The sequence below is a fragment of the Mesoplodon mirus genome (assembly GCF_964341445.2).
Source record: "Mesoplodon mirus genome assembly, chromosome: 3".
Taxonomy (NCBI): domain Eukaryota; kingdom Metazoa; phylum Chordata; class Mammalia; order Artiodactyla; family Ziphiidae; genus Mesoplodon; species Mesoplodon mirus.
Genome location: NC_138978.1, coordinates 6,713,850 through 6,785,938, shown reverse-complemented (window position 1 = coordinate 6,785,938; position 72,089 = coordinate 6,713,850). Strand labels below are relative to the sequence as shown.

At 44.7% G+C, this 72,089-nt stretch overlaps 1 protein-coding gene across 1 annotated transcript; it reads right to left on the bottom strand.

Annotated features, from left to right (window-relative positions):
* Positions 1-15,900: 15,900 nt before the first annotated feature.
* On the bottom strand, positions 15,901-37,378 carry CA6 (carbonic anhydrase 6; the record flags this gene model as incomplete). Its single annotated transcript, XM_082615551.1, has 8 exons — positions 15,901-16,207; positions 17,264-17,387; positions 20,134-20,291; positions 23,536-23,605; positions 27,762-27,854; positions 28,503-28,651; positions 34,950-35,129; positions 37,300-37,378. 8 exons carry the CDS (start codon positions 37,376-37,378, stop codon positions 16,089-16,091), a joined length of 972 nt encoding a protein of 323 aa, XP_082471677.1. The 3' UTR covers positions 15,901-16,088.
* Positions 37,379-72,089: the final 34,711 nt, after the last annotated feature.

Sequence of the window (72,089 nt, the reverse complement as noted above, 5' to 3'; positions counted from 1 at the left end):
TTTTAAAATGCTTTGCTAAAACCCTTTGGGGAGTTCAGGGTCTTTGGGGCACGAGCCCCCCATTCTCCTTGCATGGCCCTGCAACAAATCTTTCTCTGCTCCAAACTCTGACATTTCGGTTTCTTTGGCCTCACTGTGCATTTGGTAACATTCTGAATTTGGAGTTTTTCTTATGAATCACCTTTACTGTGTATTATTAAATACACCTTAAAATTATGTAGGTATATAATTCTCTTGTTATTGTTCAGCTTTTATAAATAATATAACACTATATTTTTCCTGCTACTTATTTTGTTGCTTGTGACTTTCTACCATGTTGGTAGGTGTAGTTCTGGTTCATTCATTCTTTACTGCTGCCCAGTGTGTTATTTTACATGATCCTGTTAACAAATATTTCCCCTATTTTTCAATTACAAGTAATGCTGCTGTGAACATTTTTGTTTCTCATGCATATACACAGGTTTCTCTAAGGTAAATCCCTAGGAGTGGGATTTCTGGGTCATAGGATATGCACATTTTGCAAGTATCATCCAAGTGCTTTCAGAGCTGTTGGACCAGCTCACACACCCACCAGCAGGAGGAAGTTTGCTCCACATCCTCAGCAGCATGTGGTATTGTCAGATCCCAATCTGGGAGTGTGAAATGGTATCGCATTAAGGTTTTCATTTTTATTACCTTAATTACTAGTGAGATTGAGTCTCTTCATGTATTTATGGATCCTTCCCATTTTCTCTCTCTGTAAATTGTCAGTTCATCTCCTTTTCTGATTTGCTCTGGGGTTGCTGGTCCTTACTGATTTTTAAGATTTGTTTATACAGTCTGGATTCATTCATTCAGCACATTTTCACTGAGCACCTTTATGCACCAGATACTCCTCTGAGGTCCTTGGAGTTCATTGTCACGGAGCTTATATCTTCTTAGTGAATACACGTTCTTCTATCCTCTGAATTTCCTGAAAACTGCTTGCTATAGTTAAAGCCTTAATTACATCCAGGTTCAAAAAAAAAATTCTCTTTGCCACTGGTCCTCATGGGCAGTGCTGGGTACTCCAAGAAGCCCAGAATGTCAGCTTGTTCCATGTCAAGTGGCGTTAACCCTGCTAAGTGTCCTTAAATCCATGGTATGAAGACGCCGTCAACCTTCCATCTGCTGGTGTTAGGGACCAGCGATGATCAGCTCTTGGGCCCATTTGTTCATTCAGTTGCAAGACTATACTTTCTGAACTTAATAGCTGGAACTGCTCCAGGAAGAGCTTCCTTTCACCACGTGCAGTGGGTTGGATGGTGGCCCCCCAAAAAGATATGTCCATCTAGAAACTGTAGACGTGAACTTATTGGAAAAAAGGATCTTCAGGGATATAATTAAGTGAAGGGTTTTGAGATGAGATTGTCCTGGATTATTGGGATGGGCCCTAAATCCAATGACAAGAGTAATAAGAGAAAGACAGAAGGACACAGACACAGAGACGAGGAGGAGGTGAGTTGAAGATGGAGGCAGAGACTGGAGGGGTGCAGCCACAAGCCAAGGAACACCTGAAGCCACCAGGAGCTAGAAGAGGCAGGAAGGATTCTCTCCTGGAGGCTTTGGGGGGAGCGTGGCCCTGTCCACACCTTGATTTCAGATTTATAGCTTCCAGAACTATGAAAAAATACATTTCTGTTCTTTTAAGCCATGCAGTTTGTGGTCATTTGCTATAGCAGCCACAGGAAACAAAAACAACCAACTATGAGACTACTGTACTCTGAAATACAATTTGGACAGGAAAAGCAGGACAAATACTTGAGTCTCCCCCTCTATTTGCCGATTTACAGAATAATAAGTGGTTTCCCTGGCAACCTCCAAAGTTGGCCAATGAGTTTTATTTATTTATTTTTTTTTTAATTTTTGGCTGTGTTAGGTCTTCATTGCTGCACGTGGGCTTTCTCTAGTTGTGGCGAGCAGCGGCTACTCTTTGCTGCGGTGCGTGAGCTTCTCATTGCAGTGGCTTCTCTTGTTGCAGAGCACAGGCTCTAGGCGCGTGGGCTTCAGTAATGCAGCACATGGGCTCTAGAGTGCAGGCTCAGTAGTTGTGGTGCACGGGCTTAGTTGCTCCGCGGCATGTGGGATCTTCCCAGACCAGAGATCGAACCCGTGTCCCCTGCATTGGCAGGCAGATTCTTAACCATTCTTAACCGCTGTGCCACCAGGGAAGTCCCGGCCAATGAGTTTTCCTTCATTTTTTTTTAGCACCATTATGAGTTCACGTCTTTCTGTATATTTGCTGTGTTTCAATCCATCGCAGTTATTCTTCTTTTTCTGATATTATTCTTTTTGATGCTTAAGTTGTCCCAGTAGCCGCTTCAAGACGATCCCTGTTCAATATACGCAAATCAATCAATGTGATACACCATATTAAACTGAAGAATAAAAACCATATGATCGGCGGTCCGGAGGAAGATGGCGGAAGAGTAAAACGCGGAGATCACCTTCCTCCCCACAGATACATCAGAAATTCATCTACACGTGGAACAACTCCTACAGAACATCTACTGAACGCTGACAGAAGACCTCAGACCCCCCAAAAGGCAAGAAACTCCCCACATACCTGGGTAGGGCAAAAGAAAAAAGAAAAAACAGAGACAAAAGGATAGGGACGGGACCTGCACAAGTGGGAGGGAGCCGTGAAGGAGGAAAGGTTTCCACACACTAGAAGCCCCTTCGCAGGCGGAGACTGCGGGTGGCGGAGGGGGAAAGCTTCGGAGTAGCCGAGGAGAGCACAGCAACAGGGGTGCGGAGGGCAAAGCGGAGAGATTCCAGCACAGAGGATCGGTGCCCTTAGGCACACACCAGCCCGAGAGTCTTCTCTGCTCGGCCGCCGGGGCGGGCGGGCCTGGGAGCTGAGGCTCGGGTATCGGGTTTCGGTCGGAGCACAGGTAGAGGACTGGGGCTGGCGGCAGGAAGAGAGACTGAAGGGGTTGGTGCGCCGCGGCTAGCCCGGAGGGAGTCCGGGGAAAAAGTCTGGAGCTGCCGAAGAGGCAAGAGACTTTTTCTTCCCTTTTGTTCCCTGGTGCGCGAGGAGAGGGCATTAAGAGCACTGCTTAAAGAAGCTCCAGAGACGGGCGTGAGCCGCGGCTGAAGGCGCGGACTCTGGAGACGGGCGTGGGACGCTGGGGCTGCTGCTGCCGCCGCCACAAGGCCTGTGTGCGAGTGCAGGTCACCGTCCACCCCCCCTTCCGGGGAGCCTGTGCAGCCCGCCACTGCCGGGGTCCCGGGACCCAGGGACGGTTTCCCCGGGAAAGCGCATGGAGCGCCTCGGGCTGGTGCAACGTCACGCCGGCCTCTGCCGCCGTGGGCCCGCCCCGCACTGCGTGCCCCTCCCTCCCCTCGGCCTGAGTGAGCCAGAGCCCCCGAATCAGCGGCTCCTTTAGACCCGTCCTGTCTGAGCGAAGAACGGACGCCCTCCAGCGACCTACGCGCAGAGGCGGGGCCAGGTCCAAGGCTGAGACCCGGGAGCTGTGAGAGCAGAGAAGAGACAGGGAAATCTCTCTGTGCAGCCTCGGAGGCAGCGGATTAAAGCTCCACGGTCCGCTTGATGTGCCCTGCGTCTGTGGAGTGCATGAATGGACAGCGAATCATCCCAAATTAAGGAGGTGGACTTTGAGAGCAAGATTCCAGACTTATTCCCCTTTTCCTCTTTTTACAACGAATTATCCCAAATTGAGGAAGTGGACTTTGAGAGCAAGATTTTTGATTTTTTCCCCCTGTTCTCTTTTTGTGAATGTGTATGTGTATGCTTCTGTGTGAGATTTTCTCTGTATAGCTTTGCTTCCACCATAGGTCCCAGGGTTCTATCTGTCCGTTTTTTTTGTTGTTGTTTTTTTGCTTTGTTTTGTTTTTAATAATAATTTTTTTATTTTTAATAACGCTACTATATTTTATACTTTATTCTATTTTACTTTATCTTCTCTCTTTTTTTCCTACCTTCCCTTCCTCCCTCCCTCCCTCCGCCCCTTTCTTTCTTTCTTTCCTTCCTCCCTCCCTCCCTCCCTCCTGTCTTTCTTTCTTTCTTTCCTTCCTCCCTCCCTCCCTCCCTTCTTCCTTTCACTCTTTCTTTTTCTTTCCTTCCTCCCTCCCTCCCTCCTGTCTTTCTTTCTTTCTTTCTTTCCTTCCTCCCTCCCTCCCTCCCTTCTTCCTTTCACTCTTTCTTTTTCTTTCCTTCCTCCCTCCCTCCCTCCTGTCTTTCTTTCTTTTTCTTTCTTTCCTTCCTCCCCCCCTCCCTTCTTCCTTTCACTCTTTCTTTTTCTTTCCTTCCTCCCTCCCTCCTTTCTTTCTTTCTTTCTTCCTTCCTTCCTTCCTTTCCTTCTTCCTTTCTTTCTCTCTCTTTCTTTCTTCTACTAATTCTTTCTTTCTACGTTTTCTCCCTTTTATTCTGAGCCGGGTAGATGAAAGGCTCTTGGTGCTGCAGCCAGGAGTCAGTGCTGTGCCTCTGAAGTGGGAGAGCCAACTTCAGGACACGGGTCCACAAGAGACCTCCCAGCTCCACATAATATCAAGCAGCGAAAATCTCCCAGAGATCTCCATCTCAACACCAGCACCCAGCTTCAGTCAACGACCAGCAAGCTACAGTGCTGGTCACCCTATGCCAAGCAACTAGCAAGACAGGAACACAACCCCACCCATTAGCAGAGAGGTGGCCTAAAAACATAATAAGGCCACAGGCACCCCGAAACACACCACCAGACGTGGACCTGTCCACCAGAAAGACAAGATTGAGCCTCAACCACCAGAACACAGGCACTAGTCCCCCCCACCAGGAAGCCTACACAACCTACTGAAACAACCTTAGCCACTGGGGACAGACACCAAAAACAACGGGAACTACGAATCTGCAGCCTGCAAAAAGGAGACCCCAAACACATTAAGATAAGCAAAATGAGAAGACAGGAAAACACACAGCAGGTGAAGGAGCAAGATAAAAACCTACCAGACCTAACAAATGAAGAGGTAATAGGCAGTCTACCTGAAAAAGAATTCAGAATGATGATAGTAAAGATGATCCAAGATTCTATTTCCAAGATCCAAAATCTTGGAAATAGAATAGACAAAATGCAAGAAACAGTTGACAAGGACCTAGAAGAACTAAAGATGAATCAAGCATCGATTAAAAACACAATAAATGAAATGAAAAATACTCTAGATGGGATCAATAGCAGAATAACTGAGGCAGAAGAATGAATAAGTGAGGTGGAAGATAAAATAGTGGAAATAACTGATGCAGAGCAAAATAAAGAAAAAAGAATGAAACGAACAGAGGACAGTCTCAGAGACCTCTGGGACAACATTAAACGCACCAACATTCGAATTATAGGGGTTCCAGAAGAAGAAGAGAAAAAAGGACTGAGAAAATATTTGAAGAGATTATAGTTGAAAACTTCCCTAATATGGGAAAGGAAATAGTTAATCAAGTCCAGGAGGCACAGAGAGTCCCATACAGAATAAATCCAAGGAGAAATACGCCAAGACACATATTAGTCAAACTGTCAAAAATTAAACACAAAGAAATCATATTAAAAGCAGCAAGGGAGGGCCTCCCTGGTGGCGCAGTGGTTGAGAGTCCGCCTGCCGATGCGGGGGATACGGGTTCGTGCCCCGGTCTGGGAGGATCCCATATGCCGCGGAGCGGCTGGGCCCGTGAGCCATGGCCGCTGAGCCTGTGCGTCCGGAGCCTGTGCTCCGCAACGGGAGAGGCCACAACAGTGAGAGGCCCGCGTACAGCAAAAAAAAAAAAAAAAAAAAAAAAAAAGCAGCAAGGGAAAAACAACAAATAACACACAAGGGAATCCTCATCAGGATAACAGCTGATCTCTCAGCAGAAACTCTACAAGCCAGAAGGGAGTGGCAGGACATAATTAAAGTGATGAAGGAGAAAAACCTGCAACCAAGATTACTCTACCCAGCAAGGATCTCATTCAGATTCGATGGAGAAATTAAAAACTTTATAGACAAGCAAAAGCTGAGAGAGTTCAGCACCACCAAACCAGCTTTACAACAAATGCTAAAGGAACTTCTCTAGGCAAGAAACACAACAGAAGGAAAATACCTACAATAACAAACCCAAAACAATTAAGGAAATGGGAATAGGAACATACATATCAATAATTACCTTAAATGTAAATGGACTAAATGCTCCCACCAAAAGACACAGAGTGGCTGAATGGATACAAAAACAAGACCCATATATATGCTGTCTACAAGAGACCCACTTCAGACCTAGAGACACATACAGATTGAAAGTAAGGGGATGGAAAAAGATATTCCATGCAAATGGAAACCAAAAGAAAGCTGGAGTAGCAATTCTTATATCAGACAAAATAGACTTTAAAATAAAGACTATTAGAAGAGACAAAGAAGAACACTACATAATGATAAAGGGATCAATCCAAGAAGAAGATATAACAATTGTAAATATTTATGCACCCAACATAGGAGCACCTCAATACATAAAGCAAATACTAACAGCCATAAAAGGGGAAATCGACAGTAACACACTCATAGTAGGGGACTTTAACACCCCACTTTCACCAATGGACAGATCATCCAAAATGAAAATAAATAAGGAAACACAAGCTTTAAATGATACATTAAACAAGATGGACTTAATTGATATTTATAGGACATTCCATCCAAAAACAACAGAATACACATTTTTCTCAAGTGCTCATGGAACATTCTCCAGGATAGATCATATCTTGGGTCACAAATCAAGCCTTGGTAAATTTAAGAAAATTGAAATTGTATCAAGTATCTTTTCCGACCACAATGCTATGAGACTAGACATCAATTACAGGAAAAGATCTGTAAAAAATACAAACACATGGAGGCTAAACAATACACTACTCAATAACGAAGTGATCACTGAAGAAATCAAAGAGGAAATTAAAAAATACCTAGAAACAAATGACAATGGAGACACGATGACCCAAAACCTATGGGACGCAGCAAAAGCAGTTCTAAGGGGGAAGTTTATAGAAATACAATCCCACCTTAAGAAACAGGAAACATCTCGAATAAACAACCTAAACTTGCACCTAAAGCAATTAGAGAAAGAAGAACAAAAACCCCCCAAAGTTAGCAGAAGGAAAGAAATCATAAAGATCAGATCAGAAATAAATGAAAAAGAAATGAAGGAAACAATAGCAAAGATCAATAAAACTAAAAGCTGGTTCTTTGAGAAGATAAACAAAATTGATAAACCATTAGCCAGACTCATCAAGAAAAAAAGGGAGAAGACTCAAATCAATAGAAATAGAAATGAAAAAGGAGAAGTAACAACTGACACTGCAGAAATACAAAAGATCATGAGAGATTACTACAAGAAACTCTATGCCAATAAAATGGACAACCTGGAAGAAATGGACAAATTCTTAAAAATGCACAACCTGCCAAGACTGAATCAGGAAGAAATAGAAAATATGAATAGACCAATCACAAGCACTGAAATTGAAACTGTGATAAAAAATCTTCCAACAAACAAAAGCCCAGGACCAGATGGCTTCACAGGCGAATTCTATCAAGCATTTAGAGAAGAGCTAACACCTATCCTTCTCAAACTCTTCCAAAATATAGCAGAGGGAGGAACACTCCCAAACTCATTCTACGAGGCCACCATCACCTTGATACCAAAACCAGGCAAGGATGTCACAAAGAAAGAAAACTACAGGCCAATATCACTGATGAACATAGATGCAAAAATCCTCAACAAAATACTAGCAAACAGAATCCAACAGCACATTAACAGGATCATACACCATGATCAAGTGGGGTTTATTCCAGGAATGCAAGGATTCTTCAATATACGCAAATCAATCAACGTGATACACCACATTAACAAATTGAAGGAGAAAAACCATATGATCATCTCAATAGATGCAGAGAAAGCTTTCGACAAAATTCAACACCCATTTATGATAAAAACCCTGCAGAAAGTAGGCATAGAGGGAACTTTCCTCAACATAATAAAGGCCATATATGACAAACCCACAGCCAGCATCGTCCTCAATGGTGAAAAACTGAAACCATTTCCACTAAGATCAGGAACAAGACAAGGTTGCCCACTCTCACCACTCTTATTCAACATAGTTTTGGAAGTTTTAGCCACAGCAATCAGAGAAGAAAAGGAAATAAAAGGAATCCAAATTGGAAAAGAAGAAGTAAAGCTGTCACTGTTTGCAGATGACATGATACTATCCATAGAGAATCCTAAAGATGCTACCAGAAAACTACTAGAGCTAATCAATGAATTTGGTAAAGTAGCAGGGTACAAAATTAATGCACAGAAATCTCTGGCATTCCTGTACACTAATGATGAAAAATCTGAAAATGAAATCAAGAAAACACTCCCATTTACCATTGCAACAAAAAGAATAAAATATCTAGGAATAAACCTACCTAAGGAGACAAAAGACCTGTATGCAGAAAATTATAAGACACTGATGAAAGAAATTAAAGATAATACAAATAGATGGAGAGATATACCATGCTCCTGGATTGGAAGAATCAATATTGTGAAAATGACTCTACTACCCAAAGCAATCTACAGATTCAATGCAATCCCTATCAAACTACCACTGGCATTTTTCACAGAACTAGAACAAAAAATTTCAAAATTTGTTTGGAAAAACAAAAGACCCCGAATAGCCAAAGCAATCTTGAGAACGAAAAACAGAGCTGGAGGAATCAGGCTCCCTGACTTCAGACTATACTACAAAGCTACAGTAATCAAGACAGTGTGGTACTGGCACAAAAACAGAAAGATAGACCAATGGAACAGGATAGAAAGCCCAGAGATAAACCCACGCACATATGGTCAACTTATCTTTGATAAAGGAGGCAGGAATGTACAGTGGAGAAAGGACAGCCTCTTCAATAATTGGTGCTGGGAAAACTGGACAGGAACATGTAAAAGTATGAGATTAGATCATTCCCTAACACCATACACAAAAATAAGCTCAAAATGGATTAAAGACCTAAATGTAAGGCCAGAAACTATCAAACTCTTAGAGGAAAACATAGGTAGAACACTCTATGACATAAATCACAGCAAGATCTTTTTGGACCCACCTCCTAGAGAAATGGAAATAAAAACAAAGATAAACAAATGGGACCTAATGAAACTCCAAAGCTTTCGCACAGCAAAGGAAACCATAAACAAGACCAAAAGACAACCCTCAGAATGGGAGAAAATATTTGCAAATGAAGCAACTGACAAAGGATTAATCTCCAAAATTTATAAGCTGCTCATGCAGCTCAATAGCAAAAAAACAAACAACCCTATCCAAAAATGGGCAGAAGACTTAAATAGGCATTTCTCCTAAGAAGATATACAGACTGCCAACAAACACATGAAAGAATGCTCAACATCATTAATCATTAGAGAAATGCAAATCAAAACTACAATGAGATATCATCTCACACCAGTCAGAATGGCCATCATCAAGAAATCTAGAAACAATAAATGCTGGAGAGGGTGTAGAGAAAAGGGAACACTCTTGCACTGCTGGTGGGAATGTGAATTGGTACAGCCGCTATGGAGAACAGTATGGAGGTTCCTTAAAAAACTAAAAATAGAACTACCATATGACCCAGCAATCCCACTACTAGGCATATACCCTGAGAAAACCATAATTCAAAAAGAGACATGTACCAAAATGTTCATTGCAGCTCTATTCACAATAGCCCAGAGATGGAAACAACCTAAGTGTCCATCATCAGATGAATGGATAAAGAAGATGTGGCACATATATACAATGGAATATTACTCAGCCATAAAAAGAAACGAAACTGAGCTATTTGTAATGAGGTGGATAGACCTAGAGTCTGTCATACAGAGTGAAGTAAGTCAGAAAGAGAAAGACAAATACCGTATGCTAACACATATATATGGAATTTAAGAAAAAAAATGTCATGAAGAACCTAGGGGTAAAACAGGAATAAAGACACAGACCTACTGAGAATGGACTTGAGGATATGGGGAGGGGGAAGGGTAAGCTGTGACAAAGCGAAAGAGAGGCATGGACATATATACACTACCAAACGTAAGGTAGATAGCTAGTGGGAAGCAGCCGCATAGCACAGGGAGATCAGCTCGGTGCTTTGTGACCACCTGGAGGGGTGGGATAGGGAGGGTGGGAGGGAGGGAGAGGCAAGAGGGAAGTGATGGGGGAACAGATGTATATGTATGACTAATTCACTTTGTTATAAAGCAGAAAAAAAAAACTTTAAAAAAAAACCATATGATCATCTCAGTAGATGCAGAAAAAGCTTTTGACAAAATTCAACACTCATTTATGATAAAAACTCTCCAGAAAGTGGGCATAGAGGGAACATACCTCAACATAATAAAGGCCATATACGACAAACCCACAGCAAACATCATTCTCAATGGTGAAAAACTGAAAGCATTTCCTCTAAGACCAGGAACAAGACAAGGATGTCCACTCTCACCACTATTATTCAACATAGTTTTGGAAGTCCTAGCCAAGGCAATCAGAGAAGAAGAAGAAATAAAAGGAATACAAATTGGAAAAGAAGAAGGAAAACTGTCCTTGTTTGCAGATGACATGATACTATACATAGAGAATCCTAAAAATGCCACCAGAAAACTACTAGAGCTAATCAATGAATTTGGTAAAGTTGCAGGATACAAAATTAATGCACAGAAATCTCTTACATTCCTGTACACTAATGATGAAAAATCTGAAAGAGAAATTAAGGAAACACTCCCATTTACCACTGCAACAAAAAGAATAAAATACCTAGGAATAAACCTACCTAGGGAGACAAAAACCTGTATGCAGAAAACTCTAAGACACTGATGAAAGAAATTAAAGATGACACCAACAGATGGAGAGATATACCATGTTCTTGGATAGGAAAAATCAATATTGTGAAAATGACTATACTACCCAAAGCAATCTATAGATTCAATGCAATCCCTATCAAATTACCAATGGCATTTTTTATGGAACTAGAACAAAAAATCTTAAAATTTGTATGAAGACACAAAAGACCCTGGATAGCCAAAGCCGTCTTGAGGGAAAAAAACAGAGCTGGAGGAATCAGACTCCCTGACTTCAGACTATACTACAAAGCTACAGTAATCAAGACAATATGGTACTGGCACAAAAACAGAAACATAGATCAATGGAACAAGATAGAAAGCCCAGAGATAAACCCATGCACCTATGGTCAACTAATCTATGACAAAGGAGGCAAGGATATACAATGGAGAAAAGACAGTCTCTTCAATAAGTGGTGTTGGGAAAACTGGACAGCTACATATAAAAGAATGAAATTAGAACACTCCCTAACACCATACACAAAAATAAAGTCAAAATGGATTCAAGACCTAAATATAAGACCAGACACTATAAGACTCTTAGAGGAAAACATAGGAAGAACACTCTTTGACATAAATCACAGCAAGATCTTTTTTGATCCACCTCCTAGAGTAATGGAAATAAAAACAAAAATAAACAAATGGGACCTAATGGAACTTAAAAGCTTTTGCACAGCAAAGGAAACCATAAACAAGACAAAAAGACAACCCTCAGAATGGGGGAAAATATTTGCAAATGAATCAATGGACAAAGGATTAATCTCTAAAATATATAAACAGCTCATGCAGCTCAATATTAAAGAAATAAACAACCCAATCCAAAAATGGGCAGAAGACCTAAATAGACATTTCTCCAAAGAAGACATACAGATGGCCAAGAGGCACATGAAAAGCTGCTCAACATCACTAATTATTAGAGAAATGCAAATCAAAACTACAATGAGGTATCACCTCACACCAGTTAGCATGAGCATCATCAGAAAATCTACAAACAACAAATCCTGGAGAGGGTGTGGAGAAAAAGGTACCCTCTTGCACTGTTGGTGGGAATGTAATTTGATACAGCCACTATGGAGAACAGTATGAAGGTTCCTTAAAAAACTAAAAATAGAATTACCATATGACCCAGCAATCCCACTACTGGGCATATACCCAGAGAAAATGATAATTCAAAAAGACACATGCACCCCAATGTTCATTTCAGCACTATTTACAATAGCCAGGTCATGGAAGCAACCTAAATGCCCATCGACAGACAAATGGATAAAGAAGATGTGATACATATATACAATAGAATATTACTCAGCCATAAAAAGGAATGAAATTGAGTCATTTGCTGAGACGTGGATGGATCTAGAGACTATCATACAGAGTGAAGTAAGTCAGAAAGAGAAAAACAAATATCATATATTAACTCATGTATGTGGAACCTAGAAAAATAGTACAAATGAACCGGTTTGCAGGGCAGAAGTTGAGACACAGATGTAGAAAACAAATGTATGGACACCAAGGGGGGGAAGCCACGGTGGGGTGGGGATGGTGGTGTGATGAATTGGGTGATTGGGATTGACATGTATACACTGATGTGTACAAAGTTGATGACTAATAAGAACATGCTGTATAAAAAAATAAATAAAATTCAAAAACAAAAAAAGACAGTCCCTGTGTCTTCTGGGCATGACCCCAGTAGACTTAGGTAGATTTCTTGTTTGCTGGCCTAAAAAGATATCCCAGGTTCATCTTGTATATCCTTGCCCCAGATCTTGAATCAGCCATTTCTCCAAGGAGCCCTGGTTCCTGATAGTGGGAAATAACATTGAGAGACCACTGTCTGGATATAAGCGTGTTCATTGCTATGGGGTTACTGTTGTTTCTACACCTGAGTGCACAAAGCTAGGAAATATGTGCTTTTTTTTTTTTTTTTGGCCGCGTGGCACAGTGTGCGGGGTCCTAGTTCCCTGATCAGGGATGGAATCCGCACCGCCTGCAATGGAAGCATGGAGTCTCAACCACTGGACCACCAGGGAAGTCCCAATATGTGCTTTTAGAAAGAGAAAAATATTTTATAAATTATACTGATATTTCCAATTCAAATCTACAAATACAGGGTTTTTACTTAGCTTTTTTTTGAATTTTTGAATTTTATTTTATTTATTTTTTTATACAGCAGGTTCTTATTTTTACTTAGCTTTTTAAATTTTATATTTGGATCTCTATGTTCCTATGCTGAAAATCATGCTACTAAAGACATAAACATAATTATTTATGTATATATAGTAACATATTATAGTAATTACACACACACACACATCCGTTCTTCTTGTCCTTAGGTTTAAACCCCGCTAGGTATGATAGTAAAAATACTGTGTTTAAGGAAAAACTCTTCTCTCTGTGTTTATGCTACCAACTCAATGTATGATTGTTCAATCATTTTACTGTGTTTTTACATTTTAAGTTAACTGAAGTTTTAGGGATTTAAAAAATCATTTAAATTTAATTTAATTTTATAACTATGTAAAACCCAAGATTCCAAATTAAAACTACCAAACAGGGTGCATCCAGAAAAGTCCATTTTCCAGCCCATCCTACACCCTTTCCCGTGCCCACCAACCCCCTCCTTAGGTAACCACTGTAATTAATTTTGGTTCCTTTTTTCAACTTTTATCCAAAAATGTAAAAAATGTTTAAAATGTGTAGTCCTGAGCTTCAGAGGCTGAACTACAACCTCATAGGCAAGTGGGGAGAGCGGGTCAGGATGGAAGTTCAGAGTTCCTCCCACCCCTGTACCACGCTCCTGGTGTGGTACAGGATTAGAACACCAGGGCCCTATGGAGAATGGGACCCCCTCTCTCCTAGCACCAGACCAAGACCCCACCCACCCCACCGCTACCTTTCCTCTTCAATGGAGAAGACACAAAATTCTTGAATCTTGTACAGGAACCTGGTGCATGGTGCACGTGGCAGGCAGCTAGCTAACCAGGGAGGGTCAGCGCTTCCCCCCAGCTTCCTGGCAGGCAGGATGGGGCACTACTCAGCTTCTTCCTCCTCACCTCTTCTTTGCTCTCTTCCTCAGAAAGGTCATTGCTTACAGGAACAATCTGGTGCCGCCCAGGGGTCCGCACAGGGCCAGAACCTGACTTCAGGCAGAAGGTTACAGGTGGTTGGAACTGGAAGTCATCCAAACTGAGCATGGGTTGGCAGGACAACTTGAGGTTGGCCACAGGGCCTGTGATCTCCTGGTGGTCGTGGTCCCAGGCCACGCCTTGTACCACCTTACACTCATGTTTGGCCCCTCGGCGAGGCAGAGAATGGTCAAAGCCAGCACGTGGCCGCATCACCCTCTTCCTCTACTGTGAAGGTGAAAGAGCGGGTGTGGCCGCAGAGATCGCAGCCGGCGATTCACGCGCCCACTTCTCAGGAACTCCTTTTTCCCTTTTCAAGCACAAACAGGCTTGTGTAACCCTGTTTTTCTCTGTATTCATTGACTTGTTTATAGTATCTCTCAACCCTCAGGAACGTAAGTAAGTCCTTGGCTATCTTGTTCACTGCTTCATCTCCGATGCACCACAGACTCATTTCTGGTTGAAAGGATGACTCTTATCATGTCATCATGTCGTCCCCTGCAGAAAACCCTGCAACAGCTGCCCGTCACCCACAGGGTAAAATCCAAAACCTTTAGTGGCACAGGAAGCATTAGTGATGGATGCCTGACCTCGCCCAGCCACATCCCCACTTTCCCTGCCAGCTCCCTTGAACCTGGTCCTCTGGCCACACTAGACTATTCTCACCATCCGTACGTGCTACCTCACTGGCTGCGGTGCCCCACTTGACTCACCAGATGAACTCCTCAGCCTTACAAACCCCCACCAAGCCCCAGCCCCTCCGTGGAGTTTTTAGACAGTTGTTCTCCCCATGAGAGGGTGATTGGTTATGTAAACGTCTGCCCTGCTCACGGACCAGAGCTCCAAGTGTAGGAACCGTCCCTCCCCCTCTCTACACTCCAGTACTTAGCCCGATGTCTGCAGGTGCTTGACAAAGCTTGTTGAATAAATGAAAGGGACAACTTCTGTAGTTAAAGGAACTTGGATACAAAAGACTTGGGCAAATCCCAACTTTATCGTCTACCACCTGGGCGATCTTGGGTTAGTCACCCGACCTTTCTGCAACTTGGTTTCTTTTTCCATAAACTGGGGATAATGGAACTTCGTTGAGGATTGCCTGGAGGGGTCAAAGAAGTCAGATATGAAAGTGCTTTGGATACGACGAATAACGACATGGAAGAACAAATGTAGTAATAAGAGCAGATAAAGGGATTCAGAAGAAGGAGGGTGAGTTCAGTCGAAGATGAGGAGGAAGCTGAAGATGGACAAGGAAGGTCCTCCATGAAGAGGATGGTAATTGGCCAGTAAAGGTTAACAGCCATTCTGCGGGCTGCTCCCCAGGCTTGCTTATTTACTCAAAACCACAGCCCTAAAAGACAGGTAATTTTATTATCCCATGTGACTAGTAATGGCAGAACTAGCACTTGAACCCAGGACTAGTGAGAGCAGACACCATTGGACCAACAAGGACACGACCTCAGGGAAGCCCTTACCCCTCCCCCCAGCCCCCACCCCGGCCTCCTCTCCCAGGAGCCCGCCTCCTCCCTCTTCTGTCTCTCTCTGACTCACTGGGCACAATCACTGCTCCAAACGTGTCCACCCACACATTCCTAATGTAAGAGGAAAGCACCAAGTCCTAACCGCTGGACCGCCAGGGAATTCCCAGGTCTCTTTCCTTTTTCTTAATCTTCGTCCTGGAAATCCCTCCCACCTTGATTTTTACCCCATCACCGGGGTCCCTCAGGATAGACCAAAGAAGGGATATTTGAAGTGGTACAAAGGCACAGAAAAAAGAAAACTTTAAGTAACAAATTTCCAAAGTTATTTTATTTCATCTACATGCTGTAGGGATGTTTGGGCTGATTTGTAATTTAGACACATCCATGTGCGTGATTCGAGAGGAGGATGGTTAGGTCTCCATCTCCTTTAAATTTCTATTCCAATCACTTCCCATTGGTGTTGTCTAACTCAAATCCCTTCTCATATATTTAAGCCATCTCACTTCCTTTCATGGATGATGGTCTCTCCTGTTTTAATCATAAATTAAACAGGTGCCTCAGTGGAAATGGTGTGATCCAGACATACAGGGCTTCTTGGAGACAAGGCAGGGCTCACTCTTCAAGGTCACTACCCTTGTCTTTTTCTCTTTGCTTTTTCTTCTGTTCAATAAACCTTCTCAAGTACTCAAGGTTACTGTCAATATTGTTTAGATAAAACTGGAGCTCAGAGCCTATAAAAAGAAGAGTTAATAGGAAAAGTTCAGAACTTTGGAAGTCCTCATGCCTACTTCCAGCACCCTGGTGTCTGCAGCTTGATCCCCAAGAAAAGGTAGTAGACAACTGTGGTCTAGTTAAACCCACCTTGAGGGAATTTATAGGAGGAGGTGTGGATGGGTTTGTAATAGAGACCAAGATAGAAGTGTGAAATATCTGAGTTGGATTTGATAAGATTAACTTGAGGGGCTTCCCTGGTGGTGCAGTGGTTAAGAATCCACCTGCCAAGGCAGGGGACACGGGTTCGAACCCTGGTCTGGGAAGATCTCACATGCCGCGGAGCAAATAAGACCCTGTGCCACAACTACTGAGCCTGTGCTCTAGAGCCCGTGAGCCACAACTACTGAGCCCATGTGCTGCAACTACTGAAACCCACATGCCTAGAGCCTGTGCTCTGCAACAAGAGAAGCCACTGCAATAAGAAGCCTGTGCACTGCAACAAAGAGCAGCTCCTGCTTGCCACAACTAGAGAAAGCCCGCGCACAGCAATGAAGACCAAATGCAGCCAAAAATAAATAAATAAAATTAATTTTTAAAAAAAAAAATTAACTTGAGCCGAAACTCTTATGGTAGTATCTGGATGTTGCTTAATATCTTGCTTCTCCTACTGTCTCTGGCCAAAACTAGGTGGATAATAAATCATGTAGCTGCTCATACTCATCGTCCCCTCTGTTCTACTCACGGGTACCACTGCCTGGACTGGGAAAATGAGTCATCCCCTTTCCCAAAGCGCTGTACAGCCCTGAGCCTTCTGCTGTTTAGATAACTCTCCTTCCTTTACTATTTTTTTTTTTAGGCCATGCCGTGTGGCATGAGAGATCTTTGTTCCCCGACCAGGGATCAAACCCATGCCTCCTGCATTGAGAGCATGGAGTCTTAACCACTGGACAACCAGGGAAGTCCCTTTTCATTCCCTTACTATTGCCAGAAGAGATGGTCCACCCAGAGAAGGAGGGAAACAGGAAATTATAATTGCAAATTGCAAAGAACAAACAAGAGTTGATCTCACTCACGCTGATTAAGTTGAGACATGAAGTTGGCTTCTACCACTCTGTTGTTCAGGGGCTGGGTCTCACGATAATCATTGTGGATGGTCTTGTTCTGGTGATTCAATAAGGAATTCTCCAGCTTCCAAACCTGCAGGCAACATGAAGGGAATTATGGAGAGGAGAGGCACTGGGTGAGTTTTTAAATTTAGCTAACAACTGAACTAGAGCTTGGATTTATATAACCCTGACAAAGCGGTTGTGAGAAGATCTCAATTCCAGAAGTGGTTCTGGGTGCTATGTGCCAGGCCATTATTCCACCCATTCATTCCTCCAACAATCTCTTTTAATCTATTTCTATGAGTATTTAGTCAATAGTAGAAAGGAGAGAAAGAAGTAAACAGAGACATACCAAGAAGCAAGATCAATTTTTGTTTTTTCTGAAAATGTCTGTATTTTGTCTACATTCTTTTTTGTTTAACATTTATTTATTTGGTTGCTCTGGGTCTTAGTTGAGGCAGGCAGGCTCCTTAGTTGTGGCTCACTCACTCCTTAGTTGTGGCTTGCCAGCTCCTTAGTTGCAGCACATGCAATCCTTAGTTGCAGCAGGCAGGCTCCTTAGTTGCAGCATGTGGACCCCTTACTTGTGGCTCGCCAGCTTCTTAGTTGCAGTTCACCAGCTACTTAGTTGCAGCATGCGTGCTCCTTAGTCACAGCAAGAGGGCTCCTTAGTTGCACTTTGCAGGCTCCTTGGTTGCAGCTCACTGGCTCCTTAGTTGCAGCATGTGCGCTCCTTAGTTGCAGCAGGTGGGCTCCTTAGTTGCAGCTCACTGGCTCCTTAGTTGCGTTTCGCCAGCTCCTTAGTTGCGGCTCATCAGCTCCTTAGTTGTGGCTCGCGGTCTCCTTAGTTGTGGCTCGCTGGCTCCTTAGTTGCAGCACGTGAACTCTCAGTTACAGCATGCATGTGGGATCTAGTTCCCTGACCAGGGATCGAACCTGGGCCCCCTGCATTGGGAGTGCAGAATCTTATCCACTGCACCAGCAGGGAAGTCCCTTGTCTATATTCTTGAGAGACATTTTTGCTGCCTGTACAACTCTAGGTTAACTATTAATTTCTCTCAGTTCTTTGAAAATATGGTTCCACTGCTTTCTGACTTTCATTGTTGCTGTGTTGAATCTACTCTTGGTCTATAGTATTTCTTTCATGAAAATCTGTCTTTTCTCTCTGGTTGATTTTTAAATCTTCTCTTTGTCTTTGATATTTTGTGGTTTCACTGTGATGGTTTAGTGTGGGCTTCTTTTTGTTTTCATTGACTCGTTGGGCTTCCTTCATATATGACATGGTGTCTTTCAATTCTCTGGAAAATTGTCAGCCAACATTTCTCAAATTATCCCTCTTCTCTATGCTACCTCTCTTCTCCCTCTAAATTTCAACCAGACATTTGTTGGACCTTTCTAGTATATTCTCTATATCTCTTTACTTCTTTTTCATATTTCCATCTCTTTTTCTCTTTGTGCTGCATTTTACATAATTTTGTCAGCTCTGTCTTCCAGTTTACTAATTCTTTCTTGAACTGTGTCTAACATGCTATTAAACCCGTTTGTTGGGTTGTTAATTCCATTACTATCTTTTCATTTCTAGAAATTAACAACCCATTTGTTTTTTTTTCTTCTTCAGGTTTACTTGGTCATTTTTATACTTTGTTCTTTCCTCATATTTAAAACTTCTATACATATTAAACACACTAAATATGTTTAATTTTACATATTATGCATTCTTTATGCATATTAAACATATTTTGTATTAATTGATAATTACTATATCTGAAATCTTTGTAGTTCTATTTCTGCTGACACTCATTCACAGTGCCTTTTTCCTGATACTTTGTGATTTTTTAAAAAATGAGCTCATTTCAGGTAACTTTATTCATGTAAATTCTTTTTATTATTATTATTTTTTTTACAGTACGTGGGCCTCTCACTGTTGTGGCCTCTCCCGTTGCGGAGCACAGGCTCCGGACGTGCAGGCTCAGCGGCCATGGCTCACGGGCCTAGCCGCTCCTCGGCATGTGGGATCTTCCCACACCGGGGCACAAACCCATGTCCCCTGCATCAGCAGGAGGACTCTCAACCACTGCGCCACCAGGGAAGCCCCATGTAAATTCTTATAGATCTGGATTTAAGGTGCATTTTTCCTGAGATAGTTGACATTGGCTTTTGTTAGGTATCTAGGGGCACTTCCAACCTGGTTGGCAATGTTTTTTGTGTGGTTATAAGAATAGGCGTCTTTCCACCTTTTCCTGGAATAGGGAAATGGAAAGTTTTAAAAAAGAAATATTTGTTTCTGAGGAAGAACATCACCCAGAAGGAAATGTCAGCTTTGTTTTGAAACCTCAGTAACATTTGTCCTTTATTTAACTCAACAAATATTTATTATGTACCCATGCTATGCTGAAGGACAAAAGACAACTGATACAGCTCTTCCCCTCAAAGGGCTACAGGCATTTTATGTGGTAAAAGGCTAAATATGAAGCTATCCTTCTTGCATGAAGTCATTTATGAAGTAATGTATTACTTCATATAGAACAGTGCCTGGCGAGAGCAGCACTCAGTAAATATCTGCCTTCACTCTGCAACTCTTGTCCTATGACTTGGACCACGTCCCAGTTTTTGTGTTGCATCACCTATAGGTTTCTTGGATTCCCTGATGCCTGTTTGCCCACTTCTGCCACAACACTAGTAAGATCACCCATAGCAATAGAGGTGAGGCACTGCAGCCCTGTACATGGAAAACACTGTAGGAGCCCAGGTATCAGCATTAGGTGAGATTTGGGGAGCACTCTTGTTAACCAGGCTGTTGAAAGGAGAGACTTTGATAAAGTGATTCTACACACTACCTGTGTCCTGGAGAGCTTGACAGTATCTGCCAGCACAAACCAGTGGACGTTCTCAGTACAGGGAGGAGTGGTGAGTGACCCCCAGTAGCTGTAGTAGTAGTGGAGGTTCCCAGGTAGCATGTCCTGAAGGTCAAGGCCCCTCAGAACTGTGCTTTGTCCTAAAAGAGGGGACAAAAAAGAATGTTAGGGACCCCTGCTGCCCCTTGCAAGGACAGCTCTGGCTCAGATCTCACCATCTTTAAATCTCCTGATTTAAGCAGGGGGACATAGAACCTGGTCATTGGGAAACATCCCCCAGTGTTCTGCTTCCAGGGGAGGGTTAAGAGCAAAGACTTTGGGCAGAAACCCACTCAAATACCTCCTCCTGGCTGAGTGGCCCTGGCTGGGTCTGTAAAAAGGGGACACCCAGAAGCATTGCTGTGAGGGTAAAGGGGAATGTGTTTATAAAGTGCTGGCATTGGACCAGCACATAGGAAAGTGCTCATGAGTGTAGCCATCACCATCATCATTGTTAGGCAGAGGATACATTTTATGATAAATGAAAGAAATTATGACTCCTAGGGCTTTGGGGTAAGTGTTCTCAAAGAAAGAACAAAATTCCTTGAGTTGTGGTCATTTATAAATGAAGGGGAGGGATAGAGATTAGAAAGGCAGAATCAGAACTAAGCAGGAGTCCAGGTGCAGGCATTAGGTCATGAGCGCTTCCTGCCATGCCCATTGGGAACCAAGCTCAGCCACAGGTGAGGTGTAGAGAGGGGGACATCCACAAGGCATCTGAAGCCTCCACAGCACCCACATTTATCACTGCATCTATAGAATTCCTCTTTTGTTCATGTCAGTGATGCTGAGTCCCTGAACTCAGCAAGAGACTATCAAAGCAACACGGAGTCGAGTTGACTTTTGCTTCACCTTCCCTGAGCACTTTTGCATTTTTTAATGGCAAAGAGGATATCACTTTGATATATACATAAACAGGTTTCTTTAATCAAGGCTGTGAAGTGTAGTAGTGCATAATCCCATGAATAAGTAAAAGATTTCTAAGTTTTGTTTTTATTGGATGGATTTCAAGATATAACCTTCTAAAGGACTCTACTGCATAGATTTTGTTTCATAACTCCAATACGTTCAAGTGAGTGAAGAATTCCATGGTGGAGCCACTGTGGAAAATAAATGGTGGTTCCTTAAAAAATTAAACATAGAATTACCATATGATCCAGAAATTCCACTTCTGGGAATATACCCCAAAGAATTGGAAGCAGGGAGGTAAAAACAACAGTGCCCACTGATGGTTTGGGTGTGGCAGGGCAGGGTGCGGAATGAAAAGAGGAAAGTCCAGAAAATTTGGGGGATTTTTGGCTTAAACAAGGGGATGGATGAGGATGCTCTTTGCTGAAATGAGAAAGTCGGTTTAGAGACAAGCCTGGAAAGGGATGGGAATAAATTAGGCTTTGGCCATGTTAAGTTCTAGATCCATATGGCAACATCAACTAAACAGTTGGGTGAAGGAATCCAGAGTTCAGAGAGAGGCCAGTGTTGTGGGCAGTATTGATCAGCAGTGGAATTTATTGAATTGGAGAAGGAAATATATCAGGATCCGTTAGTAGAAATAGAATATCTGAGGTCAGTGAATTCAAGGAAACTCCTCGGTTATACCACAGGCCTGTGGTGTCTCCTGCTGGCTTTGTTCATGGTCAGTAGATTAACTAGACAGTTCTCGCCTCTACTTTGCCTCACCTGTGCTGCCTGATGCTGTGGTTGCCTGGAGGACCAGAGATTTTTGGAGTCCACAGCCTGAAGATGACAATTCAGGCCATGGGACTAAACATGAGGTCACCAAGAGAAGTCAGAGTCCTGGCACCCTCTGACATTAAGGCAGGAGCCAGGAAGAGAGAGCAAGAGAGTAGTGCTGGGGGTGGGGTGGGGTTTGGCCAGAATGCAAGCCACGTGTAATACATCACTGTTTGGAGGTGGAGTAAGAGAAGAGGAGAAAAGTGCCCAGGAGATCTGACAACCGGGATGCCCTTGAAGGCTTAGGGTGAGTGAGAAAAGAGAACAGGACAGTAGACAACTCTTTCAAGGGGAGATGAGAATGGGGTGGTTGCTGAGGGAATGATGGGGTCAAGAGAGGGGGTTTGTGTTTTGAAATGGAAGAAATGAGTGCACTGTGCTGTGCGTTGAGTGGAGTGATCAGGTGAAGGGTGAGATGCAGGAGAGAGGGGAGATGGGCAGGAGAAAAGGCCCTGAGAATGGGGAGGTCGGTGCCCACATGGAAGGTGGGTCCTGGACCAGAGCAGGGACCTCTCATCCAGTGTAACAGAGGAGGGGACATGGAGTTCGGTCAGGTGCAGGCAGGTTAAGATGAGTGAGTTTCTGACTACCTTCTCCATGGAGTGGGAAGCCAAGCATCACCTCCAAGGGAGAAGCTGGGGCCAGAGAGGAGGGGCTTTGGGAGAGAGGAGAAAATATGATGCAGTAATTTTGGAGAGGGGAAAAGCAAATGCCCAGAGTAGTATTTCAGGATTTCTGAGCAGTGTTAGTACTTGTATATATTTGTTGCTGTGAATGAAGCTAGAAGTCTGTGTGCTTCTCTCTAGCTACATTCAGCCATTTGGCTACAGGCTGAGAGTAAGTGGGAGTTAGTCTGGGGCTTTGCCAGGTGAGCTTGTGGAAGGATAGAGGGCATTTGAGTGGGCGTCTCAGAAGTATGGTCCATGGAATCCAAGCTAGGTGAAGAGAGATGAGAGGCATGAGGCGTGACTAGTGGTGAGAACGTGGAGGTCCATGGCTTGGAGGTCAACAGATTGCTGGAGGGGGTGAGGACTGAGGTCAGGGACCTGGAGTCTGGGAGATGTGGCCAAAGTGGGATGCACACAACCAAGGCTGCAACAGACCTGGTTACTGCTCAAGGTCAAGGGTTGACCATGGGAGTGGGCAGACACTCTGACAAGAACCCTGCCTTCTGGCGGCAGAGATAAGGGAGACCAGCCCTGTGTCTGTGTGTACAGGCACCGTGACAAGAGGCTTCACTCTTGAGATCCTTCTCAGCTTGAAGCCAAGGAGGCCATCTCTCTCTAGGGACCAGGATCATCACTACCAGCTGGGGCCAGAGGTGAGAGTCACTTAAATGAAGGTATCCCTCATTAGTGGAACTCTGGCCATCCAGAAGTTCCAACCGTGGCAATTGACAGGTAGAGTTTATGAACGGGTTTCTCAGAGGTGTGCACAGCCTGAGCCAACCTTGGGAATTGCTGGAACCAGAGACCTTACACAGGGAGGGGAGCGTCCCCTGGCAGGCTTATCTGCCATCCTCTCTACCAGCAACACTCCTCCCTGCTCCCCTGCCCCCCATCACACTCACACTCATTCCTCTGCCCTCGTGCAGCCGCTGTTGGTTTCCCTTACCTGGATACCTGATGCTCTTCAAGCGAGAAATGAAGTTGCTGTAGTAAGCATTTTCAGCATTATCCTTGACCTGCAGGAGAAACACAGAGCAGGTCACCTAATGGAGAAGGGCCGTCCATCCAGTACTATCCCCGCTAATCCAGCTATTTTGTACACTGGCTGATTGAGCAGAGCCGCAAGGGCAAGGAGGCAGCCCACCCGTGCCCCACTTGTGCTGGGGGAGACCATCTGGCTGTTCTTTGCCACCAAGTGCCTGGGCTCACCAGTCTCTTCCAGAAAGACAAGATCTGAAGCATTTTGGCAGCTTCCAGGGAAAAGAGCTTCTTGGTGGTGACTGGTGATGTCCTGAAGGAATGGGCAAAAGTCACTGTCAAGATATCCCCAGTGGGCTTCCCTGGTGGCGCAGTGGTTGAGAGTCCGCCTGCCGATCCAGGGGACATAGGTTCATGCCCCGGTCCGGGAAAATCCCACAAGCCACGGAGCGGCCGGGCCCGTGAGACATGGCCACTGAGCCTGCGTGTCCAGAGCCTGTGCTCCGCAACGGAAGAGGACACAACAGTGAGAGGCCCGCGTACCACAAAAAAAAAAAAGATATCTCCAGTGACCCTGTTTTGGGTAATATCAGCCACAGTCAGATTCACTGTGTTTTTTCATTTGTTTGTTTGGTTTTGGTTTTTTGGCCATGCGGCATGCAGGATCTTAGTTCCCTGACCAGGGATCGAACCCATGCCCCCTGTATTGGAAGCATGGAGTCTTAACCACTGGACAACCAGGGAAGTCCCTAGATTCATGGTGATGCGGGGGCTTGCTCTTAAGTGCTCCCTTCTTCATCCTCAGGACTTTTGACTGAGTGAAGGAAAGCCAGATGTCCAAGGCAAAACTGCTCCAATTCTGACCACCGCCATCCTTTATTTATTGTATGAGTGTTGACTTTTTAGAAGTCAGAATAGTTGCTTTTCGTGAAAAAGGTCTATGGACAATGGTTCTTTTCAGTCAGTGATGCTGATCCATTTTTCCACTGGGTATAAATTCAGACTTTCTTGGATTTCTGACTGCCATTTATTTGTTTTCTAAATGTCTCATCTTTTTTTGTTCCTCTGTTCTACCTTTTGTGTTAAACAAATACTTTTAGTGTACCATTTAACCATGTTAAGTTATTAGTGGTTGCTCTAGTGACTACCACATACAACTTATCACAACCTATATCAGGTAAATACTAACTTAATTCTGGTAAAATATAGAAACTTTGTTCCAATATAGCTCTATTTCTTCCTCATTTTTTCTTCTATTTTTGTCATACATTGTAAAGCTAATACTACAGAGGTATAATTATTGTTTTAAACAATCTTATGGGTTTTTTAAAAAAAGAAATTAAAAGAAGACAAGAATATGTATATATGTATATATATATATATATGTGTATGTATATGTGTGTGTGTGTGTGTGTGTGTGTGTATATATGTATGTGTGAATATAGTCTTCTATATTTACCTACATATTTACCACTTCTGGCAGTCTTCATCTCTTTCTGTGGATTTGAGTTGCTGTCTGGTGTGATGTCCTTTCAGCCAGAAGGATTTCCTTTAATTTTTCTTGTATGACAGATCTATTAACAATTATCTCAGTTTTAGTTTAACTGGGAATGTCTTTATTTTGCCCCCTTTCTGAAAATTGGTTGATTGGACATAGGAATCCTGATTGTCAGTCATTGCACTGCCTTCTGATGCCTTGCTTCTAATGAGAAGTCAGCCATTAAGGCACTGTCAGTCCCCTCTATATAATGAACCCTTTTTCTCTTGTCAATTTTGACCATTGATTTTTATTTTTATTTATTTATTTTTTTTGTGGTACGCGGGCCTCACACTATTGTGGCCTTTCCCGTTGTGGAGCACAGGCTCCGGACGCACAGGCTCAGCGGCCATGGCTCACGGGCCCAGCCACTCCACAGCATGTGGGATCTTCCCGGACCTGGGCATGAACCCGTGTCCCCTGCATCGGCAGGCGGACTCTCAACCACTGCGCCACCAGGGAAGCCCAACCATTTGATTTTGATGTGTCTAGGTGTTTATCAGATTTGGAGTTTGTTGAGTTTCTTGGATTGGTAAATTATTGTTTTTTCATCAAATTTGGGGAAATTTGGCCATTGTTTCCTCAACATTTTTTTCTGTCACTTTCTCTCTCTGCTCTCCTTCTGGGACCCCCATTACATATATGTTGGGATGCATGAACTTGTCCCCATGAGTCTCTAAGGCTCTGTTCATTTTTCTTCTAGCCTTTTCCTTTGTTCTTCAGATTCAATAATTTATTTAACCTGTCTTCAAATGCACTGGTTGTTTCTTCAGCTGCCTCAAATCTGCTTTGAGCCCATGTAGTGAATTTTTCATCTTTTTATGATACTTTTCAACTCTAGACTTTCCATTTGGTGCATTTTTACAGTTTCTGTTTCTTTACTGAGATCCTTTTTGAATCATTGTCATCATATTTTTCCTTTAATTCTTTGAACATTTTTTCTTTTCATGCTTTGAACATATTTATGATAGTTGTTGAAAGTACTGTCTGCTAGGGAAATCCCTGGTGGTCCAGTGGTTAGGACTCCATGCTTTCACTGCTGAGGGCCAGGGTTTGATCCCTGGTCAGGGAACTAAGATCCCACAAGCCACGTGGAGCAGCCACAAGATAAAATAATAATAATAATAATAAAGAACGTACTGTCTGCTAAATCACTCTTGGTCTACTCAGAGTCAGTTTATATTGACTGCTTTTTTTTTTCTCCTAAATATGGATCACATTTTCCTATTTCCTTGCATGCCCAACTTTTTCTTTGATAACTGGACATTTTAGATAATACGTGGCAGAAAATCTGAATTCTGATTTTTAAAAATTGTCCTGAGAGGTTTTTGTTGTTGTTCATGTGACTGTTTAGTGACTTGCCTGGACTTCTTCTGCAGGATATGTCTCACAACAGTATATAGCAGCTGATGAGCCTGCTTAGGTCTTAAGTCTTATTTTTATTTTTTAGCCTGGGGCCATCTAGGGTCCACATAGTCTTGTGGCCAATGATTTTTGCAGAGGTTGCGCTCAAACCCCATGAGCCCAAGATTTGCACCCTCTGCTGATGGATCTGTATGTGGGTTGAGAAGCACATTCAAAGATCAGCCAGTTACTAAGTCAGCCTCAGCCTTTACTTTCCATCAGGGTTTCTTGGGAAGCTTATACAGCCTTTCTGTGGCTCGTCTCCCAGTTAAATTTCTGATTGGTCTGCCACTTGCCACTCACCTTAACTAGGACTGCAATCTCAGACTATCAAACCTGCAAGTTTTCCCTGTTTTCTGTCATTTTGGTTGTTTGCTACTTTTACCAGCAGTGCCCCCGGGCATGGGTTTTCAACTTCTACTCCAAATCAAATCAGTCCCTTGTACCAGCCAGTGAAGCTGCTGGTTTTCCTGTCCATGCTGCCCTGATAAAACTACCTTGCGACCAAGTTAGGGGAAGGGGATGGGAACAGCCCCAGGCAAGATGTCCACAAACTCCCATTGTTCTTACTCAAAATTCTAGCCATTTATCATAAATAAATACCTCACCTTGTTATTTGTCTTTGGTCCATTTCCAGAGCACTGATATGGTTGGGGGGTTTTTTGTTTGTTTGTTTTTTTGCGGTACGCGGGCCTCTCACTGTTGTGGCCTCTCCCGTTGCAGAGCACAGGCTCCGGACGCGCAGGCTCAGCGACCATGGCTCACAGGCCCAGCCGCTCCGCGGCATGTGGGATTTTCCCGGACCGGGGCACGAACCCACGTCCCCTGGATCGGCAGGCGGACTCTCAACCACTGCGCCACCAGGGAAGCCCTCACTAACCACTTCTTGCTACCTAGACATAAATGCCACCCTCCAGAGTTTCTGAGAAATGCAGAGACGTTGGCTTTGTCTAGGGGGTTGCAGGCTTCCTCTTGCCCTCAGAGCAGTTTATGTCAAGTGAACCCTTCTGTGATCCCAGCTTTTAAGTCAGCTCATCCAAGTTATGCAATGTCCTTGAGGTTGGTGACACAGAAGGAACACAGCAACTGTGAGCAAGGACTGGAAAAGGGATAGGTCTTTCACTGGGTGAGTGTTTCCAAGAATTGTGAGCTCAGGAACAGATGAGGAGGGACAAGTAGGAAGACCCTTCATCTACACTTTACACCTTGTTTTGACACCAATTTATAACTTTGCATGTGTAGTTTCAGCCTACCTCAACAAGGGCTGCCAGCACAGCCAAACCATCCGGTGCTTTCTGAGCCTTATCGTAGCTCTTGTATTTAGAATTGTAATGAACGACGTGAATCTGTGGAAGCAAGAAAGTGTAAGTCAAGGGCAGTTCCTGTAAACCTCAAGTGCTTCAGGTTTTCAGGGAAGGGGGAAAATAAAAAAAGATGCTCCATCCCACACCTCAGCTGACCCACATAAACACCTCTGACCACCATCTCCCTCCCTCTTGGCTACAAGATCTATCAAGACCAGAAAGTTCTCCAAGAATGCAAAGAGCATGATTGGGATTCTGGGGAGATGGCAATTCACCTTCCCCCAGGCAGACAAGCTGGCAGAGTCCAAGGGATCATATGAGGCCACTGGGTTCTCCTGAGGTCTCCCTAGAGTGGGCATGTGCCCCCTTACCCCAGGAGGCCACTGTAAACCTGTGGTCATCCTAAGCAAGAGGGGGAACCAGCAAATCTACCACATAGAAATCCAGTTGAAACTAAAGAGGGCTTGCCCCACTCTGTGGGCTGTAAACTCCTGCGTTGGGGTGACTTCTGTGAGGGCAGGGACCCTGCCCAAACCCCCAGCACATAGCAGTGATCAGTAAATTGTTGTAAATGAATGAAAAATAAACTCAACGTCAGGTGACTTGACTCACCACTGCACAAAGTCTTTTTGGCTGTTTTAATAAGAAAAGTGACTATGGAGTTTGAAAGAAAGAGGATCCTCAGGGTACCTCAATCACATATCTGATCCCATCAATGGTGTGCTCGGAACCGCTGATCTCCAAGGAGGCGCCACCCCAGTGGAAGTGCATCTGCTGGGCTATGTACTGGGTGCCATCGGCAGCCGTCACACGCATGGTGGGGGGCAGGCTGATCTGTACTGGAAGAGAAGACGAGGGGCAGGGAGTGTGCAGATGGGCGTGGATGGGCCAGGCCTACAGGTGAGGCAGCTTCCCCGGTCACCTGCCCACTCCTGGGGCAAGCTGGTACTATAGACAGGGCTAGGCTGCCATGAGCAGGGTGACCAACAGAGAGGGGGCACCTGGCACATGGGGAAGGATGGGCACCTGGCACATGGGGAAGGATGGGGACCAGGCACTGAGTAAGCTGGGCTGGACAGACACTTGTCCCAGGGCACACACCTTCCCACCCAGGACCAGAAGGTCAGGGGCAGGACCACCAAGTGGCAGGTCCAGCTCGTTAGCCCTAACGAAGGGGGGAGCCCTGAAAAAACAGGGCTAATGAGTGTGGAAATCAGAATTCCACTCTCCACCTCTGGCCAATTTTGGAATTTACCCACAGGGTAGGAATAGGAAGTGGGGCCTCTTGGGACTTTTTTGATTACTTTACTACCCAGCGTGAGTACTCTGTAAGGTCAAGTTGAGGTCATTATCTTCTCTATGATGTGGTTAAAATCTTCATCCCATATCGACTTCTAGAACTAGACCAACTAACAACCCATCCCACTTCATAGAAAGTAGCATCCCTGCGGGGCTTCAATACTTTTATTTTATGGACAAGGAAGCCAACCTTGGTAGGAAGGTTGGCAGAGTCACTTCAGTTCATTGGTCAGGGCAGAGCTGGGCCAGAACTGGGCCTGGACAGGACATCACCATTATAGGCTTCAGCTTGTCTTCAGAAGACAAACGACCACATTCTGTGGCAAGTCAGGGAGCACACAGACTCTTAGCTTGGGATTGAATTTGATGTGATCATCAACAGATGCTTTCAAACGTTAGGTTCTTTTTTTTTTTTTTTCTTTTTTTTTGCGGTACGCGGGCCTCTCAGTGTTGTGGCCTCTCCCGTTGCGGAGCACAGGCTCCGGACGCGCAGGCTCAGTGGCCATGGCTCACGGGCCCAGCCGCTCCACGGCATGTGGGATCTTCCCGGACCTGGGCACGAACCCGTGTCCCCTGCATCGGCAGGCGGACTCTCAACCACTGCGCCACCGGGGAAGCCCCAAACGTTAGGTTCTTGCCGATGAGAAAATGGATCACTCTTCCAGCTTCCTTTTGCCTTGTGCCCCACAGACTTTCTACAGGGAGGTTACTTTGGTGAGACAGCTGCCTTGCTCATTCCACTGGCTTAGGTCTTAGAGAAATCTCTATATTTTGGAATGACCCAGGCAAAAGGGAGACATGGAGAGTGACCCCAGAAAATGACCAAGAAAAATATCTATGAGGGTATAATTTAGGACTTGAAAAGGGACAGTCAGCATCTCTCCTGATAACAAGGTTTTTCTATTTAAAGTCATTAAAGATGGTTATAAACAAGTAAACTTTCTTAAAGAGCAAATAGTAGGTATTTGATATCTGTCAAATGACCCCTTCTTCCCTCCCAAATTATCTAAAGCAGCAGGAAGCTGTGATGAAATTCATAATGTAATATGCCAGAAGGCAGAAATCTAGCCTCAAAGATTTTCACACGCCCTTTGGCAGAACAGGTGCTTTGTATTTAGTGCTTAAACTGTAGCCGGCCTCAAAAATCACTGCTCACATGAGAAAAATGGAAGAGGTTTTCAAAGGAGATATGCAGTCATCTGTCCCCAGAGACTGGAGAGCGGAGGAGAGATAGTGTTATTGTTAGGGGCAATAACAGAGATCCAGACAAGCATGTTTCCCTTGAAACACAATTCCCTGCAGAAAGAATGTCTCAATTCTCAAGCTGTATCAATAGAATCGCACAGGCCAGATTGAAAAATGGCAGCAATTCTGGGCTTATCACTGTGCTTTTGAAAAGGTGAGGACAAATATCTGTCCTCCCAAAAATCAATTTGATGAACCTTCCAGATTCTGAAAAAAAAAAATAATTTAACTTGCAGAACTTACTCCCCTTTGTTTGAAACTAATTTAACCAAGTTCTTATCAGACCAGAGAAAAAACACATGATCTGAGCATTTTCTGTGCTCCAGAAACAACGGCAAAGCGTCAAGGTTATAAAAGACTGAGGAACTGACCGCGATTGGAGAAGACTAAGGTGATATGATGACAAAATGCAATGTGTGGTCCTGGATTAGATGCTGGACAAGGATAAGGACATTATGGGCAAGTGATGAGATTCAAAAGAGGTCTAGAGTGTAGTTCATCATGTGGTATCAACACAGTCCAGCTATAAGATATTAAAATTAGGGGAAGTGGGAGAAGGGTACTTGGGAACTCTCTACTATTTCTGCAATTTTTCCAGCCTAAAACTATTTCAAAATAAAAGTTAAAAAAATCAAAGACGGGGGCTTCCCTGGTGGCGCAGCGGTTGAGAGTCCGCCTGCCGATGCAGGGGACACGGGTTCGTGCCCCAGTCCGGGAAGATCCCACATGCAGCGGAGCAGCTGGGCCTGTGAGCCATGGCCGCTGAGCCTGCGCGTCCGGAGCCTGTGCTCCGCAACGGGAGAGGCCGCAACAGTGAGAGGCCCGCGTACCACAAAAAAAAAACCCAAAAAAACAAAAAAACAAAAAACAAAGACAGAACCAGTCTTGCTCCTGCAGCTTTCAAAGATCAAAACCTGCTCAGGGGACTTCCCTGGTGGTCCAGTGGTTAAGAATCTGCCTTCCAGTGCAGGGGATGTGGGTCTGACCCCTGGTCAGGGAACTAAGATCCTACATGCTGCAGAGCAACTAAGCCTGCATGCCACAACTACTGAGCCTGTGCGCTCTGGAGCCCGCAAGCCACAACTAGAGAGAAGCCCGGGTGCCTCAACGAAGAGCCTGCATGCCGTAACTAAGACCTGCCGCAGCCAAAAAAAAAAAAAAACAACAACAACAACCTACTCAGAATCCTGCATCGCTCATGGAGCCTATTTGGGGATTTATCCTTTCATGCACAAGTCTTTTCACCTCAAATACATTAATCTATGTCAGGCTCTGTGCCAGGTACCAGGATAGAAGGATGAATGAGAGATCATCCCTCCTTTCAATGAGCCCAATAAATGGAGTGGCTGATAGTACCTATTAAGAGAGCAGTGTTGCCCTTCCCCTTGAACACTACGGGCCCAGTACTTCAGCCTTTAAGCTTTTCTGGAGCCTATGCATATGTGTTTCGGGGAATTAAAAAAACAAAAATCAATCAATCAGTACTGGTCCACTAACTGTCCCTTGTTTACAACAAAATAGAGAAATTGAAAATAAGCTTTAGGACTTCCCTGGTGGCACAGTGGTTAAGAATCCCTGCAGGGGACATGGGTTCGAGTCCTGGTCCAGGAAGATCCCACATGCCACAGAGCAACTAAGCCCGTGCACCAAAACTAATCAGCCTGCGCTCTAGAACCCGTGAGCCACAACTACTGAAGCCCGCACACTTAGAGCCTGTGCTCTGCCACAAGAGAAGTCACCGCAATGAGAAGCCTACACACCGCAAAGAAGAGTAACCCCCACTCACCTCAAGCCCGCGCACAGCAACGAAGACCCAATGCAGCCAAAAAAAAAAATTAATTAAAAAAAAAGTAGAATTTGAAATTAAAAGCACAGTACCATTTACATTATGTACCTCCCCCCCAAAATTAAATAATTAGGTATAAATCTAACACATTACATATAAGATCTATATGAGGAAAACTGAAAAACTCTGATGAAAGAAATCACAGAATAAATAAATGGAGAGATATTCCATATTCCTTGATAGGCAGACTCACTATTGCTAAGATGTCAGTTCTTCTCAATTTGACCTAGAGATTCAATGTGATCCCAATCAAAATCCCAGCAGGTTATTTTGTGGATATCAACAAACTAACTCTAAGGTTTACATGGAGAAGCGAAAGACCCAAAATAGCTGACACAATGTTTAAGGAGGGTAACAAAGTTGGAGGACTGATGCTACCCAACTTCAAGACTTACTATAAAGCTACAGTAGGGACTTCCCTGGCGGTCCAGTGATTGGGACTCCGCGCTTCCACTGCAGGGGGCACGGGTTCCATCAGGAACTAAGATCCCACAAGCCACATGGTGTCACCAAAAAAAAAAAAGCTATAGCAATCAAGGCAGTGTGGTCTTGGTGGGAGAATACACAAATAGATCAGTGGAACAGAATAGAAAGCCCAGAAAGAGACCCCCATAAATATATTCAACTGATCTTTGACAAAAGAGCAAAGATTATCAATGGAGCAAAGAGAGTCTCCTCAACAAATGGTGCTGGAACAACTGGACATCCACGTGCAAAAAAATGAACCTAGGCACAGACCTTACACCCTTCACCAAAATTAACTCAAAGTGGCTCACAGACCTAAATGTAAAGTGCAAAAGTATAAAATTCCTCGAAGATAACATAGGAGAAAACCTAGACCACTTTGGGTACAGTGATGCCTTTTTAGATACAACACCAAAGACACAATCCATGAAAGAAAGAATTGATAAGCTGGACTTAATTAAAATTTAAAGCTTCTGTTCTGCAAAAAAGAATATCAAAAGAATTAGAGGGCTTCCCTGGTGGCACAGTGGTTGAGAGTCCACCTGCTGATGCAGGGTATACGGGTTCGTGCCCCGGTCTGGGAGGATCCCACGTGCCGCGGAGCGGCTGGGCCCGTGAGCCATGGCCACTGAGCCTGCGCGTCCGGAGCCTGTGCTCCTCAACGGGAGGGGCCACAGCAGTGAGAGGCCCGCATACCGCAAAAAAAGAAAAAAAAAAAAAGAATTAGAAAACAAGCCACAGACTGGGAAAAAGTATTTGTATAAGACACATCTGATAAAGAACTGCTATTCAAAATATACAATGAATCCTTAAAATTCAACAATAAGAAAACAAATAACCCAGAGACCATAACAGACACCTCTCCAAAGAAGATATACAGATGGCAAATATGAAAAGATGCTCCACAGCATAGTTCATCAAGGAAATACAAATTAAACCAACAATGAGGTGCTACCACACACCTAATAGAATGGCCAAGATCCAGAACACTGACAGCCCCAAATGCTGGCAAGGTTGTGGAGGAACAGGAACTCTCATTCATTGCTGGTGGGAATGCAAAATGGTGCAGCCACTTTGGAAGAGAGTTGGGCAGTTTCTTACAAAACTAAACATATTCTTACCATATGATCCAGCAATCACACCCCTTGGTGTTTACCCAAATGAGTAGAAAACTTATGTCCACACCAAAATCTACACACTGGTGTTCATTGATGTTTATAGCAGCTTTATTCATAATTGCTGAACCTTGGAAGCAGCCACAATGTCCTTCAGTAAGTGAATGAATAAATGAACTGTGATGCATCCAGACAATGGAATATTATCCAATGCTAAAAAGAAATGAGCTATCAAGTCATGAAAAGCCACGGAGGAACCATAAATGCATATTACTGAGTGAAAGAAGCCATACACTTCTGCCAACCTGCTGGTAGCTTCAGAGAGTAACTTTGGAAACAGGAACTTGATATGGATGATAAAACGAGGCTTTCACGAACTACGTGTGGAGTTCAGTAATCCAAATCACAGCTATCTGAGAGCTACTACCTTCACCAGCCCAATCAAGGGCAATTGGTTTTATTTTCTTAATAATGCAAAAAGGAAATCTGAGTCCTATGACTCCCCCCCCCGCCACCATACACCCATGCGAATGGACAGTAAACTGTGGGAATGGAGAGGGAAGTTTCCAAGGAGGACATGACCGAGGAATCAGACATCCGGGGCCTGGATCCAGCTTGGCCACTATAGACTGCATGACCATAAGTCCCTCGGCCTCCCAAAGCCTCTGGTTTCAGCTTAAAAAATGCCCCCCTCTGGGCTTGTCATGAGGCTCAGAGGAGACGAGCCCACCTGAAAAAAATCAGAAGGATGTCTGCAAACGTTGAGCAGTCTAGGCTTCTGGAATGGAGGCCCCCAAAACCAGCTTTTCCTGTCTGACCTTCCCACATAGAAAATATGGCAGATCAGACCTGGGCACAGATCAACAGAACAGACAGTGGGTCATGTGGCTTGCCTCTCTGTCCGCTGAATTTCTTGCTGGTTGGGTCAGAGTGAGCTCAGAGAGAGGTCAGTGCAGGATGAAGGGGCCAGTGGGGAACCAAGTCTACAGACGGATGCTGCCCAACCAGGGACGAAGTGCCAGGACTTGACACCGGTCAACCCCGAGTCTGAGGCCTGTAGCCCCCAGGCCACACTCTGGATCTCTGCTCATACAGCTCCTGGCAGCCCTGTCTGCCTGCCTCCCCCCGATGCCTGCCTGGGGACGGGAGCCTGTCGCCCACCCTTACCTGTGTGGCCATTGTTGATCGTAGGGAAGGCCCCGCGCTGGACCTCGTAGCCCGACAGGTTCAGAGCCTTCAGGGAAGGGTTGTACCACACTTTCTTCCTCTGCAGGTCGATGGGCGACTGTCTCTTCCCCCCGCAGTCGGGGTACTCCCTCGGCCAGTGTGCTTCATCCAGCACCCCCTCTGACACAGGAGAGAGTCCAGGGGGTCACAGTGCAAGGGGTTCCCTGTGGGCACTCACTCAGGGCCAGAACCTGCAGCTCACAGCTGGGCCTGCCCAACAGGAGGCCTGCAGAGGCCACAGTCAAGAACAGAGGCCTGTCTTCTAGAAAGCAGGGCCAGGCCTCCAGAAGGAGGTGGGAGGGGCTTCTAAATCAGCTCCACGGACCCTGGTGTCTGGGGGGCTTTGGGGCTGGTTTGTAACTTCCCCGTTGCACCCACTGGCCCTGAGAACATGCCTTCGTGTTTTGAAAGCAATGGATGTCTTTAATACATAGCTTTGGTTTTTCGTTTGCATGACTGTCGGCTGATAAATGTACTCGAGGGCTACTCGGGCTTGGCATCCCTGTTTACTTTCAGGGCCTTTTCCTCACTTCCTCTGAGTGGCAGTTTCTCTTTTCCAGCCCCCAACAATACCACGGCCCACTCCACGCCCTGTGGCAGGACCTCCCCACCTCCTTGCTTGACCCCTCCCCTTTAACTGGTTCCCAGTATGGTAAAGACCACCTGGGTGCCTACACTTATGGATTCAGGACAAAAAAGGAAGCATCGGGTTCAAGGATGACCTAGAATGATCAGTTGAAAAAATATCAAAATAAGGAAATTTATCTTTTTTAAGGTAGTTACTAATCACAGAAGAGAGGAGAGAGGGTGATAAAAGCAAGTCATTATAAGGAGTGACTCGGCCTCCAAACAACTGTGGGTCCTGGTCTCCTCCATTTGCAATAGGGAATCCAGCTCTCTTTCCCCCTTAGGGGACAACGTCATCCATAGCTTGTTTTGAAGAAGATATTTGTACTTAGGCCTCTCACAGCTTCTCGGTTCAATAAAAAGTCAATTCTTTTTTTCTCTGTACCTCTCTTCACTGTTTAATAATACAAACCAATTTGTAGACAATTCTTTCCTAGGGGCAGGTGCCAGGAGCAAGGCCAGACGTCCTGAACACAGCCCCTTCATGGACCAAAAGGTTTTTTACCAGCATTGGTGTTTCTCAAGTATCCCCGACAGGCATTCGCAGCAGCTGCCCGAGTTCTCCTGGGCCCCGTCTCAGAGGCTGTGTTGAGCTGGGGAGGACACTCCACTGTCGGAATCCTCCCTCTTCCTTACCCTCAAACCACACCCAGTACCAATGGGCCTGACCAAGCAGAAGCCCCGGGGTCTCGTGGCACTGGGCCGGGTAGGGGAATCCTCTGGTCCACACAGAGCAGTTGGTCAGAGTCAGCTGTCCCGCCCTCTGAAGCTGGACTTCCTGAGCCTCGCCACAATGCTCCGAACTCTGCTGCCCTTGACTTAGAGGACACACATCCACCCTGGGAGGACGCTTCACCCTGTGTCTGCGGCCAGGTCAGACTGTGCAGAGAGCAGGCTCAAAACCCTGCTTGCTCCTGGATCCTGCATCAGCCAGCGACCATGAGCATCCTCTCCGGCCCCACGCCTCCATCCAGGACAGAAAAGAGGAGGACCAGGCAGGTGCTCTCTCCCCTGCCACACGGAAGGGGTGTTTAGTGTCTGAACCCCACTGTCTTCCTCTCTTTGGTCCACATGTGGGCCGGGACCTGTGCTAAATGCCAGGGTTTTCCACTTCACGTCCTATAAGTGGGGTTCTGGATGTGAGACTGGGGTCTCAGAAGGGCCACGGCGACCAAGAGAGGCCAGCCTGGAGGCCATGCAATGGTCACTGGGTTCTCGGCATGTCGAGACGCTCTGGATAAACCGTGTATCGTGAAATTTCCTGGAAGAAAGCTCTTGCAAACCCCACACACCCTCGGTGGGGCTTCAGGGAGCCCCCTGCAACTGCTTTATTTTCTGTCTACACAGACCAAGAGAGCAAATGGCTTTGCCCTCGTAAGCACTAAGTGGGCTCTCAAGCCAGCTTCCGGGGCAGCAAAGCAGAAACCCTGCGGATGACTCAGGGATCCGGGAATGGGGAGAGCTCTGCCCTCCCCTCCTTAGCCGAGGTCTAAGTTCAGTACGCTCTCGCCCCAGCCCGAGACCTTGAGACCCCAGCAAGCACCATACACAATCATCGTGCATGGTTGCCCCGAAAGGCCAGGCTTCGTCCTCAGGAAGGGGGTGCCCCCTTCCTTGATGTGATGGCAGAAAGGGGGCGTGCAGCCCTTGGGGTGGGCCTTACCTGAGTAGGTCCACTCGGCCCCGTGCTGGGCCTGGGCTCCCAGCAGGAGCAGAGACAGCAGGGTGACCAGAGCCGTCATGACGCTGTGGGTCTGGAATCAGGGCCGATTCTGGGGAAGCTCTTCTTTTAAAAGCTCAGAAACTGTAAATAACAATTTACCAAGTCTGGTCAGCTGATCCACCCTTTTCTGCGCCCACTGAAAAACAGCACGGCCTTCTCACCGGCTTCCCTCAGCCAGGTGGTGTGTACCTGTCTCATCACCTCTGGCGTCAGCCGTGGTGTGTCCACGTAGCCCAAGGGTTTGGTTGTTCACTGTCTGATTTACGAAAACTCACTCACAGGGTCCCACAGTGCAGCCTTTGTGGACGAGCGACTACAGGCCAGGGAATGGCCCAAGGCAGAGAGAAGCAGGATGGAGAGGCTTTCCCAGAACAATGGCATTTCCTGTGCCCCTGCTCCTGGCAAGGGGGGCCCAGGGAGGTGGTGAGGGGCATCATGGGTGCCTGAAGACGCCAGCCGGATGCCGAGTGGTATTTCCTGCCTGTCTCAGCAATCGACACCTGCCACTCATGCAGACTCAGGGCTGCCCTCAGCCAGGCGGCGAGAGAGGTGGCCTGGGTCCCACGTATTGGGCATAAAATGGAGAATCCAACTGGCAGCAGTCCTGTTCTCACCCTAACTCTTAAATCGCTGGTGGACCCCTAGCCCCAGCTCACGAGTCACATCCCAACACGTGTCCTGGGCCGTCCGAGCTGCTATAGGCGTCCGAGTTTCTCCGTGGGATGGATTTGTCCTGACAGCCGCAGTGCGCTTGGTCACACCCAAACCCACCCGGCCCCTCGGATCAGTGGATTGCCTAATCCTCCCGCGGTCACTTAGGTAAACAGTCCTTGAAATCAGCTGAGGGAGGAACTTTTGAGTTTGTACCTGCTGACAGGCCTGCTCTTCCCATGTCCTTCAGAGAGGGCACAGGTGACGGGCAGCAGCGTGCCTGGCCAGAAACAAAGGACCATCTTGTTCTGCAGAACAGAACTAATGCCCTCTGCAGCCCCTTTTATCTCATGGCCCACTTTTTGCTGGAGTCTAAGGGATGATGGAAGGGCAATACGGTAGCATGAATTAACCATGGTAAAGAGCAAGGATTCTGCAGCCAGACCCACAGGGTTCAGATCCCTGCTCTGACACCTACTAGCTGTGTGACCTTGGGCAAGTTACTCAACTGCTCTGTGCCTCCGTTTCCCCAGTTTAATAGGATTTAATGATAGTACCTCCTCCTGAGGATTCAATAACAAATCTGTGTGTAAGTAGCACCTGGTGTGTATCATTTCCTTTCTCATTTTACGGAGAAAGGAAATGACATCATGGTCGCCCAGCCTGTTTGTAAGGGAACTAGAGGTGAGAATGAAGGACTCGATCTCCAACTCATGGAAATGCTTCCCATGATATCAGAAATAGGAAACCCACGCTCCAGCCTTTGCTAAGAAAGTCAGATCCCTGCCCGCTGGGCCCCGGTCTAGCTGAAAGGGCCACCTTGTGAGACGCCAGCTCGCTGAGGACAGCAAGATGGGCATCAACCTTTAGGACCTTTTAGATGCACCAGGGAGCCCCGACATCCTGCTCAGAAAACAGAAACTGAGACATCTGAATTTTTTTTCTTGAGAATCACACAAAGAATTAGGGAACTGCAGAGGGAGCCAGAAGGATCACGATGTGGGGAAGCCAGGGAGGCTTGCTGGGGTGAGAAGGAGCTCTGAGTAAGCCCGAGCCGTGAGGCAGGGGAACCTGCAAAGAGAGGGAGGCCAGAAGGGGCCGTGGGGAGTGAGAGGAGACGGGAACAGGTGCTCGGAGAAAGCAGGGCTCCTGGACCCACACAGCCACTTCCAATGGTTCCTGGGCTCTCACGGGAGGTGCAGTCCTGAGGTCAAAGCTTTGGGATGCCCAGGAGAACCCTGGTGCTTTTATTGCCCCACTGAATCCTCGCAGTGAGTGCAGGGTTACTTTTGTGCATCTGTAATTTTAGCAACCCTCCCATGGAGCCCTACTGCAACACATGCCTCCACCAGACCTGCAGTTTTGCCCTGGTTTCTCCATATCTTTGGCTCAGGAAGAGCCAGGGCTGGCTGGTAATCTATGCAGCTAATGCTGAGAATAAGTGGTTAGAGTGAGTAATTAAGTTAATAAAGCAATCAGACTAGTCAAGACCCATCTGCTAACGAGGCACGTTGCTAGAGAGGGGTGGGGGTCCCCTCCCTCTCCTAGGTAGCATACTCCAGGGATCTCATCCACACCAAATCAGGCACTTTTGTTGCCTACTTTCTAACTCACTGTGTTCTTCAACCCTAACATTTTCCATTAACTTTGCACATGAGTTTCTGCCTTGCAATTTGCAAAGCACATTGTTTGCTTTGATTCTGTTTCTCTTGTGTGCCACATTCGACTCTGAACTTGCTTTTTCTGCCTTCATCCAACCACATCTCCAGCTCATCAAGGATGTATCTTATGCTCAACTCTTGTTTTTCTGGAGCCTATGATTTGAGTGGCTGTCTGAGACGAGTTGACAAGTATGTCATTTTTAATCACAACGCAATGTCAGAAATGAGGAAGGAGATTTGTTCTTCCTTGGTGCCACCATAGCTCTGTGATGGAGGCCCGCTGAGGCCAAGAAAAAGGGAGGGCAGAGAGGTGTGGTCAGCCCACACAAACAGGGAAGTACCGTAAGCCCAGGGGAGCATGGCAGTACCGTAAGCCCAGGGGAGCATGGCGGCACCGTCAGCCCAGGTGAGCCAATGCTCAGGTTTGCACAGGGCTGGCGTGGAAAATGAATCTGGGGGACTTCCCTTGTGGCACAGTGGTTAACAATCCACCTGCCAATGCAGGGGACATGGTTCTATCCCTGGTCCAGGAAGCAACTAAGCCTGTGCACCACAACTGCTGAGCCTGCGCTCTAGGGCCCGCGAGACACAACTACTGAAGCCCACGCACCTCGAGCCCGTGCTCCGCAACAAGAGAAGCCACCGCAATGAGAAGCCTACGCACTGCAACGAAGAGTAGCCCCCGCTCACCTCGACTAGAGAAAGACCGCACACAGCAACGAAGACCCAATGCAGCCAAACAATAAATAAATAATTTTTTTAAAAAAGAATCTGGCTACACGAGAATATGCACATTTTGACTCTAAGTAATACAGACAGGCCATTGTTCTGTTTCATTCAGGAGTTCCAGCTCTGGCATCCTGAAGACTGAGTCACTCTGGACAAGTTAGTTGTCTAGATGAGTAAAGGCTCAATTCTATTTAAGCACCAAGACGTTTAGTCCACTTTGGATTCAAACTTCTAAAGTGGACCCAGGGAACTCTGCTCAATATTCTGTAATAACCTAAATGGGAAAAGAATTTGCAAAAGAATAGATACATGTATATGTATAAACTGAATCACTTTGCTGTACACCTGAAACTAACACAACATTGTTAATCAAATCTACTCCAATATAAAACTTAAAATTGTTTTAATATTTAAAAAATAAAGTATACTATGCTCTTGCCTGCTTTCTTAAATAGATTAAGCTGAATGCAATTAAACTTTTTTAAAAAATATGTATCTATTTTTTTAGCTGCACCATGAGGCACACGGGATCTTAGTTCCCCGAGCAGGATTGAACCTGCGTCCCCTGCAGTGGAAGCGTGGAGTCTTAACCACTGGAACATCAGGGAAGTCCCAGTTAAACTTTTCTTAATGATTGAGACCCACTAATATAAATATCAGTTGTTATCCTGCATTGTAATATATTGACGCCCGCTAGGCCTATAATTATAGATTCTTCTCCCTCTGTGAAACAACCCTAACTGTTATACTTTGGGATTTCTTATTTTAGATATTGAGGGGGGGATTCAATTGCTCAAATATTAAAGCAATGTACACCTATGTTCATGGGTGAGAACCAAATTATTAACATGCATAAGGCCAGGGCAGGACCCATCAGAACAGAAATGAGGCTTCGTGCTAAGGCAGGGTCCACAAGCCCCTGCTGTGCCAGGAGTTAACCCTTTAGTTGATGGATTATAAAGAGATTGGGAGATCCTGGGGAAAAGCTGGGCGGCTGGGGCCTTGGAGGTACCAGGGTGTGTATGTTCACTTTTTAATAGTTCGTATTGCAACATAGGCTGCCAGCTGTTACCTCTTAGTTGTCCGTTTGCCTGCCCTCCTCTCCTGACTTCTTACTTGCTGTTTTTGACCTATTTGGCCAGTGGTCAGATGACTGCACTTCTTAGAATTATATGCACAGGAAGAATGGATAGAGCTGAACTGAGAGTCCAGAGGCTGTTCTAAAACCAAAGAACGCAAACACTGAAATATTCGTTTTGACCACTCACGAAATTTTTATTTCCTTTCTGACTTTTGGTTATACCCATATAAGTGAAGCGTTACTGAATTGTCAAGTTAAATAACCTACTTGCAGAATATGCAAACATATCCAGCCCCAATTCAGTGGGGCCCATGTTTTCTCTCACCAGCCTCTTAGTGGATGAATTCCCCAATCTTATAGGGCATTTCCAGTCTTATCTGTCCTCCTAGAACTTGGCACCTACCATTTAGTCGACCAGCAGGCATTTTCCTCCATTATATCTATCCTTCTTCCTTACTGGGTACCAGTAACCCACATCAGAAAACATCCAGACCAAAACCCTGGTGGCAGTTCTCCATTATTAATATAGGGATAAGCAAAATAGGATCCAAATACCTAAAAATATTTACAGCTCAGCCTGCCATCCACATTCTGTGCCCCTTGTTTGTGCAAACTCACCGTAGGACCTGCTGTTGGAGTTGGAAGTCCCATTTGCCTCTCCTGCTGGGGTGTCCCTTTGGCTTCTTGGAAGACTCTTGGGCCAGGTCTTGCTTTAGTCCCTTTTATGTACTCCTCCCCTAGTTTATTTCTGTAGGACAGGTTTGTGTGCCTTCACCTCCACCCTTAACTGTTCAATATGCAATTCCAAATCTATACTGAGTCCTAATTCTCCCCTTACCCCCAAGGGACTGGTTACACAAGTAGAAGACTGTAACAAATTGCCACAAACTCAGTGCTTAAAACAAGACAATGTTATTCTCTTATAGATTCAGAGGTCAGAAATCCAAAATCAGTTTCACTGGGCTGAAGTCCAGCATCGCAGGGCTGGTTCCTTCTGGAGGTTCCAAGGGACAATCCATCCCTCGTTCTTTTCAGCTCCTGAGGCCACCTGCACTCCTTGGCTCACGACCCCTTCCTTGAATCACACCAATCTCTTGCTTCACGCATCACATCTCCTACTTCCTCCTTTGACCTTCTTGTCTCCCTCTTACAAGGATCCTTGTGATCAGATCTAGGGTTCACCCAGGTAACCCAGGATCATCTCCCCCATCTCAGAATCCTTAACTTAATCACACCTGCAAGTCTCTTTTATAACATTCACAGGTTCTGGGAATTAGGATGTGGACATCTTTGCGGGGCCATTATTCAGCCTACCACAAGGGTTCAGGGGACTACCAAGCTAAATGAAGCCACGAGTAGCTGAAAATGCGATTTAGACTTTAAAGAACAGAGGAACAGATCCACCATGTCATGAAATACACCAGGAAAGGAGGGGCTGTGGGAGAACAAGATGGACAAGAGCTGATCTGTTGGGAGAACACACAATCGCCAGGCACTTCACTGAGCGCTCAATGGCCATAATGGTATGACCAGAGTCAGCTGGTTGGACTGGAACAGCAACCCAGTAGGCTGAAAAAGTGTCAATAGCACGGAGGAGAAGGGGTCAAAGACCCAATGTAGCCAATCTGCCAGGTGTGGGTGGGACCAACACCCTTTGAATGTGTCGTGAAAGAAGAACAACAATGGTCAGCCTTTGGCCTGAGTCACGCATGGGGTGCCTCTGCATCAGATACAGAATCCTTTGCTCTGTGCCCACACTACCCTCTAGAGGACAGAACAGTACACTGAAATTAAAAATCTTCAGCGAAGGTTATCCCAATACTTCAAATGTGGGACAAATTACTTTTTTTTTTTAATCTCTCTAATAGCATCAGAGATCATCAAGGCAGAGTTATATAAATGGGATAATATATCACCAGAGGTTGGGTTCGTCCCAGGAATGCAAGGTTGGTTTAACATTTGAAAATTAACGTAACAAAAATAAAGGAGAAAAAGATACCAAAAGCATTTCAACATATGGAGAAAAATCAATTGATAAAATTCATCATCCAGAAGAGAAAATCAAAATCCACTTATAATTTTTTTTTAAAAACTGAGGAAAGGGCTTCCCTGGTGGCACAGTGGTTGAGAGTCCTCCTGCTGATGCAGGGGACGTGGGTTCGTGCCCTGGTCCAGGAAGATCCCACATGCCACGGAGCGGCTGGGCCCGTGAGCCATGGCCGCTGAGCCTGTGCGTCCAAATTTGGGTGATCAGCTCACAGAGATGGAGGTCTTTACAAACTGGTCTTAGAAAGGATTCAGGCCTATCCTTGGCTTTGTCCCAGACACCAGGATGGAGTGTGGGCCCGGACGCCAGGCTGCAGGGCTGGTGGGGACACGCAAAGCAGCAGCGAAAACAAGAAACACCCTGCATTTGAACAGAATCAAGGCTGGCAAGTGCTGGATCAAGCGGACAGGGCCTTCTCTGATCCCAACGTGGGGCCTGATTCCGGGACCTTTACATTTACATTTATTCAACCTTTACCATGGCTCCAAAACCGCCCCTCTCTGTCAGGGAGACGCCCTCGCTCAGCTCTGCTAAGTTGGTCAAGCTGGCACCGTGGGCCCCGTCGAGCACCTCGTCATACTGCTCCAGACTCCTCTGGGCTTCCTGGTGGCTTTTGTGCAGCTGGGAAAGCTTGCTTCTTGCCTGTACAATAAAGACATCGTCGGTATCAAGTAGGGTCTAGGAAAAAAGTATTAGCCTGTGCTCCGCAACGGGAGAGGCCACAACAGTGAGAGGTCTGCGTACCGCAAAAAAAAAAAAAAAAAAAAAGAAAGAAAAAGTTAAAACTCTTTAGTGACAAAAGAAATAAAAATTAAAACCACAGTGAGGTAGCACTACACAGTCATCCTTACCCTGATGGCAAACACTTTAAAGCCATCAAGATTGCAAAACAATCTGAACTCCCGTCCATTTCTAGTGGGAGCGCATGAAATTGATTCAGCCACTTTGGAAAACTGTCAGTATCTACTGAAGTTGAATATAAACAAACTCTATGACCTAACAATTCTTTGCAAAGGTGTAGCCCAACAGGAATCCATATATTTGTGACAGACAGGCACACGAATATTTGTTATAGCCCCTATTCATTATAGCCCCAAACTGGAAACTACCCAAATACCCATTAACAGAAGAATGGATAAGTAAATGGTGGTATATTTGTACAACCGAATGAATTAGCTACTGCTCCAGGGAACAACATGGATGAACCTCAAAATATGTTGAATGAAGTCAATCACAAAAGAATAAATAAAATATGATTTTATATTTATGAAGTTCCAAAATGGACAAAACTAATCAATGGTGTTAGAAATGAATGGAAGGGGACATAAGGGGTATTCTGGAGAGCTGGTCATGATTTTGAACTGGTGACAGTTTACACAGGGATGTTGATTTGAGATGATTTAGTGAAGTATACATTTATGATTTGTGCAATTTTCAATATGTAAAACTTCAATCAAAAAGTTCATAATGAAGGAAAACAGTTTGGTAATTCCTCAAAAAGTTAAACATAAAATTACCATATGAGCCAACAATTCCTCTTCTCAGTGTAGACACAAAAGAATTGAAAGCAGGGACTCAAATACATGCACACCCATGTTCACAGCAGCGTTATTCACAATCGCCAAACAGTGCAAACAAATGCCCAACGACAGATGAGTGGGTGAAAAAAGTATGGTAGACCCAGGGCTTCCCTGGTTGCGCAGTGGTTAAGAATCCGCCTGCCAATGCAGGGGACAGGGGTTCGAGCCCTGGTCCAGGAAGATCCCACGTGCCGCGGAGAAACTAAGTCGTGAGCCACAACTACTGAAGCCCTTGTGCCTGGAGCCGGTGCTCTGCAACACGAGAGGCCGCCGCTGTGGGGAGCCCGCGCACTGCAACGAAGACCCGACACAGCCAAAAATAAATAAATTAAATAAATTTTTTTTAAAAATGGTAGACCCATACAATGGAATATTATTCAACCTTAAAAAGGAATGAGATTCTTTTTTAAAAAAAATTTTTCCCAGCTTTATCGGGATATAGTTGACATATAGTGTAAGTTTAAGGTGTACAACATGTTAATTTGTTAATATTGCAAAATGATTGCCACTATAGCATTAGCTAGGAATGAAATTCTGATACATGCTACAACGAGGATGAACCTTGAAAAGACTGTGCTAAGTGAAAACACAAAAGGACAAATATTGTATGACTCCACTTAAATGTGGTACCTGGAATAGGCAACTTCATAGAGACTGAAAGTAGAATAGAGGTTACCAGGGCCTGGGGAGGAGAGGGGCATGGGGAGGTTTTGTTTAATGGGTACAGTTTCTAACTGGGATGATGAAAAAGTTCTGGAGATGGATGGTGGTGACGGTTCTACAACATTGTGAATGTGCTCATGCCACCAAATTATTCACTTAAAAATGGCTAAAATGTTCAGTGTTGCAAGGTAAAAAGAGTTCTGGAAACGGGTTGTACAGCAGTGTGAATGTACTTAACACTACTGGACCATACTTTTTTTTTTTTTTTGGCCTCACCACTTGGCTTGTGGGATCTTATTTCCCAACCAGAGACTGAACCCAGGTCCCCTGCAGTGGGAGCATGGAGTCCTAACCACCAGGACCCCACTGCAGGGACCACCAGGGAATTCCCTGAACTATACTCTTAAAAATGGTTAAGGTGGTAAATTTTATGCTATGTATATTTTACCACAATTTTTTTTAATTCTTAAGTTTTATGGTTAGAATAAATATCTTTATATGTATTTTACCACAATAAAAGAAAGAGTTAATAATAAAAAATTCTTTGTTAATTTGAAAACATAGATCAAATGGACACATTTCTACAAAAACACAATGTAACGTAATGTCTCTTAGGAAGAGACAATCAGAACAGTCCTATAATTGTTAAAGAAATTGAATCAACTGTTTGAAAATAATTTCACAAGTCAAAAACAGGTCCATAAGGTATTACTGGAGAGTTTTCCCAAACATTTAAAAAACAAATAATTCCAAATGTACATAAAACATAGCCTAGAACAGGGATAGGTAAACCACAGCTTGTGGGCCAAACTTGGCCAGGACAATTCTTTTACGTATTGTCTGTGGTTTTTTCACACCATAATGGCTGTGCTGAGTAGTTAGGACAGACATCATAGAATCTGCAAAGCCTAATATTTACTCTCTAATGTTTACTATCTGGCCGTTTACAGAAAAAAAACATGCCAAAAATAGAGAACTCTCTCCAACTCATTTTATAAGGCAAGTATAGCTTTGGCACCAAAATCTAACAAGGATAGCATGAAAAAGAAAAATTATAAGCCAATGTCACTTGTGAACTTGGACAGAAAAAACCTAAACAAGACAGGAATGAATGAATGAATGAATGAAAGTCTTCCTGCAACTTTAAAAAAAATATTTATTTATTTATTTGGCTGCGTCAGGCCTTAGTTGCGGCACAGGGGATCATCGTTGGGGCATATGGGCTCAGTATTGCTGCACACAGGCTCTCTAGTTGTGGAGCACGGGCTCTAGAGCACATGGACTTAGTTGCCCCACGCCATGTGGGATCTTAGTTCCCCAACCAGGGATCAAATCTGCATCCCCTGTATTGGAAGGCAGATTCTTAACCACTGGACCACAAGGGAAGTCCCATCTTCCTGAGACTTTCCTAGTTTTCAGCCTATATTCACTGGGCTTTTTGGGTCCCTTAGATGAGTGTCATCTTTTTATTGATCAATCTCTTCCAATTCGTTTACTCAACCCTGGAAGGCACCATTTCTGGCTAAGCATCCCCTTTTCCTTGCCCACTTCCCAGCCCCTCTTGTAGCTAATAGTAGTCATGTCTCTCACTGAGACATAAAGCGTAGTCAGCTGGGGACATTTCTGGGAAATCTTTTGCTTTCTTATAAAAACAGGCAAGAGGAGAACTTGCCAACATTGTTTCTTCCCCCTTTTTTGGCACTAAAATCAGGTGTGATGCCTGGAGCTGAGGCAACTATCTTGTGACCATGAAGATAAAAAGTCAGGGTGCTAATGATGGCAAAGCAGAATGAAAGGAAATTTGGGTCCTCAATGGTTTCATAGAGCAGCTGAAGCAGTGTTAACAACTGCCTCTAGACTTCTTGTTACCCAAGAAAAATACCTTTTTTACTGAGTCTCTGGTAGTTGGGAGAGGGGGGCTGTCAACTGCATATAAAAGCATGTGATACATCCACAAATATACAATATTTCTGTCACTTTTCTAAGCTATGCTTTCACAGAGCTTACATTCTGGTTGGAGGAGACAAATATTAAAAGTAGATAAGTTTTTTCAAATAATGATAAATACAGTAAGAAGGTAAAGCAGGATAATGAGATAGAGGATGAGGGGAAGGTGGGAGGAGGAAGGCAGGGGGGTCGGGGAAGGCCTCTCTGAGGTGACATTTGAGCTGACGCCTGACTGAGAAGGAGCAAAGTGAAGATGTGAGGGGAAGAGTATTCCTGGCAAAGAACAGTTTTTTTAAATTCATCTCTTTATTGCATATTGCTATTTTTTTTAAGTGTATAGTCTCATAACCCATACAACATTTTTTTCTTGGTACTATAGCAACAGTCTCGCAGCTAAAGACTAAGTGGTTCCAACTGCTAAGCTAATAAGATACAAGACATATAATTAAGTTTACAAATTATAATGCTTTTTCTTTTTGGCATTAATTAAAAAACAAACAAACAAAAAAAACTTTTAAAACACACACCTAAGAGGAAAGTGGCCACTTACACCAACACCATTCTAAAAAGTAGTTTGTTTTTTTTCAACAATGGCACATGGAATTACCTGCACACAGCTTTCAGGGAAAGAAACGAAAAATGGAAATGGCAAAGGAGACCCACCAGAATGGCCACCCAAAGGTGGGAAGAAACTCGGTAAGTGTGAAGGTCACCCACACACAATCCATTAATCCCCTGATCCATCGTCAGCCTGATCTAAGCCACTAGCTCCCTTGCTTGGACACCTGCAGTGACCTCCACCTGGTCTCCCACTTCTACTCTGGTCCCTGAAGTCTATTCTCCAAGTGGCCACAGAGATCCTTCTAAAACATGAGCCAGCTCGGGGCAATCCTTGCTCAAAGCCATCCAATGGCTCCGATCTCACTCAGGGTAACAGAGTCCTCACCATGACTTCCAGGACCTACACCATCTGCCCTGCTCTTTCTGCAACACCATTTCCTACCACTCGGTCCTCCTCTTCTGCTGTTCCTTAAACCTACCAAATGCGCTCTCACCACAGGGCCTTTGCACCTGCTGTTCCCCCTGCCTGGAATGCTCTTCCCCCAGATAACACATGGCTCCTCCTTCATCCCATTCAGATTACTGCTCAAGGGCCATCTCTTAAGAGAAGCTTTCTCTGACCACCCATCCCAAAACACCCACCTGTCACTCTGGGTCCTTCGTATTTATTCCTGTGCTATAGTTGTGAAGACCGGCCAAATCTTCTTTTTAAGTTCTGAGTCTGATCTTTTTTCTGTGCTGGAAGTCCTTAGCGTTAAGGATGGGGAGAATTGGGGTGAATTCTCAAAGTCAAAGCATCCCTCTCTTCACTCCTTGGTTTGCTCAGTTGTTGGGCTGCTGCTTTAAATCATCTATTGTTGAATACCTCATAGAAATAAAAGTATATTTTTTAGAAGTCTTATGCAAATTTGTGGATATTTTCTTTTTTTTTCCAGCCTCCTGGCTCCAATTTCCCTAAGCCCAGATTTCAACAGTTCCACCTTCATGAACATGAATAGGCTTTTAACAAACCATTAAAATCCTTATAACTTGCAGACAGACCCACCGTGGATAAATGACCCACCTTCCGTGGTGTCCTTGGAAGTATTAGATTTAACCTCTCAAGAGCCCCAATTTACTTCCTACTTTGTTCACTGACCTTCCGTCCTCATTAAAAAAGTGTTAACAACACAGGCGATTTCCCGTAGCCAAGAGGAATAATTAAAGGGGTTGGTTTGCACATTCAGGGCTTTCTCGGTTACCCCAGCTTGGAGAGGAAACCAAGAGTACATTTAGCAGTGAGGAAGTACTGGTGCCAAAACTGGGCACAGCCAAAACTTCCATAATCATACAATTATGAAATGGGATGAACTGTACTCGGGATGATTTACAAGGAAGTTACTCTCTAGTGAAATTAAAAGACCAGTCAGTGGGAAACAAGATAGTGACAACTGGCATCTACTCGTCCTCATTTTAATTTTCTGGTTGAGCAGAGTCCTGTACTCTCTGAGGTCAAAGAGTCCCAGGTCACTCACCTTCCTTGGTCAAAACACTTGAGAAGTGGCCCTAAGAAAACCTTATGTTAGATTTTGATTTTCTTCCCTTAACGGGTGATCCATTGAAATATCCTGGAAAACACAAAGAAGCAGCCAGTGCTATATTTTTGCTTATCTTCAATCACCCGCATTTTGTTTGCTTCTCAGTCATGCTTGCAGAAACAAACTTTTCAAGGGCTCATTACTTGATTACTTGCCAGGCACCCTCCACGCGGTCATGCAGAGGAGCGTTGCCGGAGTGGATGAAGCCGTGTTCCCCTACACATGCTGTTCTTCTAGCGGAAGCATATGCTGTGCGCTCATGACATCCAGTGGTCAGAAAAATACCATGCAGAATTTTTTAAAGTTTTATACAAGAGCCAGGGTAACTGCAAACAGCTGATCTGTAGAGGGATAAAGGATCCACAGTGAAAGAGGGATGAGTTTGGTATCTCGCTGCTGAGATGTCAAGGAGAATCCAGGCTGGACCAAGAAACTTATTTGACGGATGTTCAGAAAAGGTGGCTTAGCTATTCCCAGAACACTCGTGGATGAGCTGTCTTTTCATTCCTTGTCTGTAGCCACTGCTGCTGTCCACTCGTCCTTGGGCAGTGAGTAACCCTGCCTCCGCCTCTTCTAACTAACCCTTCGCTATAACGACACAAGCTTCCAGAAAAGCATAGACCTTAGTCATAGGAAGTGCTGCGGTCAGCACCCCCTCATGTAGGGGGTGTTATGTGTCTCTCTGCGAGGGGAGCAGGATTAGAAACACCCTGCTCTCCTGCAGGATCTACAATGCTGTACAACCCAATTCCTGGTACGCGCAGTGGGAAATCCCCCTGTGATACTGGCCAGTCACATATCGACGTCGGCATATTTTCACCTCTTCTTTTGGGGTGAACAAGGAGCTGCACCACCCAGGTCCCCCTTCAAAGAAGGACTTGTTGCCCCAATTGAAGCCTCCAGCTATGATTCCTTCAGGAACTACCTCAGCTGCAGGATGGCATCTTGCCTATAATGATCACCTCTTCCAGCCCAGCCCACCCCTGCGACGGACCACATGGTGGGTGTAAAGGCCCAGCCATCTCAGCCCTCCAGGGATGACTCTGGGGGACAATATAGGCTCGAGAGCTCCCCAGGGTGGGCTGAGATCTGTCAGAACTTCCCCCCTGCCCACTGCTGTTCTCTGCCCTTTCCTTCCATAGGTGTTCATCCCTAATAAACATCCATTGTGCCCAACTCCAAAAAAAAAAGGAAAAGAAAAGGTGGTTTGGGGTCTTTGCTCAAGAAAGGTGGTTTAAGGTCTTCCCTGCCAATCCAGTGGTTAAGACTTCGCACCTCCACTGCAGGGAGTGTGGGTTCAATCCCTGGTTGGGGAACTAAGATCCCGCAAGCCACAGGGTGTGGCCAAAAAAAAAAAGGTGGTTTGGATTTTCAGCAAATCCCATTTCCCAAACCATCAAATATGTGGTTATAGAGAAAGTGATAGAATTTTTAAAATTGAGGTGAAATTTCCAAAACATAAAATTAACCTTTTTAAAGAGTACAGTTCAGTGTCATTTAGTTTATTCACAATGCTGCACAATCTCCATTTTATCTAGCTCCAAAATATTTTCATCACCCCCATGAAACTCCTGTGCCCATCACTCTCCATTCCCTCCTTCCTCCAGCCCCTGGCAACCACCAATCTGCTTTCTGTTGCTGTGGATTTACCTGTTCTGGATATTTCATATAAATGGAGTCATACTATATGTGACTTTTATGTCTGGCTTCTTTCACTTAGCTTTTTTTGTGTGTGTGTGGTACGTGGGCCTCTCACTGCCGTGGCCTCTCCCGTTGTGGAGCACAGGCTCCGGATGCGCAGGCTCAGTGGCAATGGCTCACGGGCCCAGCCGCTCCGCGGCATGTGGGATCTTCCCAGACCGGGACACGAACCCGTGTCCCCTGCATCAGCAGGCGGACTCTCAACCACTGCGCCACCAGGGAAGCCCCACTTAGCATTTTTTTGAGTTTCATCCATTTGCAACATTGTATTCCATTTCTTTGTTTATCCGTTTAGCTGTTAATGGACATTTCCGTTCTTTCTACCTTTCGCGTGTTATTAATGGTGCTGCTGTGAACATTTGTGTGCAAGTCATTGCTTGAGTACCTGATTTCAATTCTTTTAGGTATAACCTAGGAGTGGAATTGCTAAGTCATGTGGTAATTCTATTTAACTTTTTATTTTAATTTTTATTGGGGTATAATTGATTTACAATGTTGTGTTAGTTTCAGGTGTACAGCAAAATGAATCTGTTATACAAATACATATATCCACTCTTTTTTATTTTATTTTTAATATTTATTTATTTATTTATTTTGGTTGCACCGGGGTCTTAGTTGCAGCACTCAGGATCTTCGTTGCAGCATGCAGACTCTTTAGTTGCCCCTAAAGTTGCAGGATATAGTTCCCCAACCATGGATCGAACCCTGGGCCCCCTGCATTGGGAGCATGGAGGCTTACTCACTGGACCACCAAGGAAGTCCCTATCCACTCTTTTATTTTTATTTTAATTTTTTTTTTTTAATTTTTTTTTTTTTTTTTTTTTTGCGGTACGCGGGCCTCTCACTGCTGTGGCCTCTCTCGTTGCGGAGCACAGGCTCCGGACGCGCAGGCTCAGCGGCCATGGCTCACGGGCCCAGCCGCTCCGCGGCATGTGGGATCTTCCCGGACCGAGGCACAAACCCGTGTCCCCTGCATCGGCAGGCGGACTCTCAACCACTGCACCACCAGGGAAGCCCCTGTCCCTATCCACTCTTTTAGATTCTTTTCCCATATAGGCCATTACACAGTATTGAGTAGAGCTCCCTGTTCTATACAGTAGGTCCTTATTAGTTACCTATTTTGTATATAGTACTGTGTATGTGTGAGTCCCAATCCCCAATTTATCACTCTCTCCCCATTTAACTTTTTGAAGAAAAAAAATTTTAGGCTCCTTGAAATTGAGAGAGAAAATTGAAATAGATTTTTAGATTCTTTGAAATGGATAGAGGAAGAATTTCATTTAGACCAGGATCAAATTTTCCCAAATGACCCGTTGATCTAACTTGCTAGCCCTATCTGAAAGTACCCACCGGAATGAATGCAGATGGGTGACATGAAAGAACCCATTCAGGGGAAAGTTAATTGCCTAAGGATTCTCTGTTGGCATTTGTTTAGCTTGAGATGACAGCTCAGCAAACAGAAATTCTTGCCCCCAATCTTTAGTATGAACTCTGTCATAACATTTTGTTTGAAAATTGCCTGCAGACCTAGAATGAATTTGGACAGCCAAAGTGAATTAATTAAGCTGAAAAGGACTCTCAAAACAATGATTTCCCTGATGTGTTTTTTATTCAAAGCTTCCAGGTCACTAATTTGTCATGTGTTCTTTAAAAGGAGAAAACAGTGAGGGGGTGTATAGGGTGCCCTCTACAGAAAAATATTCTTGATTTTAGCATCAGTGGAGAAGGAGCTACTTGGCATAAACAAAAGTTCCCTTTAAGCCCCCATGATAAATATGGTAAACATTTTGGATGAAATGCTTCCTAAAACTGAGCGTTTGATTTCCTGTTTTCTTAAACAGAACTTTCTGAATGTGATTATAAACACATTAGACCCAGTTTGAGCTACAACACAGTGGTCTTCTCAAGAGCGAAGCTTGGAAAGTGGGGATAGTGCCTGCAATCTATTTTTTCTAATGTTTATATATTTATTTATTTTTATTTATTTGGTTGTGCCGGGTCTTACTTGCAGCAGGCGGGCTCCTTAGTAGTGGCAGGCGAACTCTTAGTTGTGGCATGCATGTGGGATCTAGTTCTCTGACCAGGGATCGAACCCAGGCCCCCAGCACTGGGAGCACAGAGTCTCATCCACTGCGCCACCAGGGCAGTCCCTGCAATCTACTTTAAAATCCTTCAACAGGATCTATCTGTACATGTGAATTAGTTTTAATCTACTTCCTAGGGGCAGTCTGCTCAGCTAAGCTGGAAATGCAAAAATCCAAAGGTAGTTAGAAGCTACATTTAAAAGACTCATCAGAGACACTGCTTTGGGAAAGAGCCTCCGTGTTCTGCTAACTTTCTGCAAATAATAAATCCTCCCTTCTCCCAATACTTTTTTTTTTTTTTTTTTTTTGCGACATGCGGGCCTCTCACTGTTGTGGCCTCTCCCGTTGCAGAGCACAGGCTCCGCGCAGGCTCAGTGGCCCTGGCTCACGGGCCCAGCTACTCCGCAGCATGTGGGCTCCTCCCGGACCGGGGCTTGAACCCGTGTCCCCTGCATCGGCAGGTGGACTCTCAAGCACTGCGCCATCAGGGAAGCCCCCTTCTCCCAATATTTGGCTTGGTTGTGTCTTTTGGCTCAACGCCCGCCAAGAGGTGAACCCAGTTTTCCGGTAACATAATGTTATTATTCATTACTGTGAAAGACCCATGTGCTGGTATAATTTTTTCCTTAAAATTAATGTAATTAGGGCCTCCCTGGTGGCGCAGTGGTTGAGAGTCCGCCTGCCGATGCAGGGGATACGGGTTCGTGCCCCGGTCTGGGAGGATCCCATATGCCGCGGAGCGGCTGGGCCCGTGAGCCATGGCCGCTGGGCCTGTGCGTCCGGAGCCTGTGCTCCGCAACGGGAGAGGCCACAACAGTGAGAGGCCCGCGTACAGCAAAAAAAAAAAAAAAAAAAAAAAAAAATTAATGTAATTAAATAGGATTAATTCGGGAATTCCCTGGCAGTCTGGTGGTTAGGACTTGGTGCTTTCACTGCCGGGGCCTGGGTTCAGTCCCTGGTCGGGGAACTAAGATCCTGCAAGCCACAAGCCTCGTGGCCAAAAAAAAAACAAAACAGAAGAAAAAACAAATAAATAAATAGGATTAATTCATTACAAACAATAATAAAATAGAATAAGAGACTCATCGGAAGCCCACGTTGGCTCCCTGTATCGTCAGTCAACCCCCGATGGCTTGTTAACTAGCACAGTGGGTGCTAAGAATAACTTTCCGTTGATGAAATGATGGAATTGACAAGAATATTGTCTAGGATCTAGACTCTAGACATTCCTACCTGTGTATGAGCAGGGGGTGACTCTAGTGAGCCCCCCCACACACGTAATTTTAATTCTCTAATAGTCATCTTTTTAAAAAGTAAAAAGAAACGGTGAAATTAATTTAAATAATAAATTTTGGGCTTCCCTGGTGGCGCAGTGGTTGAGAGTCCGCCTGCCGATGCAGGGGACACGGGTTCGTGCCCCGGTCCGGAAAGATCCCACATGCCGCGGAGCGGCTGGGCCCATGAGCCATGGCTGCTGAGCCTGTGCGTCCGGACCCTGTGCTCTGCAACGGGAGAGGCCACAACAGTGAGAGGCCTGCGTACCGCAAAGATAATAATAATAATAATAATAAAATTTATTTAATCCAGCATATCCAAAATATTATCATTTTAACAAGTAATTTATAAGAAAAATATTTATGAGATATTTTGCGTTATTTTTCATGTACTAAGTCTTGGCAATCCAGTGTGTATTTTGCATGTTACTGGCCATACTAGCATTGTGCTAGGAGCTTTATATGCATTTTATATCTCTAATCCTTAAGACAACCCTGAAAGTTAGGGTATCTTTGGACCCATTTTACAGATGAGCAAACGGAGGCTGGGAGGAATTCAGTAACTTTCTCAGGTGATATAAAGGTGGCAGTGGCAGCCTGGCCAGCCAGCGGCAGCCAGGTGTAGTGGATAATATAATCACATCCAGATCCCCTCTTCATAGCAGGTAACCATCCTCCACCTGGTGATGCGGGCATACAAAGGCCCAGCCCTCTTGCCTCAATTTGGAACCAGAGCTTTCCTGCAGGATGGGCCTCAGTTGCAGCTACTAGGGTTGCCTTCCCCCTATGCCCAGTCCTGCCCTCTTCACTGTCTTGGGCATCTCTCCCCAGAGACTCCCCAGGCAACCTCTGCACTGTTTCACAGGAACCCCGGCTAAGACATCAGGACCCAGCTCAGACTCCAAAGCCCTTGCTTAGGAACTTCTCCTTCCTTATGAGCTAAGCCTTGGCAGTCTTCCCGACACTGTGTCTCCCTACCAGGTTAGGGAACAAGCAGAGGAGTCATTTCTCATGTGGAAAGGGGTTTTCCCAAGAGGGGATGGAGCCCTGCATTACTGACCCTTGGGTCTCTAGAAGCTCAGCAGTATGAACTCATTAAGGAAATAAACTAAGGGGTAAGTTATCTGCATTTTCAGAGCACACACACAGAGCAATCAACAAGAATAACATAGGGATGATTTCTGAGGAGTCCCCCCCAACCGGTAACAAAATGTATCTTTAAAATGTTCATTGAAAAATAGCAAGAATCTTCCCAAAGTCTTTGTCACCTGAATCTTTGTGTCACTTTCAGTCAGCCCAACCTCAGAGATTACAGCAGCAAAATTCTCAAGTTGGCCAATAGCAGGTCAGGGTCACCTGGGAGTCACCCCTGATACAGTTGCCCATCCCCAGAGCATGGACTCACCCAAGACCACTGTGTTCATGTAGAAGCTAATCTGGGGGGCCCTCCAGGACCAGCAAAGACATTACAGTCTTTGGAGACCCCTTACTGGGAGACCCAGGTGGTTAATTAAGCAAAACAGCCCTAGTCACTGAATTTGAACTTTCTGTTCAGCACAAGCTCATGCTGACTATGCATTTGATTCCTGGGGTCCCTCTGGTGAAATTATGTAAGACTTTTTCTAAATAATCAAAGGAACTTTTGGAAACATTCCCTGGCTGGTCCTTAACACCCCACTGGGGAAGACAAAGCAAAAAGAGACTGAAGAAAATGCATCACTTTTATTTACTTCTGGAACCCAAGGCCAACTCTGCATAGCAAGAAAAGTCATCATCAGACAAACCCTTCCCCAGAAAAGAAGAAAAGGCCGAGGGCCAGAGTGGACCCTGCAGGGCCCCACCAAGAGGTCCACCTAGCTTGTAGCTCATAACCCCATTGGGGCGAGGAAGTGAAGATGAAAACCCAACTGAAACTAGCCATGGCTACTTCCCCTCCCCCTGGCCATTCCCTTTCTCCAATCTGCCGGAGGGGCACACATGAGGTCACCCCCTCTTGTCGAGGCCACCCCTTACTGTACCTGATCTGAATCCCAGCCAGGGATTTTGTTTGTTTGTTTGTTTGTTTTGCGGTACGCGGGCCTCTCACTATTGTGGCCTCTCCCGTTGCGGAGCACAGGCTCCGGACGCGCAGGCTCAGCAGCCATGGCTCATGGGCCCAGCTGCTCCGCAGCATGTGGGATCTTCCCGGACCAGGGCACGAACCCATGTCCCCTGCATCAGCAGGCGGACTCTCAACCACTGCGCCACGAGGGAAGTCCCTTATTTCTTTTTTTTACAGCTGTGATTTGCTAGAGAAACTGGGTCATTTGTCATGTGGAGTATGTGGATTGCTTCCTTGTGGTGTAATTTAACCTGTTCCTCTGTCTCCTGTGTTTCCTGTGAAAGGGCAGATCTAGATCCAGTTTCCTTTTTTTTAAGCAGGAACCCTTCAGATGTTGGTCCTCAGTATTTTCTATAACATCAGGTCATGAGAGCATGTCTGCTGGTCCTGGTACTGTAATGTGAGGATTGATCACAGGGCAAATATAGTAGAGGCCTCATGCCTCCCCCAGAGCCAGAAAGCAGTCTGAAAGAGGCGAACTTGGGCTTCATGCAACCACACATATCACTACCAACCTTCTGCCTCACTGCTTTAGCATCCATTGATAATTGTTATTGCATCAAGGACACTCAATGTTTATTTTCTAATTTTATCAGTCTACATTTATTATCTGGCATTCTTCTGTAAGCAGAGCTTTCCCCTATCAATGGATGTTACTTGGTTCCCCTGAAATAGTTTCTTTCTTTTTTTTAAATAAATGCATTTATTTATTTATGGCTGCACTGGGTCTTCGTTGCCACGTGCGGGCTCTCTCCAGTTGCGGTAAGCGGGGACTACTCTTTGCCGTGGTGCACGGGCCTCTCACCGTGGTGGCCTCTCCCGTTGCGGAGCACCAGCTCCAGGCGCGCGGGCCTCAGCAGTTGTGGTGGGTGGGCTCAGTAGTTGTGGCTCACAGGCTCCAGAGCACATGCTCAGCTTCAGCAGGCGTGGAGCACGGGCTTAGCCGCTCTGCAGCATGTGGGATCCTCCCGGACCAGGGTTTGAACCCGTGTCCCCTGCATTGGCAGGCAGACTCCCAACCACTGAGCCACCAGGGAAGCCCTTGAAATACAGTTTCTACCAGGATAAATGCTCTCATTCTTTTCCATCAATTACCAATTTCCAGAGAAAAGAGTTTGTATTATAGTCATCGCCAGTGGTAACAAATGAGACGGGCATATTTTTAAGCTTCTTTTTCATATTTTTTTCTTGGTTATTATTGACTTGTGGATTTTTATATATTTATTATGGTAGAACTCACTACAGTCATCTACTATTCTTCCCCCACCTTTTTTTTTCTGGCAGTGCCACTTGGCTTGTGAGATCTTAGTTCCCTGACCAGGGGTTGAACCCGGGCCCGGGCAGTGAAAGCACCATGAACTAACCATTGACCACCAGGGAATTTCCATTACTATTCTTACTATATCCATTAGGGTTTGACCAGAACCACTAAGAATGAACTATAGAAGAAGGTACTATTTTGAGGTTTTGACCTTGGGTGAATGTGGGAGCTGGTCACATAGTTTATGGACAGCTGTGTTTCAGTGCAGGCGGACAGTTGAACAGGAAAGATGGACATAAAATGGGGAAAGTAAGGATAACTGGAACCCACAAGGATGAGCTGGACCCATGTTGGTCTATCACCTCCTCAATGCCTCCAACTTCAATGGTGTGGGTGACCTGCAAGAGAAGTCAGGGTTTTCCCTCCAGAGCTGCACACAAACCTGTCTGGAGGAGGTCTGGCAGGAGCTGGAGTTGCCTTGGACCACCTGTGGCTTCACACCAACAAGGTGAACCTGTAATGATCAACGTGTGTGAGCTGCAACCGTGCCTAACGTTACACAGACCCTCCCACAGAAACACGGCTGCTTCACTGCTGAAGGTATGTGTGGCTGTCCACTGAGCCACACATGGTTACCAAGCACCAGAAATGTGAATAAAGTGAGATGTGCTGTATGTTTAAGATGTACACTGTATTTCAAAGAAAAAGTGAAAATATCTTGTGAATAAGTTTTTATATTAGTTACATATTGAAATGACATTTTGAATATACTGGGTTGAATAAAATATAGTATCAAAATTAATTTCACCTGCTTCTTTTCACTTTGTTTAATGTGGCTACTAAAAATTTTTAATTATATATATGGCTCACATTATATATCTATTGGATAGCATGGATATAAACAGTCAGGTCATCTTCAAATGATGACAGTTTGGTTTCTTTCTAATTCTTCTACATTTAATCTATTTTTCTTGTCTTACTGCATTAGCTAAGACCTCCTATTTCATATTAAATAGAACTGTAATGGTGAGGATCCTTGTTATGTTCCCAACTTAAAAGGATGGTTTCTCGGATTAAGGAATTTTCTAGTTCATGTTATGGGTTGAGTTGTACCCCCCCTTCCAAATTCATATGTTGAGGTACTAACTCCCAGTACCTCAGAATGTGACTGGTTTTGAAGATAGGATCTTTACAGAGATAACTAAGTTAAAATGAGGTCATTGGCTGGGGTGGGGGCAGGAGGAGTAATCCAATATGACTGGTGTCCTTGTTAAAAGGGGAAGCTTAGCCACATAGAGGGAAGACGGTTTGAAGAGACACAAGAGAAGACGGCCATCTACAAGGAAAGAGGCCTGGAGAAGATTCTTCCTCAGAGCCCTTAGAAGGAACTGCCTGCTGACACCTTGATCTCAGACTTCCAGCCTCCAGAACTGTGAGAAAATGTTTTTCTGTTGTGAGTCCCCTTGTCTGTGGTGCTTTTTTAGGGCAGCCCTAGAAAACTAATCCACTCAGATTCAGGAATTTCCCTCCTATTCCTAGTTTTGCTAAGCTTTCTTATCTTTAATGACTGTTGACTTTTCTCAAATGATTTTTCCAGGCTATTGAGATCATCATATGGATTTTCTCCTGTAACCTATGTATGTTGTGGACTACTCTCAGCCATTATCTTTTCAAACATTGCCTCTCCCCATTCTCTCTTCTTGCTGTGGAACTCCAATGAAACTTACATTAAACTTTATCATTCAGTCCTCTGTGTTTCTTAACCTCTTGTGGTTTTTGTCTCTGTCTCCTTGTGCTGCATACTGGCTAACTTCTTACACTCAGTCCTCCTGGTGATCAATTCTATCTTCAGTTGTGTCTAATTGTCTCCTTTTAATCCATTCATTTTCATTTCTAAAAATTCTATTTGGTTCTTTTAAAATTGTACCTGGTCATTTTTGGAAGTCTCTTCTGATTATTCATTTTTTAAACTCTTTTTTTTTTAATTTCACATACCATTATTTAGTGTTTTGTATCTGATTGCTCCACAATCTGAAATCTTAGGTAAGCTAAGTCTGTTGTTCATAGTTTCTGCTGATTCTCACTCACAATGCCTGGTTTCCTTATGTGTTTGGAAATCATGTATCATGAGCCTGTATTTAGTTGAACTTAGTCTGTGTAATCCCAAGGGCTAAGTTGGGATACCTTCCTCCAGAGAGGAGTAATGTGACACAATCCGCTACAAAATGGAAAAGCTGTGAATGGTATATATAATAAAATGCCTGGTGGTCTAACACTGTGGAAGCACTAAGTGTCCCAGGAGATGAAAAGAGAGAAAACATCTGAGATGGGTATTAAAGGCAGTAAAAGAAATGGGTAGTTTTGTGATGAAGTCATGTGAGATCCTTTTTCTTTAGAAAAAAATTATTTTCACCATCACACAGGAATGTTACCACATACAATCTCTTTGGAATCCTTGCTAACTTGGCTGGATAAACTTAGCCAGGAAACAGAACTTCAGCCTAGAGGACACTGACACAAGCTGAACAGGAGCTCCAGAATTTCTGGGTAATACAGCATCCGGGTCAGAAGAGAGACTCAAAGATTTGCCTTAAAACTGCACTCGTGCACACTTTTATCTAGATCGTGTTTGGGGAGATGACTTGGTGGAGATGCTGGTGGAGATTGTAGGGAAGCTAAAGACCCTCTATTGATGCCCCCGCTAAGGTCAGTCCACAAGCTTCAGAGAAATCAGTACCCCTCCCTCCATTCAGAGAGGTACTGAGCCCGGCCTGGAGCTGAAGTTTTCTCAGCCTGCTCCACGCGCCCTCTTTGACATGGTGTTTGGAGCCAGAGTGCTTTGTCAATTGCTGATTACAGGAGAAAAACATTATCCAAACAGCAGACCGGTGCCAAACCCAGCATGTCATGGATGCCTGGCTAATGCTGCCTCAGGCAGCCTGATGAGCTGAGTTGCTAACTGGGTTCATCCTCTTGGTCCAGGAGGCTGGGGAAAGATGTGGCTGGTCCACTAATCCATGTACCTGCTGGAGTCCAGAGAGATCCTGCTGGAGCCACGGGAAGATGGAGGGGTCTCCTGCAATCCCCACAGCCTGTCCCCACTGGAAAGGGGATCTGGATGCCTGCAAAGCCTGGATTCCATTCTCCTTCAGATGCTCACGGGTGCAGGTAGATTCCTGAAGAAGGTCACCAGCAAATCTCAGTATTGAGACAATAAGAGGACAATGAGAGTAATCTGAGACTCAGAGAGGGGTTCTCAGGAAGCTAGAAAATGGCATCCTACATCCCCTACGGAGAAGCACTTCATCCATCCAAAGAAAACACATTGAGCATCTGCTTTGGGTTGGACGTGGGGACATGACGGTGAATAGGAGGAGTCCCAGCCTGGTCTTCCCTGTCTGATGGGGGAGACAACCTTGCGAGCAGGCGGTGTTAGATGTGGGATACACAGGTGCAAGGAGCCCAGAGGAGGGAGAACCCAGTTCACAGTCTGGGGGGTCAGGAGCAGTGTGAAGATGGAAGAAGCGGTAGTTGGTTTACAAGTCCTCCGTACGGGCTCTATTTAAAGCAACATAAGAGGCTTTGGTGTTCTGCCATTTTTATCACCCAGCCAAAGAGGAAGAGTGTCGGTACCCCAGGTGGAAGAAACCCCACGAACAGAAACACAGGTTGTTGCAGACCTCCCCACATGTCCCCTGACCCTACCAAACAGCACAAGGGGTGACCAGAGTACAGGGGCTGGGACATCATGCTTCCTTATCCTTGAGCCTCAGGCTCCCTGGCCCTGAACCTGGAATTCTACCTCCCCAGGTACTGTATTTCTGGGTTGTACAAACTAAGGTCATCTCACTCCACATCTGGACATCAGTGCTTTCCAGAAAGCTAGAGATTTTTTTTTTAATCAAAGTATAGTTAACTTACAATGTTGTGTTAATTTCTGCTGTACAACAAAGTGATTCAATTATACATATACATACATTCTTTTTTATATTCTTTTCCATTATGGTTTATCGCAGGGTACTGACTATAGTTCCCCATGCTATACAGTAGGACCTTGTTGTTTCTCCATTCTATACACACCAGTTTGTATCTGCTGACCCCAAATTTCCACTGCGTCCCTTCCCCACTGCTCCTCCCCCTTGGCACCCACAAGCCTGTTCTCTATAAAGACATATTTATTAATATCACTAATTCATTGACTTTGTACAGAGCTTTATTCTTTCCAGTCCATGCTTGGGTTTGGGAAACAGAAACCATCTTCGCCAACACTCAACTGAGAACCAGACCCGAATGTCTGCATTAAGGTGACTTCACTCTTCCCCCGTCTTCCGGAGCAAGTCTTTGTGCTGCCCAGAGTCTCCTGTCCAGGAAAATGGTTTGATCATCACAAGAAATTGCTGAAAGACCCATCAGCTCTTCAGTGGAAAGCACCAACAGACAGTTTGCACCCTAAGATTCTCTGCATCCCTCAAATTCTTGGCTTATTTCAAAATCCTCGTCTTAACCGTTCCCACAAATCCTGGACCATCGTGTCATGATTCTTACCCAGACCTAATCAAGTCTCCTCATTGAACGATTTGCCTGAAGCCACACTTCCAGCTCTCAATCAATTCTGACCTTGCCTTGCCCCTTCAGAGGCCCTGGGGAAACTTTGCCAAGTGGGATTACTCCTTACCTGGTAAGCAATAAACTCAACTTGGTCTTCTCAGCAGATTGTGTTGGTGATCTTTTTTGGAGCCAGTTTTCAACAGTTCCTTTTTGTGACAGCCTTCTGAGTTAGGCAGGACAGGTATTTCTTCCCCCATTTAGCAGAGAGGGAAACTGAGGTACTGAAAGTCATAAGGTATGTCCCAAGTAGGGGCAGGACCAGAGAGCCCCAGGCTCAGGGGTTCATCCCCTGACAACAAGCATCAGCTAGTTCACAGAAGGAAAACCATCACTAAGCCAAGCGTGGTTCAAAGGGGCCAGAACCCAGCTGCCCACAGACCCCAGTTAGGAAAGGCCTGGACAGAGCTCTGTAGAAACCAGACATACAATAAAGGTGGTTGGAAAACTCACTCAGGTGGGTTCACCCAGCACTCTGTCGCAACAACTGGGTACAGGTGGACAGGACTAGGTGATGAGGCTGAGAATGGGAGGGGTTGCCATCGTGAGAAATCAGAGGACAAACACATGGCCCCAAGAGCAAGAATGTTCAATGTTCATCCAAGTTCTGTTGCCTCAAACGGAGGCACCCAGGACTTCCCTGGTGGTCCAGTGGTTAGGACTCCGCTCTTTCACTGCCGAGGGTGCAGGTTCAACCCCTGGTGGGGGAACTAAGATCCCACAAGCCACGCAGCACGGCCAAAAATAAAATACAATAAAATAGAAAAAGGAGCATTCAAATATCCGTCACCAGTAGACTGGAAACACAAAGCTGGATTATTCCTACAGTAGGGCCCTATTGTGTTGTGAAAATGAATGGGTTAGAACTACATGCAGTAATCTCAGGCATGAAATACTGGAAGCCAGGGGTGGGGGTGGGGGGACAGGAAGGGGGTGACAGAGTGAGAGGAAAACAGAGTATAATTCCATTTCTATGAAGTTCAAAGATATGTAAATGATACAGTCTATTATGTAGGGATACGAGCACGTGTAATATAACTTCAAAGAAATGCAAGGGAATCATAAACACAGTTCAGGACCATGGGCTCCCCCGAGGAGGGCAAGGAGTGGGTGGAATCGAAGGACCAGGGGTCTTCACAGAGAGCCCCATGTTCATTTTCTCCAGTGGGCGGTGGTCCCGGTGTTCAGTGTATCTCCGTCATCCATAATTGACCTTTATTTTTTTTTAATTTTAATTTTATATTGGAGCATAGTTGATTAACAATGTTGTGTTAGTTTCAGGTGTTTCAGTTATACTTACACATGTAACTATTCTTTTTCAAATTCTTTTCCCATTTAGGTTATTACAGAGTATTGAGCAGAGTTCCCTGTGCTATACAGTAGGTCCTTGTTGGTTATCTGTTTTAAATATAGCAGTGTGTGCATGTCAATCCCAAACTCCCAATCTATCTCTCCCCCCGACCCACTTTCCCCTGTGGTAACCATAAGTTCATTCTCTAAGTCTGTGAGTCTGTTTCTGTTTTGTAAATAAGTTCATTTGTATCTTTTTTTTAGAGTCTGCATATAAGCGATATCATATGATATATGTCATTCCCTGACTTACTTCACTTAGTACAATAATCACCAGGTCCATCCATGTCATTGCAAATGGCATTATTTCATCCTTTTTATGGCTGAGTAACATTCCATTATATATGTGTACCACATCTTCTTTATCCATTCCTCTGTCAACGGACATTTAGGTTGCTTCCATGTCTTGGCTGTTGTAAACAGCACTGCAATGAACATTGGGGTCATTTATCTTTTCAAACCATGTTTTTCTCCAGATATATGCCCAGCAGTGGGATTGCTGGGTCGTACGGCAGTTCTATTTTTAGTTTCTTAGGGAACCTCCATACTGTTCTCCATGGTGGCTGCACCAATTTACATTTCCACCAACAGAGTAGGAGGGTTCCCTTTTCTCCACACCCTCTCCAGCATTTATTGTTTGTAGCATAACTGACCTTTAAAATATCATTTTGGTACTTCCCTGGTGGCACAGTGATTAAGAATCCCCCTGCCAATGCAGGGGACATGGGTTCGAGCCCTGGTCCAGGAAGATCCCACATGCCGTGGAGCACCTAAGCCCGTGTGCCATAACTACTGAGCCTGCACTCTACAGCCCGAGAACCACAACTACTGAGCCCGTGTGCTGCAACTACTGAAGCCTAGAGCCCATGCTCCACAACAACAGAAGCCACCACAATGAGAAGCCTGTGCACCGCAATGAAGAGTAGCCCCCACTCACTCACCGCAACTAGAGAAAGCCTGCGTGCGGCAACAAAGACCCAATGCAGCCAAAAATAAAATTAAATAAATAAGTTTAAAATACATATATATATATATATATTATTTTGTGGGGCTTCCCTGGTGGTACAGTGGTTAAGAATCCGCCTGCCCGTGCAGGGGACACTGGTTTGAGCCCTGGTCCGGGAAGATCCCACATGCCACGGAGCAACTAAGCCCATGCTCCACAACTACTGAGCCTGTGCTCTAGAGCCCGTGAGCCATAACTACTGAGCCTGCGTACCTAGAAGAGTAGCCCCAACTTGCCGCAACTATAGAAAGCCCGTGCACAGCGACGAAGACCCAACACAGCCAAAAATAAATAAAATAAAATATCACTTTGTGTCTAATCCAAAATTTACTCAAAACGATGAAAAACAAGAGAGGTAGCCTGTGCCGCTGAATCGCAAACTCCTTTCTCCTGCTCCTGCTCTTTCTTTTCATGCCTCACCTCTGTCTCCTCGTCTGGGACATGACCAGACACGCTGGATTTCAAGTACGAGCCTCCTGTGTCCTGTATTGCGTCCCAATGGACCGTTTTAACTTTTAATCTTTTTTTTTAATTAATTAATTAATTAATTTTTATTTTTGGCTGCGTTGGGTCTTCGTTTCTGTGCGAGGGCTTTCTCTAGTTGCAGCGAGCGGGGGGCCACTCTTCATTGCGGTGTGCGGGCCTCTCACTATCGCGGCCTCTCATTGCAGAGCACAGGCTCCAGATGCGCAGGCTCAGTAGTTGTGGCACACGGGCCTAGTAGCTCCGCGGCATGTGGGATCCTCCCAGACCAGGGCTTGAACCCGTGTCCCCTGCATGGGCAGGCAGATTCTCAACCACTGCACCACCAGGGAAGCCCTCATCATTTTTAATCCCAGAATTTCATTTTAGGTACATTTTCTGTATTTGGTGTTAGTCCTTTTTATACCCAAAATGTTTGAAAATTGAATTGAAAAATCCCTAAAATCCTTCTCAGGAAGCGTGCTGTTGTCAGTTCAGAGTTCTCTGAACACTTGGAGGGTCAGCGGGTCACAAAGGAGCTGAGGACAGTGTGAAACCCCCGGGGGACTCCCGGCCCCTGCTAGCCACTCAGCAAGCCTCTCCCTGCGGAAGAAATGGCCTCCCTCCCTCCTGCAGGGCCTTTGTTGGGGAAGGAACCCCAAGTGGAAATACATGGCCCAAACTCCCAACAATAAGGAATTCTTATGATTCTCTATTAGAGCTTTATTGATATTTTAAAATTATGCATCACTCCATGAAAACAGACAATTTGTGTTTTGTTTGGCTTTATTATCAAAATACCCCCAGAAAAGTTGGGGTGGGGGCCTCTGGGGAGCTGCTTACAATGCCACCTCCTAAATATTATTTTCTAGACACAGGTTGTATTTTGCCCAAAACATGCATTTGTTTTTGAGATTAGAGTTTGGGCATACTTAATGATATGAAAAGGTGTTTCAGAGTATGTTTTTAATGTAAAAAAATAAAAGCAAGCTACTTAACAGTATGTTCAAAATGAGTCCATTTGTAGGGGGAGGGAACCCCTATATCAGTATGTAAGCAAAGGAAAAAAGATGAATATGACATAAGAATTTCACTTCTAGGTTTACACCCAAGAGAAATGAAAACGTGTCCACACAGAAACATGAATGTGAATGGTCATACAAGCATTACTCACAGTAGCCAAAAAGTGGAAACAACCCAAATGTCTACCAACTGTTAAACAGATAAATAAAATGTGGTATATCCATGCAGTAGATTATTAGTTGGCAATTAGAAAGAAATGAAGTTTTGACATATACTACAACATGGATGAACTTTGAAAAAATTATGGTAAGTGAAAGAAGTCAGACACAAAATGTCATATATTGTATGATGCCATGTGTATGAAACATCCATAATAGGCAAATTTTGTCAGAGATAGAAAATAGATTAGTGGTTGCTTAGGACTGGGGAAAATGGGAATTATCTGCTAATGGGTAAGGGTTTCTTTTAGGGAGGACAAAAATATTCCAAAATTATATTATGGTAGTGACTGCACCCCCTTTGAACAAACTAAAAAAAAAAAAAACTGAATCAAATACTTTAAATGGGTGAATTCTCTATTATGTGAATTCTATCTCAATGGAATAAAGCTGTTAAGGAAAAAAAACCAACATGCAAATTGTTAATAGGACTGTTTATGGGATGATGAGTGGGTGTAATTTGCTTCTTTTCACTCATCTATATTTTCTAAATTTCTGACCACTTTTTAAAAGGAAAAAGGCTATTTTTTAAAAGATTATGTTTCACAGTGACTATGCATATTAATATTTTTGCTTTGCTCCTTTTGTTCTGACCATGGTTCACAACCTTCAGACTGCTTTCAGAAAACAAGGAAATTTTTTTTCATGTAATACCAGTCAATAAATATTTACTAAGGTCTTACTGGGTCTTACCATATACTCTATTTGTCACTAATTCTACTTGCCCTAAGGCTTACTGGGGACACTGGCCTCTACCTCCATCAGTAGCTAACTTTACAGATAACAAGCTTAAAGTTTTAATGATGGGCTTAATAGATGGCTTATGGTGTTTCTTTTAAGTATGAAATTTACATAACATTATTCTAGCTGATTCTAAAAAGTATGCAGGGACTTCCCTGGTGGCACAGTGGTTAAGAATCTGCCTGCCAATGCAGGGGACACGGGTTCGAGCCCTGGTCTGGGAGGATCCCACATGCCGCGGAGCAACTAAGCCCATGTGCCACAACTACTGAGCCTGCATTCTAGAGCCCGCGAGCCACAACTACTGAGCCCACATGCCACAACTACTGAAGCCCATGCGCCTAGAGCCCATGCTCCGCAACAAGAGAAGCCACCGCAATGAGAAGCCTGTGAACTGCAACGAAGAGTAGCCCCTGCTCGCCACAACTAGAGAAAGCCCACGCACAGCAACGAAGACCCAATGCAGCCAAAAATAAATAAATAAAAATTTAAAAAATAATAATAATAAATGAAAAGTATGCAGGTTTAATAGTGTCAACTGATGGTAATCTAGTGATTTGGTGGCCCTTATTTTTTGTTTTTGGGAGTTTTTTGTTTGTTTTTTACTTTTAAGTGTAGATGATCTCTACTTCCTACTGAGTTATTTACATTTTGAGCTAATCTCAACTGAGGTGCCAAGGAATGTCCCAGCCTAAGAAAGGGAAGGCTTTGCCCAGACAGAACTGCTGTCTTGGGTGAAGCCAGCAAATAAGCAAGTTTCAAATATCGTTACTCCCCTCTCTCACTCCTTCTGCTTAGAGGACTGCAGGGGCTAAAGAATAAACATGGGGGCTTCTCTGGTGGCACAGTGGTTAAGAATCTGCCTGCCAACTCAGGGAACACGGGTTTGAGCCCTGGTCCGGGAAGATCCCACATGCTGTGGAGCAACTAGCCCGTGCACCACAACTACTGAGCCTGAGTTCTAGAGCCTGCGAGCCACAACTACTGAGCCCTCATGCCACAGCTACTGAAGCCCATGCGCCTAGAGTCCGTGCTCCACAACAAGAGAAGCCACCGTGATGAGAAGCCCGCGTACCTCAACGAAGACTAGCCCCCGCTTATCACAACTAGAGAAAGCCCGCAAGCAGCAACAAAGACCCAACACAGCCAAAAATAAATAAATAAAACAAATAAATTTTTTTTAAAAAGAATAAACATGAAAGGAAGCTCAATTTAGCCTAAACTCATAAATGCAAATTAAAGCAAGATAATGCCCTCCACCTCACAGACTAGCAAAAATTAAAATATTGGTATTATCAAATCTTGGGAAAGACATGGAGACATGAGCTCTCTTTTTTTTTTTTTAATTTTTTTAATGTTTTTCTTAAATTTATTTATTTATATTTATTTTTGGCTGTGTTGGGTCTTCGTTTCTGTGCGAGGGCTTTCTCTAGTTGCGGCGAGCGGGGGCCACACTTCATCGCGGTACACGGGCCTCTCACTGCTGCGGCCTCTCCCATTGCGGAGCACAGGCTCCGGACACGCAGGCTCAGCGGCCATGGCCCACGGGCCCAGCCGCTCCGCGGCATGTGGGACCCGCCCAGACCAGGGCTCTAACCCGTGTCCCCTGCACTAGCAGGCAGACTCCCAACCACTGCGCCACCAGGGAAGCCCCATGAGCTCTCTTTTGCTGGCAGTGGGGCCATGGAAATTTGTATGGTCACTTGAGCAATATCTATGAAAATGTTATATATTCGTACTGTTTGACCCAGCAGTGCAAATTCCAGAAATCTGTCCTACAGAAACACTTGCAGACTCAGGATGTTTGTCATAGCCCTACACATAAGAGTGAAAATTTGGGAACAACCTAAATGTCCATCAGCGGGACACTAATTAAATCCTGAGGGATATTTAAACGATGACATCCAAGGTAGCCTTTAGAAGAGCAAGGACAGATAAATGGCAGTGGTGTTCTTGGAAAGATACACATGATATAACAGTGTGGGGAGGACAGCAAATTGCAGAATGTATATACCATTATTCCATTTTAGTTTTTTTTTTAAGTATGTAGCCATCTCTATGTGAATATGTATATGTTTCTTGGAACGTGCATAGAAAAAAACCTGGAGGGTCACACACCAGACTGTTAACAGTGGGAAGCAAAATAAAGAGGAAACGGAAGGAGCATATTTCTGTTTTGACATTTTTTATAACCAGCATAGAGTACTTTTTTAGTTTATAAAGCAAGTAGCAAGAAACTCAACTGCTTCTTTTCTGCCCTTTTTTTTTTTTTTTTTTTTTTAAAGGGACTTCCCTGGTGGTCCAGTGGGTAAGACTCTGCACTTCCAATGCAGGGGGCCCGGGTTTGATCCCTGGTCGGGGAAATAGATCCCGCATGCTGCGACTAAGAGTTTGCATGCTGCAGCTAATAAGCCCGCACGCTGCCACTAAAAGATCCTGCATGCCACAACTAAGACCCAGCACAGCCTAAATAAATAAATAAATAAATAAATTTTTTTAAAAAGGGAGCTTCTTTAAAGATATAAACTGCTAGAATTTTATATTGAGAATTTTCGTATGGATCATAAACTATTCATACACACATCTGTCCCTTTCCCCCGAGAACTGTTTTAATGATCTCTGTAGCATCTACCACCAACTGAGAATCTATATATTTACTGGCTTATTGTCTGTTTTCTGCACCAGAGTATAAGCACCATGAGAGCAAGAAATTTGCCTTGTTCTCTGTTCTATCTCCAGTTCCTGGTAGATAGCAGGCCCTCAATAAGTATTTGTTGAATGAGCATGGACAAGCAGAGGAAGAGCACGGTAACTTTAGAGTATGTAGCCTGCATATTTCATCACAAATCAGAAACTAAAGGTATTGCTTCCCCAGTTATGACATTGTCAGGGAGGAAAAACTTTTCCTGTACTCTCTTGGGTTCTGTCATTGGGGTCCTGCAAATTAAAACTGACAAAAGACAGATTAGCAAGAAAAAAAAGATTTTTATTCACATATATAGAGGAGTTCACAGAAAAATGTAACTAGGGGTGATTAGAATTGGAGGCTTATATACCATCTTACTAGGGGAAGGGAAGGGAGGGAAGGGCCCTTAGGAGAACAGATGGGACATAGGACAGTTTTGTGACAATGTCTGTTTAAAAGAGCCAAGGGAGTTCCCTGGTGGCCTAGTGGTTAGGATGTGGCGCTTTCACTGCCGTGGCCTGGGTTCAATCCCTGGTCAGGGAATTGACATCCCGCAAACTGCAACATGGGGCCAAAAACAAACAATTTAAACAGGATCCAATCTTCCCTGGTTTATCCCAGAGAGGGAATTTATGAAAAATTGAGTTCTTTGGGGAGGTTCTGCTCTTGGGCAGATAAGGGAGTTCAGAAGAAAAAAAATCCTGTTCTCAAATGCCTTCAGCTCAAAATAATTCTCATGCCACAGGGCCATATCCTGGACCCCATCAACATTTAATTTTGCATCACAGCTGTGTATGCTTTTGTCCACTCAGCCAGCCCAGGTGTCTTGAAGGCAGGAACTGTATTTGACTCATCTTGGAATCCCCAGCACTGAGCTTGTGGGTGGCAGGTATTTAATAAATATCTCTGTGGGAGAAACTTTTCTGAATAGCTCATGCCTAAAGCAAGCAAGAAGGGAGTGCCCTCTCCCCTACTTACATTTAAGAACAGCCCAAAACTCTGCGTGACTCTACACACAAATGTACTTTTTTATTGGGCGAGAACCCCACATTCAAAAAAGGTATAAAACACTCTTTGAAAGGTAAAAACTACCAATTTGTCGGTAAAAATTCATGCCTTTTTTTTCTTTTCTTTTTGGTTATATTCTTCTGACATATTGATCATAGATTCTCCAAATTAAATTGGCAGGGGGTAATTCTCCATCCATAAGATGCTGAGCTAAGCTTCTGACTATTTTTCTGGAGAGTAAAATGCCAGAATCAAAGACTTTGATGTACCCTAGTACCGACACATACCCAATACACAACACAGGTGCAAGCAAGCACTTGCCTGGCACAGGAAAGGACTGGGAGCCAGGAAAGCACACATGAGGGGCCTCTCACCTCCTGTTTCCAAGGACATCTCCTGAGAAGCTGGTAGAAGAGGAGAGAAGATGAATGAGTTCCTTCAGAGAGTGTGGAGAGCTCTGCAGCTCATGTAACACAGTTCCTGAGCTTAAAGGGGAAAACTATGATCTGAGGTCAGAGAGTACAGCAACATTTTACAGAATTTATAGAAAAGTTAATTCATTTGTTCCAGTGATACAGATATGCAAAGACAGAATTAATCAGGGCAGCCTCTGGAGCAGTGGTTCTTTTTTTTGTTTGTTTTTAATAAATTTATTCATTTATTTATTTATTTTTGGCTGCATCGGGTCTTTGTTGCTGTGCGCGGGCTTTCTC